Here is a 72,089-nt window from a genome sequence, read left to right as displayed (position 1 = left end):
CCTTTTGGTTTTTGATCAGTTTATCTTTCTACTATTGCATCTTTACCACGTTGCTGATTTATTTTGGGCTGCCAAGAGAAGAAAGCAGAAAAGATATTGACCTGTTGAAACACATTACCAAGTTAATAGTTTTTGTTGTTGTCCGCGATGCCTGTTGGCTATTGAACGAAGACCAAATATGCAATCGCTGGGGAAGTTGATCTCTTCTTCTATAATCTCATGCATCTTCGTCCTATTTTCTCAGTTGGCCCTTGCTTTAATTCCTCACTACTTCCCTTCCTTCTCTCTCCTCACTCTCAGTCAATTATTTTTTATTTCTTTCCCTTCAATTTAACGTCGCCCTTAATTATTTTGCAGCTCTTGTTCTACTAGTCTTCTCTGGGGTGGACAAATTTTTCAGAAGTCTACTTCATCTCCATGCTTCAGCACCTACGTTTGTCTTCTTTAATACTTTGTTTATATGGGGAGTTCATATCGCCTTGATTCGAAAAGGTTACGTTTACTTCTATTATCTGTTGTTTCGTTTTGCTACTAATTACTAATGGTTCATTTCAACCTTTTTTTTTTAAGCTACAGCTAATTCCTTGCTATGGAATGTTGTGTTCAATCTAGAATGCGGTCTTCTCCTTTTTGGTCTATACAGGTTCGCTTCTTACATTTGTTTTTTTTTCGTAAAATTTGGTTGATGTATGTTTCCTATAAACCTGTATTTGTAGCAGATGTTTCATGTTTTTATATAGGCGCATTTGCGGAGAATTTCTTTTAGAGCATTTGCAATAAAGGTGATAGTTTTCCCCCCCTTATTCACCGCCACCTCATCACTTATTCACCCCCTTTTCACCAACCCGATGAAAAACAAGGTGAAGTTGTACAATGCAAAGGTGATAAAAAATATCTCAGACGGGATGTTAGATTCCGTCTGGAGGTGTTTGATACGAGACGGAATGTAACATCCCGTCTGGTATTTTATAACGAGACGGGATGTAAGATGACTCAATATGAACAGACGCGAACAGGCTACATTTTCACTTTCTTTCCAACCAAAATTGCGATTTTCTAGTCTCCATTAACAACATTTTGACACAAACTTCCATTCATAATGACTTTTCCACCCCCCCAATGCATCCCCACCAACCTCACCACATGAAGAGCATTCCCGATGGTTTGGAAATGTTAAAATTTCCAAAAAAAAGGGGCAAAAAGGATCGTCGTCGAAAATGCATAATGTGGGCGAGAAGGACGAAATTGAACTTGGGTTCAATTTTCCACCGCATTGTGAAATTGAGGAACACCCACCATTAGTGTCAACATCGGTCCGACATGTAGCAAATCGAGTGGCAGAGTCTCAAGTAAGTTTTTGATTTTTTTTTTGTTAATTATTATTATTTATGTTAGTTTATATCAAGTTTGTTGTTGTGTAATTAGTTTGAATTTGTCGCATTGTTTTAAAAAAAAATTAGTTGTAATTATATCGTATTGCGTGTTGGTTGAATGTAGGAAGTACACCTATGGAAAGTGCATTGTGTACTTTCAAATGTTGTGTCGTGGTAGCGTTGTATGAAATAAAAAACGGATCCTAATTTTGTCACGGTTACCGACATTATATCCGCCACACCATTTGGAAACTTTTTGAATTCTAATTTGGAACAAAATGATCAGGCGTTGTTGTTTGGGATAATTGAGTGGTGGTGGCAAACTATCCACACATTCCATTTCCCATGGGGTGAGCTTGGGATTACCCCTCTTGATTTCACAATGCTCACGGGTATCCCAATTGGTTATGGAGATGCCGTTCTTTTTTATGAAACTTTAGAGGTTTTTACTACGGCGATGAGTTTCTTTGAAGGTTTTGATTTGGTTGAAGATGATGAGCAAGACGGGTTTTTGAGATTATCGGCTGAGCAGTTTAAGGGAGGAGCTATAAATATGAGTTGGTTTACTTCGAGATATTTGAATAGACTCAAGGAGAAGCTGAAAGACTATCATATTGGTGAGGAGTCGATCCACGAGTATGTACGTGCCTTCCTCTTCTACTTTGTTGGTGCGGTATTATTTAGATATGCTGATAGTTATTTACGTATCGGGTGGATGGCCGCAATCTCAGACGTAGAGAGGATGTGGGATTATGACTGGGGTCAATCCATCTGGTATACCTTTACCGCTGGCTAGACCTCGCAGTTGAGACGAAAGCCGCTAAAGGCAATTTGTGCGGCTTTGTTTGGATTATACCGGTAAGTCTTATTTATTAAGTTATTGTTTCATTTCATTTATTTATCTAATTATTAATGTTGACATGTTTATATATATATTGATATTGTATTTTATCTATTGATGGCAGTATTGGTGGTACAAACATTTTCGTGTGATGCATCCTGTGTTGAAGAGGTTGGAAGAAGATGAGACTCATGACCTGATTCCACGTATTCAAGCATGGGGGCTTCATCATAGGCAGAGGGGGTATGAGGACCTATCGCATAATATTCATAACACTTGTCAGTAGATTGAACTTTTAGGAGCTACCCGAATTGAGTGGCAACCCCGGGCGAAGTCTTCATCTTTCGGACCCTTATGCGGATATTCCGATGTTCGAGAACACCGAAAATACCGTGTAGACTATCATATATGTGTCATAGAGCAAGGTTTCTTTCTCAGCAACGAATGATACTTATAGGGTCAGTCACTGCATAGTACCTTGGGGACAGATGTTGGCAGCAAGTATCTGGAGAGATTGTTATACCTTACCCACCACCCATAGATATGACAGCCTCTGATATTCTTCCTGCTGTTCGTTCACACTATAGAGAAAACCCAAATGAGTGGCCAGACGCATCAGCTTTCATTTTTACGGGAGACTATGACTTATATTGGAAGAGGGTTGGTCGAGGTCTCTTGCTAGGTGCGTTATACCGGGGCACCAATTTTGAAGCGGTTACTTCTGGAGCATTGAGGCCCGACATTCATTTCCCAGGAGGAGTGAAGTTGCCACGATCCAGCCAGGTGTTTCATGATATTCAAATTCATAAAGAACTCCACAGATATTTGATGATGATGACCTTTGGCACGGAGCATGATTACTTCGGGGGCAAGATATGAGAATACCTATTCCACCCGATAGATGCCGCAGTGGTAGCAAATTTGTCGATCTGGTTTGAGCGGAGTTAGCCGAGGTTAGTATGATTTGAATTTATTCATGATTTGTTATTATTAGTATTCACTATAACCCCTAACATGCATTTGTTTTGTTAAACAGGATGAAGTAAGGTCGGAGCTCCTTAACTACAGCTCTCTCAGTTATGTCATGCGTGAGTCCTTCATGGAGTCCTCTCGTCGCAGTTTTAAGTACTTACAAGAAGAGCGAAATCGAACTTTGCAGCTTCAGAGACGTGTGCAAGAGTTGGAGAATGCTGGAAGTGGAGTACCTCAACCTCAACCAGAAAGGCGACAACGACGTAGGGGGGAGAGCTCTTCGACCGAACCTTCTCGTAGGGGGAGGAGGTCTCGAGAGATATTTTTTGTAGTTTGTAATAAACCGCCATTACTTGTCTTATGGCGTTTGGGATTGTTGTTTGTAATGAATTTTTGATTAGCAGGTTTTTCTTTGATGAGTTTTGGATATGAATATGTCATTAAACAAAGGAGGTTATGTCAAATTTTTTTTAGAAATTATAAGTTAGTTTTTTTACCGAGTTTCTGTGTTAGACTTGGGTGTTGTTCATGACTGTTATTTGTCTTATTTATTATTTTCAAAGTATATTAGCAGGTTTTGGATATGAATATGTCAATAAAACAAATGAGGTTATGGCAAAAAAAAAATTAAAAATTTATAAGTTCGTATGTTTCCAAAAATTTCACATTCGTTTCACTCATTTCCTGTCTTTGTTGAAACAGAAAATTTTGATGGAATATCACTCATTTTTGCAGGTGGTTTGGTTCTGATAGGTTCTGACAGGAATAGTGTATGGGGATACCAAGACGGAATATAACATCCCGTCTGGTTTTTTTAGACCGAGTCGAAATGTAACATCCCATCTGGTTTTTAAGTCCTTTTTACTACATCTTTTACTATTCCAAACATTGGAATTATGGATGGGGATGGTGGCCCATTGGAATTATTGAGGGTACATTTGGATAGACATTTGGATACAATGTGTTGTCACTTGGAAAGTGAACAAAAATCTGATAAAATGTGTTATCAATTGGTAAGTGGACCAAAATCGAAGTATCACATGTGACCTTACCTTTCATATTTCGTTTTACTCTTCTTTCTTTTAGATCAAACAAACAAACAACCATCTTCTTCCCCACAACCAAGCTAAAAATAGGAAAAATGTCTAGAGAAGAAAGAATTGCATATAACCAAAGGTTATGGGGAGGATCTAGTAGTAATAGTTCGTCTTACGGTTTCACCGGTCGCCTTCCGGTACTTCACTGAAGATGACTACATGGAAAAGTAAGATGAGCATAATGATATGATGAGGCTAAGGAGGAGGAGGAGGTTGCAGTTATTATCCATCTTTGGGGCATTAATGACTCAAGCAGCCATTGAAATTGAAGATGTGGATCTGCATAAACGCCGTGGATCTGTGAAGGGTAGAGAGTACACGCTTAGAGATGGTGGTGATTTCAGTAAACAAAAGATAATGAGAGATTACTTCACAACACCTTGTAGGTGGCCTCTTCATAAGTTTAGACAAAGGTACAGGATGACAAGAGAGCTTTTTATGTATATGTTGCATACTGTTGCATCATTCGACGATTACTTTAAAGACAAGGTGGATGGATTGGGTCGGCAAGCAATTTACGGGTTCTGAAGGGACTAGCCGCATTGCACAATTAGCAACTGGTTGTTCTTCTGATTCAACGGATGAGTATTTACAAATTGGAGATTCCACAGCAAATGTATCTATGAAGCGTTGGTGCAAGGCAATTATCACGGCGTTTGAGGAAGAGTACTTGAGACGACCAACTGAGGCAGACACTACTAGGATATTAGCTGAAAATGCGGCAAGGGGTTTTCCAGGAATGCTTGGATCAATCGACTGTATGCACTGGGTATGGAAGAATTGTCCAAGTGGATGGGCTGGAACACATGTAGGGTACAAGAAGGAACCAACTTTGATACTTGAAGCCGTTGCAGACAAACATTGTTGGATCTGGCATTGCTTCTTCGGCTTACCAGGTTCGCATAATGACATTAACGTGCTTCATCGTTCTCATGTTTTTGAATCATTAGAGCAAGGTGAGGCTCTTGCTGTTGCATTTAATGTGAATGGTAATGACTATGATATGGGATATTATCTTGCTGATGGTATTTACCCAAAATGGGGCACATTTGTTCAAGCCATTCATTATCCAAGAAATAAGCATGAAAAGATCTTTACTCAACGTCAAGAAACTGCAAGAAAGGATGTTGAAAGGACGTTTGGAGTTTTGCAGGCCACTATGACATATTGTTAAGGCTTCTGCGCATTGTCATAGTGTTGTTGTTCTTGGAGACATAATGAAGGCATGCATTATAATGCATAATATGATTGTTGAGAATAAACGTGAAAGTGGAGTTTGGAATTGGAAAGGTCAGAGGAAAGAAACAATACCTGCACTCTTTCAGGAAGATGATGATTTTCATTTTGTCTATCAGATGATTGAAGCAAGAAATAAGATCAGAAATGAAGTTACACATATTAATCTTCAAAAGGACTTAGTTGAACATGTTTTTAATTGAACTGGTATTGAAGAAACCGCAGATCCGGTACCAATTTATGATCCAAATTGGTCGGATCCAGATGAGGGAGAAGGAGGCAAAAATTAAAATGGAAATGAAAGTGTATTTCCTATGTATTTCCTAACGTGAACTATTAAGTTCCAACGTATTTCCTATGTATTTCCTAATGTATTTCCTATGTAATTCCTATAAGTTCTTATGTGTTTAATGAGTTGTGTTTTAATGAACTAAATGCATTATGTATTTTAATTTTATTGGTAATTGTATTTCTATGAAAATAATTATATTGGACAGAACATACATAGTGCATTAATTAAAAAAAAACAGTTAGATAAAAATACATAGTTCATTAATTAAAAATACAATGAAATTAAAATACATAGTACATTAATTAAAAAGACAGTGAAATTAAAATACATAGTGCATTAATTAAAATACATAGTGCTTTAATTAAAATAAAATACTAGATATTACATAAGCTTAGTTAGAGCTAGAACCACCTCTAGCCCTTGCCCATTCAGCACGTATTTCAGCTTGTTGTTGCTCGATTATAAAAGCGGTATCGGGATGGAGAATACTTGTATCGGTCGCTAAAATCTTAGCTTCATATTGCATCTTTTGAAGCCGATTTTTTTCCAATTGAACCTGATTTTTTTCTTCTCTTGCCATCACAGTTCTTTGACCATATGCAAGTTCCCTTTCCCTAAGTTTTAAGCATTTTTGTGTTTCATTTGCATCCTGTGAAAATGTATCATCTAAACGTGTAAAGTAACCCTCCAACATGCCAATTGATTTTTCTTGGTTCCTTTTGGACTTGGCTTTCTTCGATCCAAGAGGACGCTCCATTTCTTTTGGACGCTCTATTTCTTGAGAACCCTCCAATTCAACTCCACCAACACTTGGTGAATTAGAAGTTGAATCTTCACCATCATTTTTGCGACCTTTTCCCTTTGTGGGGCGGTTTGACCTTGCCTCAAAAACGTTACTCCACTTTGGATTATCCTTGAGTATAACGTAACAATGATCAAGTGAAAAAGCCGATTTTTCTTGTAGTTGGTACGCCATCCTTGCCTCAGACAACTAAAAAATAAAATGGTAGTAATTAGACTAAAATAATCACTAGGACTAAGATAATTAAACTAAAACAATAATTAGACTAAGACTAAAATGGAAATAATAAATACACTAAGATAATTAGACTAAGACGAAAATAATTAGACTAAGACTAAGATACTCAATAAATTCCAAATTGACAACGTTGTAATTACCCGACTTTGTATTGTTGTACCACTTGCATGTCGAGCCTCCACCGCATTCACAATTGCAACAAACTTGTTCATCATTTTTGAAATATATTTCCACCTACCGCTAATTGAATCGGGAGACCTATCCGACCCACGTGCTTGATTAAACTCGTTTGTTACACGATTCCAAAATCCTTTTGCATTTTAGAAAGCACCAACAATGGAGTCTTCACTAATTTTTATCCAAGCAAGACATAGAGCTTGATCATCGGACATGCTAAAGTGAGTTCTCGCTTTTGCTTGAGTGCTACCACTTGCTTGAGATGCTTGAGTTGATGCCATTTGATATTTGGTTTTTTTAAGAACTGATTTTAAAGAAGAAGAAATATGATATATGATTGTTGGAAGTGTGAGTTGAAATGAAACAAATGTTATATATATACCAAAGTTTTTTATTTTGACCGTTCTGACTTTTTGGCCATTGGTAAACTAGCCGTTAGGACTCCGGACGGGATGTTGGATTCTGTCTGGTGAGTTTTGTAATCTAGACGGAATCCAACATCCTATCCGAAGTTAACAAGTCAGTGAAAAACTCAGTGGAAGGTTTCACCTTGTTTTGAACTGGGGAAAATAGTCACCGAGTTTATCACTCTGCATTGCACAGCGCTTTTGGACCTAACTAGGTGAAAGTTTTCACAAACCCCCCTTATTTTCCTGCATTGCAAATGCTCTTAAAATTTAGTTTCCAAGATGGAGATGGCTCATCTCTAATCAACTTGCCTAAGAATCAACAAATGAGTGGGGATATTGATAGGAGTTTACACCAGCTATTCGACATATATATAAATATTAACACAACTTTGTCCACGAATGTCATGTCCAATACTTCCTACCTGCCTCGGTGTTGGTCACTTTACGCATGTACTAATATCAATGTCACTTAGGCTTTTCCTATTGCATTAGTTTAGCTGGGAACTTCAGTCTAATCATTATTAAAACATTTTTTTTATATTACAAGTGCAAGTAAAGATATTATTAGCTTGCCTTTGACAAAACCGCCTTTCACATTCCTTCAATTGAGTTTTTGATCCATATTTCAGCCATATAAATCTTAAGAGATGGAGGGAGAGAAGTTCTCTGTACTCTTCACTATTGACTTTCTTCTGGGAACTACTAGTGATATAATGTTGATGTGTTCTTTTTGGCAGTATTATTTCTCCTGATCCTGGTTCGGTTGCATATGGAGATGCTACTTCAAAGGAACTTATCAGAATTGAGGTATCAGGGGTCAATTCGTATAATGAGGTTCTCACATTTGGAACTGAGCTTACATCTACAATTCTATTTATATGGGTGGTTACACTATGGGAGGGGTTTTAGGGGCATATCTTAACATGTAAACAAATTCAAAATCGTTAGGGCATTTATAAGTTTTGGATTAGACTAATTTTTTGTAGATATGATTTCCTAATTATTCTAAATATTGTCACAAATAATAATAAAAAAATCAAAAATGTCTAAACTTGTCAAATATAGTATCAAAAATGGTGAAAATGAACGGTTTACAATTAGCCAAATTTTGTAAATTGTTAACTACATTTGACAAGTTTAAATTTTTTAGATTTTTCTGATTATTTGTGACAATGTTAGAATAGTTAAGAGATCATATCTACAAAAAGATTAGCCTAATCTAAAACTTATAAATGTCCCAACGATTTTGAGTTTGTTTAGGTGTTAAGATGAAATATGTCCCTAAAACCCCTCCCTTACACTATAATAAAATACACTCTTATGCAGGAAGCAGGGGTTTTACAAACAGGCGTGTGTCAACTACCAGATGTCAAGCTAGAGGAAGTAATTTCCTATCTGTTGCATCCTAATGGGAGAAAGTAATAAATAGATTACTTCTTTAATCTTTTCCAGAAACTTGGTACTTTGAATTTTGAAATGCCTTTCATAAATTTCAAAATAGATCCTGGAATGCCTTTCGCGTCCTTTTCTTCTTTTAAGGTAGTCGATGTTCAATTACATAGCTATAAGCCTATAATTATGTATTATCTATGCGACTATGCTAGAATGAAAAGATTGGTTTTAGAAGGTAGCAATTGTAACTTTGCACGGTCCTTTTGTTGCATTACTGGATGACCTTGGTTAATTTTAAATCTCATAAAATATAAATATGTCAATCTGTCATCGTCCCCTGTTCTGTTCCTTCTTCAAAGAGAGTAATTGACTTATGTTAGGAAGTATATTGAGTTAGGGTAGCGAAAAGGCATTCCCAGTTGTGTCTATCTGATAAGAGCCCAAAACTGTAGTTTTAACCCCTTAATAATCATACTTTTAGACCAATTATGTGAATAATAAGTAAGAGTTAATACTGATTACGTGTTTTTATGCATTTCAGGCTTCAAAGTCCATTATGTGCAGAAATGTGCCACTTTAGCTAGATAAAAGAGCAATGGTTGGTTGCTAAGGAGTTCTGTGATTAAAGGCCAAGATTCAAGAAGACAAAGCCTTTCTAAAGCCCGGTCAAAGCTGAAAAGTCAAAGTCAACGCGCGCGTAAATGAAGACACAAAGTCAGTGAGAACTTCCAAGACCATATCTTTGGACTCAGACCTCGGAATTGGGCCTACCTTATGTCAAAACGACCGGCTCAGAAAGAGCTTTCCAATGGTCCAAGCCTTGACCCAATCAGATGAGCAGAAGTGGACGAAAAGTCTGTTGAAGCCAACTACAGCTGAAGAGGCCTTTTGATTTGAAAGACTGGTTTTGGGCCTGATTCTCTGGCCCAAAACATGGCTCCAAGCCCATGCACGATTTTTGGATCTGAATGTATAAAAACCAAAGCTTCACTCTTTGTTAATGGTAGATAGTTAGACCTAGATTAAGGATTAGATTAGTAGCCTCCATTAATTAATTCTAGATCTAGTTTTCCTTAGATTTAATTAGTTTAATTTAATTAGTTTCATATCTTGTTTTTATTTAATTCCTTGAATGATTGTTTGTCATTTAATTAGATAAATAAAATAGTTATTATTATTCAATTTCGATTTTTGTCATTTGCATTTATAGATCTAGTTTAAATTCTTGTTCTTATTTCATTCTTAGTTAATTAATTAGATTTCAATTATTGTTTAATTTATATTAGTAAAGTTAGAATTTTGATATGATGTGTAGTTATAATTCAATGGTAAATGATGGGTTGATGATTCGAGGCTAAAACCTCCATTAGAGGGGCTGATGAAGCTTTGATGAAAACTTAGTGGTATAGTATAGAAGCATTGTAGAATCTATTCCACTCTAGAAGGTCGTGATTCGCCATGAGAATGGGTGGACGACCTCACATGCTAGTTAGTATTTGGTAGAAATGCCATGAACACTAGGGATTAGAACTCGAAATTCTTGCCGTAAGAACGTAATAATCGAGATACAAGAACCTATGCTAGGTTATCAAGTTGGATTTGAGGTGGATTCAATTACCCTCTAATCCTTTATCTAGATTCAAAAACAATCATATTTCCATAGCATTCGTAGTTTAAATTCAAATAATCAATTTCATATTGCATCGTAGTAAAATTCCCCCTCGTAAAACTCTCATTAGACTTAAGACCAAGTAATTAGATTAGAAAACATTCCATGCTAGAGCACTAGGAGTGGAACGAATTTGTTACTCCACTCTATTTCGATAGAATTGAGAGTAGAAACTTTGATAAGCAATCTAGCATCGTAAATAGTTTTAGTTTTACTTGCGTTTGTAAGTTTAATCGCTTTATTTAAATGGGTAAAACTACTATTTTTTTCACGTTTATCAAATGGCTACTGCCATCTTAGTTGCACTTTAGCATTGTTTTCATAGTAGAATTAGTCATTTTTAAGTCCCATTAAACCCACCCACCCTTGTTTGATTCATACTGTGGTTATCCGTTTTAGCGTTGAAAAATTTCGCGAAAAATTACACCGAAAGCACGATCGCCTATAAGGGAGCGACTCATACCTATAGCTCGGAACGAAGGCAGCGACCAGCCCTCATACCGAAGCGACCCGCTAACTTAACTTATCGAACACGGAGCACGATCATCCCTTCTATGCGAAGCACTTCTGCCTAAGCAAAATTTTCCGGATTTCTACAGGTTTGTTTTGAACCCGATTTTTTAAGTTTTTCGGTGTTCTAACTTGTTATATATAGCGAACACAGCGTAAACAAGACGCTATTCATAAAAGCGAAGCAAGGGCCTTGTCGGTATTCCTTTTCTACACCTCGCGATCTCGGTTAGAGGTTTCTACTAGTATATCGTAATTGTTTGGAGTGTTGCATGTTTAGTTAAGTTCGACTTAGTCTTGCATGAGATTAAGGTCCGGTCGAAGAAAAACAACTAACGTAATTACACGCAAACGTCAACAAACAAGTCTATCTAGTTTCCCACCCACTACACCTCTAGCTACTATTTCACACACACCACCGATATTATGGCTGAAGAAAGAGAGACTCCTCTCTCGACTTTTATAAAGCCTTGGCGATAGCCCTAAATCTTGCATCGTTCTAGCGGACCAAAGAGGGATTTCCGCATCCCCCAAATATATTTAATTTGTTACCCGTTTTTCATGGTTTATACCATGAAAAACCTTATCAGCACATGCGTAGGATTGAACAAGTCCTTACAACATTCCACCATCCTACGGTTGGTGCGGAACAAATTAAATTGAGGGTATTCCCTTTCACCTTAGGCGATAAAGCAACGTCTTGGTTAAGCTGCCCAAAGCGCTAATTACGTGGACTCGTGGGCCAAACTTGTTCAGCTGTTTATGGAACATTTTTACCCACCCCTAAAGACGGATGAAATGCTTTCCAAGATTCACTTCTTTTGACATAATCCTCATGAATCATTTTCAGAGGCTTGGAATCGTTTCACCGATCTCCTTATAGAGTGTCCACACCATCACCTAGCAAAAGACACGTTAGTTCGTGCCTTTTTCAAAGGACTTCTACACCACCATAAAGAAGTCCTAGACATAATGAATGGGGGTATTTTCCTAAGTAAAGGAGCCTCAGAGGCATATAAATTTTTGGAAGATCAGACTAAAGCGTAATAATAATAATCGGGTAGTGACGATTACTCCCGCTCCACTAGTTCTTCTTCAATAGTTAAGGCTACCAGTATGTTTGAGGTTAAATCAGATCCTGAGCTTAAAACTCTAATTGAATCCCTCACAAAAAAGGTAGAGGCCATTTCTGTACAACAAAAGCCTATCCCCGTCATGAATGTAAATTCAAATCCATGTAGTTTCTGTTGGAGTCATGAGCATCCCGACTCCCACTGTCCTATAGCCTATGAACATTCTTGTTCCATTAATAGTGAACCTAACTCCCCTTGGAGACAAAATCCCAACTTCGGTTGGAGAAATAACCAACAAGTCACACCTACAGGGTACAATAATCAATATGTTAGGTCAACGCACAGTTATAACCAAACTCCACCACAACAAGGACAGGATCAGGGTAATTATAATAATTATAACAACCAAGTGCAACCTCGACAAAGTCAAGTACAAGATCAATGTAGTTATAATAATTATAATGCTAATAGAGGTATCGTTCCAGTAAATAATAACTATCATAATCCACCCATAAATAATCAACGCGAGATAGTTCCAGTCACACCACCCGTGACTACTACACCCACACAACCGGATCGTCTTGACACCTTCATACAAGTGAGCCAACAACTTTTCCAAACCATGGCTCAATCTAACCAACACATTCTACAATCCGTTAATAATTTAAATCAACAGTTAGCCCAAGAGAAAGCCCAACCAAAAAAGGCGTGTTTCGTGCCAAGCGATACCCAACCCTAGAACGGCAAACCACGACCTTTGAGGTAAACGGTAATACTAGTATGGAAACTACATCCGTGGGTCGCTAAATGCCATCACCACTCTCCGTTACGGAAGAGTGGTTGATAACAAAAGTAACTATGCCTATAGTTACCCCATCGATACTCACTTACACCGGATATCGAACTAGATACGAAATAGAAACCTAAGAACCTACCACCGTAGAGGTACCGGTTAAACCACAACCTAAGAAACGAAAAGCCAAGGTTACACATCAAGTCGAGCCATACGCTAAATATAGAGCCCGAAACCACCGTTCCCTCATAAATTAGCCATGCTAACCAGGGATACTTAACTTTGAGGAGATTAGGAACGTTTTCAAAAATCTAACGATAAACCTTCCTTTTCTCGAAGCTATAAAAAGCTACCTAACCACGCTAAGTTTCTTAAGGAGTTGTGCACTACTAGGCGTAAGACCAACATACCTAAAGACGCCTTTATAACTGAACGGTTCCCCAACTTTATCCGAAAATAATGGAATTGTTAAGTACAAGGACCCTGGTCGTCCTACTGTATAATGCACCTTAGGAGATTCTCACACGACGACCGCGCTACTAGACCTGGGGGCTAGTGTTAACTTACTCCCATTTTATTTGTATAAACAAATAGGTCTAGAGGAGATGCAACCTACTAAAATGACATTGCAATTAGCTGATCGGTCTATTAAGTATCCTAAGGGTGTGGTTGAAAATGTGCTGGTTAAAGTCCAAAATTTTTACTACCCAAAATTACTTTATCCTCGACCGCACGAAGTCACTAACGACTCTGTACCTATCATTTTAGGGCATCCCTTCTTGGCTCTTTGCAACCAACGTTCATAAACTACCGCGATGGTTCGATGTCCTTGTCCTTTGGCCATCTTTCTGTTGAGGTAAATGTTTTCAAAACGAGGACACAATATCCCGAATCATCTACAAATGGAGAGGTTAGCATGATCGAGAGCTTAGCTCAAGATTACTTCAAAACATGTTTCCGGAGAAACAGATTAACAAATTCCTTTCCTTCGAAATTCCGACTTTAACAATGACTCCACGGTAGTAGAGGCGAAATCGAAGAAGAATTCCTGCGAACTCTTTTGCACCGCTTTTTACCACTTCATGAGTCCCCTTTGCCAATAACCATTCATCCCTTGATGCTATGGACGGAAGATGAATTTTTCAATCTCTATCCCAAAGTGATCCTTTTGACCCACCTATTGAGGAATGTCTTGCATATATCAAGATTTCGATGATATGGACTTGAGAGCTCTAGCTGAGAATCATTCACCTTCCATCACCAATATTCCCCACCTCCACCTTTTCAAAGGAACCTCGAGTTTGCACTTTCGATTCTTTAGTTTCTCCCGTGCTTCATGATTTTTTTTAAATCCACCTAGTAAACAAATACTTGCCAAGGATAAACCACTTGACACTTTCATTTTCAGACTTGAGACAGTCCCTAACTACACCATGAATGAGTTTTGTGCTAAACCCACATCCTCATTTTTTCCATGCTTTCCCTCTAAAACTTATCCCAATCCACCATATTTTCCACAACCATTCACTTTTCCACACTTATTCACTAGGACACCCTCCCGTTCAAAGATGAAACATAAGGTGCATGCTCGGTTATGTTATAGGTCTATTCGACTTCGCTTTCATTCCACTAGGGTCGCACGTCGTAGGAAATCTTGGTGCTTGATTGTGTTTGGATATGTTTTCTGTGATATTTATTTATGGAACGATCCACAACTATTTCGGTTGTTGATATATGATAAACTGCATATTCATACATATGTTTAGATAAGTCTAGGGAATCGACTTTAAAAGACCCAAGTTTTTAGTACACTACCAACTTTACGGAGTATAGGCCAAACAAAATTTTCAAACTTAAAAAATAGTTTTCCAATTTTGTTTGGGGTGGAGTATTTTGGTATCCATTTCAAATCATGTTGCCACCCTAAGCTGTCATGGTTACTCCAAAGAGAGTTTGTGTTAGTTAGTGCGCATACCCGTTTAATTGTGCTTCATATTATCATATCATCTTTTACAATATTTACATTACAGTCGCCAATTTTGCCACGCTTCTATGGTAAATTCTTTCCTTATCTCTTTACACTTTGAGGACAAAGCGTTCGATTGTTTGGGGGTGGGATAGAAACATTTGCAAAAATTAGACACTTTTAGGATGTAAATTACGCACTTTTATTTATAAAATGTTAAAAATTATAAAAATTAGTTAGTTATATAATTTAATTGTGCTATTGAATTGTTTCATGAACCCCCTTCTCCCAAATTGTTTGGGGGTGGTATAGAAACACGATGTAAATGTTAAGCACATATTAGGTTGTATATTACGTATTATTTGTCTTAAAAATAATAAAAATAAAAATAAAAAGTTTATGCTATACACTTAGGAATATTAGTATTGTTTCTTTCTCTATGCTCTTAATAATCTAGAAGTCTCACGTAGCTTTTGCATTAGAATAGTTTTTAGAAACTTAAGTTAATATGTAGGTAATAATCTTTGCATCTATCTATAAATATATTACATGAGTATCTATGATTGTTGGGCAAGTAAGTTTTTAAATCTAGGCTAGAGTACTTATTCTACAAATCCTGTGAGAATATAGCCTAAAGCCTTATATGAGTGAAACATTTGAGAAATGACACAAGGGAGAAGTATATTCCGAATAGAGAAATCACACGTCCACTTGCTTGACCACTATACCATGTCTTAAGAGAGAATTTAGGCCCTTTTTGGATCGATATAGCTAGAAATTCCGACCTAAGTATATTTTCCGCTAGTCACCCCACTGAGCCTTTCATTAGCCCTTTCATAAACCACAAATCTTTTACCCTGTTACAAAATAAAACAAAATAAAAAAATTCAACCTACCCAATTTAGATAAGTCTGAGAATAGAATAAGGAAGAAAAAAGAAGAGAAAAACCTGTGTAAACAAAAGTTAGTTAATTGCTTGAGAAAATAAAGAAAAGAAGTTTCCATCCAAAGAAAAGAAAAATAAAAATAGAAATAAAATAAAAAAACTCCAAAAAAATAGAATAAAAGGAGTCAAAAGCCAAAGAAAAAAAAAAAATATGGCTAAGGATGGAAACAAAGTGTAGAAGCAAAAGTAAATAACAAGGTTTTCTCTAGTTACATAATATGAAAACTCTATTATCTCGGACTTGTCCCTTTTGAATATCCATTTCCTTCCTTCTTAAACCATCTCCTAATCCCCATGATACATAATAAAGACCTCTAGCTCAATTAGGAATAGGTTAGTGGGATAGTAAGTGGCGATGTGTTTGATCAACTTCGGGCTTCCTTGTGTGTCATTGAGATTGTAAGGTAAAGTATGCCCACTTGCATTAATCGGAGTAGCAAAACTTGAGTGGAAAAATCGAGTGATTTTTGTCTTGACTTTTATGTGAGAACCTACTTAAGGACGCTATTCCAAAGTTTCATAAATGGACCTGTTACTGCATTTCATAGTAGTACTCATTGTAGATATGTTTATTCGTAGATGATTGATTATTATGCATATATTAGCTTAGGTTTCAACATGATTATTCTGTATTCATTGCTAGTAAGATGTATAGATAATTGAGGCATGAATGAGAAAACAATAATTTTATTTCTTAGTCGTTGTAGTATAGATGAAGTTTGTGAGTACCTTCACTGGAAAACTCTCACGAGGCTATAACTCGTCCACTAGGGAATTCCTAGTGGTTTAAGGCCTTGTTGCATATAGTCAATGCAATCGCACTCGTAGAAACGAGAGTAGATAGAACTCCATTTTTGGTCACTTATTCTAATTTCTCATCTTTGTTTGAGGACAAGCAAAATGCTGTTTGGGGGTGGTTTGATAAGAGCCTAAAACTGTAGTTTTAACCCTTTAATAATCATACTTTTAGACCAATTATGTGAATAATAAGTAAGAGAGTTAACGACACGTGTTTTATGCATTTCAGGCTTCAAAGTCCATTATGTGTAGAAATGTGCCACTTTAGCTAGATAAAGGAGCAATGGTTGGTTGCTAAGGAGTTCTGTGATTAAAGGCCAAGATTCAAGTAGACAAAACCTTTCTAAAGCCCGGTCAAAGCTGAAAAGTCAAAGTCAACGCGGGCGTAAAACAACACACAAAGTCGTGAGAACTTCCTCAAGACCATATCTTTGGACTCGGACCTCGAATTGGGCCTACCTTATGTCAAAACGACCGGCTCAGAAAGAGCTTTCCAATGGTCCAAGCCTTGACCCAATCAGAGGAGAAGAAGTGGACGAAAAGTCTGTTGAAGCCAACTGCAGCTGAAGAGGCCTTTTTGAATTTGAAAAGACTGGGTTTTGGGCCCGATTCTCCGCCCAAAACATGGCTCCAAGCCCATGCACGATTTTGGATCTGAATGTATAAAACCAAAGCTTCACTCTTTGTTAATGGTAGATAGTTAGACCTAGATTAAGGATTAGATTAGTAGCCTCCATTAATTAATTCTAGATCTAGTTTTCCTTAGATTTAATTAGTTTAATTTAATTAGTTTCATATCTTGTTTTTATTTAATTCCTTGAATGATTGTTCGTCATTTAATTAGATAAATAAAATAGTTATTATTATTCAATTTCGATTTTTGTCATTTGCATTTATAGATCTAGTTTAAATTCTTGTTCTTATTTCATTCTTAGTTAATTAATTAGATTTCAATTATTGTTTAATTTATATTAGTAAAGTTAGAATTTTGATATGATGTGTAGTTATAATTCAATGGGAAATGATGGGTTGATGATTCGAGGCTAAAACCTCCATTAGAGGGGTTGATGAAGCTTTGATGAAAACTTAGTGGTATAGTGTAGAAGCATTGTAGAATCTATTCCACTCTAGAAGGTCGTGATTCGCCATGAGAATGGGTGGACGACCTCACATGCTAGTTAGTATTTTGTTGAAATGCCATGAACACTAGGGATTAGAACTCGAAATTCTTGCCGTAAGAACGTAACAATCGAGATACAAGAACCTATGCTAGGTTATCAAGTTGGATTCGAGGTGGATTCAATTCCCCTCTAATCCTTTATCTAGATTCAAAAACAATCATATTTCCATAGCATTCGTAGTTTAAATTCAAATAATCAATTTCATATTGCATCGTAGTATAATTCCCCCTCGTAAAACTCTCATTAGACTTAAGATCGAGTAATTAGATTAGAAAACATTCCATGCTAGAGCACTAGGAGTGGAACGAATTTGTTACTCCACTCTATTTCGATAGAATTGAGAGTAGAAACTTTGATAAGCAATCTAGCATCGTAAATAGTTTTAGTTTTACTTGCGTTTGTAAGTTTAATCGCTTTATTTCGTAGGTAAAACTACTATTTTTACGTTTATCACTATCCCGCCCCTTGTCCTTTCACCGTCTCCTTCTCCACGTAACCTTCTTTCACCTCTTCTTCTTCTTCTCCCTTCACTGTCTCTTCCTTGACACAGCTTTCTTATTCGCCCTTCCCGTTCATTGCTTCTATTCCTCCTTGACGTTGATGCAGCCTTTTCTTCGCCCTTCACCGTTCATTGCCTCTAATCCTGGATATCTCTCTCTATTTCTAATTTTCTATCGATGATTTTAGAAGACCTGAAGCCCAAGCCCGTTCGCACGTGACCATAAAACGCACTTCACTCCGACTAGTTCATTATTTTTGTTTTGGAAAACCCCAACGGATATATTTTGAATTTCCCCACCACCTTCTGCACCTTCACCACTTGCTTCGCAAACACTTATTTCACCACCTTCTGCACCTTCACCACTTGCTTCACAAACACTTATTTCACCACCACTATGCCATTAATTCAACACAAATCTCCTCACTACTCGTAATGACAGCTTCATGATCAATTAATGTTGGAAGGAGGGGTTAGAATTTTTCATTGGAAGAAGATGAGGCATTGTGCAAAGCATGGGTGGCTATTGGTGAGGATTCAGTTGTTGGAACAAGCCAAACTGAAAAAAGATTTTGGGAGTGGGCACTGGACGTGTTTCATGAGATCTTGAATTACCAAACCGGTTGAATTACAAAATGACGTGGGCCTTGGGTTTTAGGGGCTGCATTGGTGATGCCCTTAGAGCATCACTTTTTTGTAGGGCCACATAAGATGAATGAGGTCTGATAAAGAGGAGTAGAAACTTTAAATGGTCGGGTGTTCCAATCGAGAAAGTAAATGCCTCTTTAAACACGTGGAATTTAAGACCAAAAAGAGTAAATGGAAGTCACGTGCCTACTTAAGCGAAATCATGTGTGAAATTTCTCTCAAAGGCTTTGGGTTTTGCTCCTCTAAAATCATCTATAGAAATGAAAACATATATCCAGGATGACAAGTTTGGAGGCCCATTTAGGGGCTGCCTTGAAGACTGTTTTTTTTATAAGGTCTATTAAATTTGAAGATAGAGGCCCCATTGGTGATGCCCTAACAAAGAGGTTTCAGCTTTCGGTTTTCACATGAAAATTATTCCAGGTATATTCCAATCCAACTAATATCGATAAACTCAATCTGCAGACATTTCCCACTTAATTAGATATCTTTGCTAAGTGGGGGGTGGCCAGTGGGAGAGGAAGATGGAGGAGGAGAGATGGAGAAGGAAGAGTGGAGATTTAGAGTGTGTCCTGGAGAGGGAGAGGAAAAGGAAAGAGTGAGAGAGGCGAAGAGAAAAAACGAAGGGAAGAGATGAGGGCAGTGTGACGAAAACCAACCAAGTTGGTTTTGTCCGATAACCCCTTCTTCCCCAAAATGTTCGCTCCGCTCACGGATTATCGCTTCAACATTTCAATAAACCGTTCATTCAGTACCAGTTCAATTGACGAAACCAATTACTATAAATTATTACAAACAAATAATAATTTAGAGAAAACACTAACAAAAAATATAGGAAAGCTGAATTCATCCATTGTGGAACAAGTTTTAAGAAAATGTTCATCATATAAACCTATTTTAGGACTTAGGTTTTTTATATGGGATGGTTTACAGTCTGATTATAGACACAATAAATTTATTTATAATAAAGCTGGTAAGTTTTTCGAGATTGAGCAAATTAGTGATGTATTGGAGATTTATAGGAAAGGGGGTTGTTTGGTTTGTGTTAGATGTTTAAGGTTATATTGAATTTGTGTAGAGAAGCTAAACTTGCTAATGAAGCTTTGGGTGTGTTTAGAAAGATGAGGGAGTTTGGTTGTCGCCCAGACACTACTAGTTTTAATATTGTTATACGAATGTTTTGCGAGAAAGGTGATATGGACGTGGTTTTGGTACTGACGAAGGAAATGGCTTTGATTGGTGTATTTCCTGATATGATTACTTATGTTGTGTCGATTAAGAGGTTTTGTGAAGTGGGGCATTTGGAGGATGCATGTGGATTGGTTAAAGTTATGCGTGATCAAGGTTGTGTTCCGAATGTTGTGGCTTATTTTGCGTTGCTTGATGGGTTTTGTAAGATTGGGGATTTCGATAAGGCAATGGAATTGTTGGGTGAGATGGAGAAGGAGGAGAATGGTGGAATGCCGAATGTTGTTACTTACACTTCCTTGATTCAGAACTTTTGTGATAATGATAGACCTGTGGAGGCGTTGGCGGTTTTAGATCGAATGGGGTCACGAGGGTGTTTCCCCAATCAAGTCACAATTAGTACTTTGATTAGGCGTCTTTGCAGTGATGACAATATTGAGGAGGCTCATATCGTGTCTTTACTGCGCAATAAGAACATGAGTGAAGCAAATGGGCTTTTTAGGTGGATGTTGAAAAATCAGATTAAGCCTGCTGGATTGGCATCTAGCATTTTGATTAAACAACTCTGCTTAGATGGGCAGATTCTCGAGGGATTTGAGTATTACGATGAAATGGAGAAGATAGACTGCTTACCGTCTATATAGATTCTAATATCTATTCCATTCTTTTGGTTGAACTTTGTCAACACTTATTATCGAAAAAAAAAAAAAAAAAACTTTGTCAACACGGTTATTTGGTTGAAGCAGTGAGGCTGATTAATGCAATGGTCAAGAGAAAGATCAAAGTGAAAGCTTCTTATACCGACAGCCTAATTAAATCTCTGCAAAATTCTGGTGAGAAAGAACTTGCTTTGCAACTCAAAAGTGTGCAGGAATCATGTTGTAATTAAGAGACGGCTTCTGAGTTTTTTTGTGAGGTTCGTTCGCGTTTAAGTTAGTGCGACTGGTTCTTGATGAGCAGACTAAAGTTTTGTACTGTATTTATTTGCTTTGCCAAAGACAACCAAGAAGAGGGTATTTATTTGATTATCAATTTGTACGACCCTGCTAATATAACATATGTTATCTGTAGAAAATCAGGGTTGAAATTATTGAACTGATGCAGTTTTAACTACAAATGACGAGGTTGTTTTCATTCTCAGGTTACCAGAGCAAAGGATGTCAGGCACGCCTATTTGTTGTTACTTCTTGTTTTGTGTAGCATTACAGGAGCTATCTAATTGATTTCTATCAGCAAGGCTGCTCAATCATTGTGAGAGAGGGGTTGCTCCAAGAAGGGCTGGACATTATAGACCGCAAATGAGGATGTCATCTATACGAATGCCATTAGAAGCTTGATGAAGGTGGTCTCCTGCAGGTTTAACTGGTATACTCTGTTCCTTGGAAGAAGAATGTAATTATGGTGTACTTCACTGGTACTACTTTAAAGAAGATGAATACATTCGTGTAGATGGAATTAATTTATTGAGGATCACATGTGCGATCTAGAAATCTTTTGCAAGTATCTGTAGGTTGTAGCTTGTATTAGATCAAAGACAAATAAAGAAACTGGATAATGTTTATCAAAGAAAATTTGTTCTTCTTTAGATCAGTTCTTCTCGTCTTCTTGCTTGGTAGTTGATGTTCATATATCTTGTAGTCCCCTTGTACAGACCATAGAATGTGGCTTGGCTGATCGAAGTTTCTTTCTTCTTGTGAGTCTTTTACATTGATCTTTTTAAATTTTTGGGTTTTTTAGACCTGCCCCCCATTTCAAAGATGAATTAGACTTGCCCCCCAAACTCAGACTCCGTCTAAGTCAATGCAGTTTGACCGTTATCTCCTTGTAAAATGTCCAAACTACCATTTCGAATGTAAAATTACCTAAATAGCCCTTGACTTCACAGGACCGAGTTTTATTTTGAAAAATAAAAGGACACGTGTAAACATCTTGTTCACTTTTTCACCCTAAAATTACGAACCCTAAAATTCACTTTTTCACCCTTTATTTTATAGGAGGACCCTAAAATTCACGCTTTCATCTTCAATTACTAAAATGTCTTCTGCTTCTTGTTCATCCCAAAGAACTTGTTATCATGGAGATCTCGTATCTGTTAAAAGGTCCAATACGCATACCTAACCCAGTCGATTGTTCTATGGATCTGCACATTACAACAAGAACAACCCGCATTGTCTTGCCACTTTTTCGATTTGGGTTGATAAAAATCCAAATCGTCCAATGTAACAAGGAAGAAACATTGGAGGCAAGAGTTGAAGCTTTAAAAGCAAAAAATCGTAAACTGAAGATGGTGAATCGTCAATTGGAGTTGGAGGTGAAGAAAATCAAAGTCAAATGGTTGTTGGTTGTTTGCATTATGGTTATCTTATGGTTATTCTACTTTTGAAATTAGGGTTTATGGTTATCTTAGAATGGGGGTGTTTATCTAGTTATAGGTTTATATTGGGGAGGCAAGTCTAAATTAAAAATAGTATTCTTGGGGTTGTTTCTCTAACTATATGTTTAGATTGGGAATGCATGTACTTCAACATATCAGTGATGTCATAGTTGTACTTTAACATACTTGTTAGTTATTAGGGTTAGTTATTATAGCTGTCTAGTTAGTTGTACTTCTGGTGTAATTCCTCTAGTTGTAGTTAGAACTATTTCTTAGACTAGAACTTTGAGTTACTAGAACTATTTCTTTACTAAAAATAGCAACTAAAACTTTGAGTTAGAACTATTTCTTAGACTTTCATTGACTTTTGACTTGAGAATTAATATGTTATAAAGTTATGAAGTTACTTTTTGATTAATGGGATGGAGTTATGAAGTTACTTTTAGGTAAGAATGAATGCTGTTAGTAGATTAAGGTAAAGATTGGAGACCGTGTTGTATTGTTTTCTATTATTCTATAAAAATCTTTCTAACAGGTTCCAAGAAGAGTAAAGACTTCTATAAAAGCTACTCATGGTGGTTTCAGTTCATTTTCAGTTGAGTGGTCTGACAAAAAGTGTAGAAATGGTGAAGGCCAAGTTATGCTTTCGATGGAGGTGGATCATGACAATATAGAGGAATCTTGTCTTTGTCATAACTATGTTGAAAGCAAGGGTGAATAGTAGGGTTTTCATGGAGGTGGTGTTGAAAAATGATAAGTTGAGGATGACTTCATGCCGTAATTGTAGGGAACTTTGTTTCAGTAGAGATGGAACGTGGAGATGGAAGTGGTGGAGATGGAAGTGGAAATCATGAGCATCCGGAAACAGTTGGCCACCACCGTTTATGAGCATGTGGAGAGATCACTTCGAGGGAAAAATGCACTTGTAGCTCCAAACTTGAGGTCCACTCACGGAGGCGGATGCTCCACCACTAGGTTTTGAACATCCGGGTCGATCATTTCGAGGAAAAATGCACTTGTAGCTCCAAACGAGGTCCAAACTCTAAAGGCAGATGCTCCACCACCGTGTTTGAACATCCGGTAAAAAATCAGCTCGAGGGAGAAATGTATCTGCAGTTCGGCTCTAGCTCCAAATCTAGTTCCAGCTCGGCTCCCAAACCGTGGATTTGGTAGGAGATCTACAAGGGGTCTTGCCACTTACAAATTCAACTACCACAAGCAAAGACCTCAACAAAGGCAAAGAACTTAAGGAAGTGGTTCAAGCACTTCTGTCTGCTTCTGTGCCCTTGCCGAAGCTTAAGAAGTGATGAAGTAATGTTGTAATGTTGTTAAGAAATTAGGGAGTAATGTTTTGTTTTGATGTTGTTAAGAACAGATGAAGTGATGTTGTAATGTTTTATTTTGATGTTGTAATGTTTTGTTTTGATGTTGTAATGTTGTGTTTTGTGTTTTGAGCACTCTGTAAAATGGAAATGGAAATGGAATGGGAAATGGAAATGTTGTTAAAGTTCTGTGTGAACTTGATTTTGTGTTTTGAAATGTTGTCTGTTTCTTCTTTGCCATTTTGTCTGTTTGGGTACCTTGAGTTGTCTGTTTGACTTTCTTAGGGTACCCACTTTCTTATAACACATTTTAATTAGGTTACATGCTTGCATGCCAAGTCTGAAAGTGGATGTTTATAGGGTACCCATGTTTATATTGTTATCAGTTATCACTACTATTGTGGTGATAAGGCTTATTGGTTAAACCAGAGAAACACAGGTACAAGCAAATATAAAAACCAGAGAAACACAGTACAATAAAAACCAAATCCTCAAACTAGAGAAACACAGTACAAGCAAACATAAATTTTCAAACACAGATATCCTTGATTTACAATCTTGAATAGCCATAGCCATAATAGTTGTGTTTTCATGTGCTCATTATGAACAAAAAATCAACAATATAACCTTAACCATTTCTGACATGAGTTACTAACAAAAAAAAAACCTTGAGCATAACCTTAACCAAATGCCTGACATGAGTTACTAACAAAAACAATTCACTCCACTCCTATACAGACCCACATCACTTGGGTCTGACAACTTGAAGCTTCTTCCTTGATGTTGGCAAGGGGCCGGGAGCAAGAGGAGGCATTATTTTCTTAGTTGCTTTGAATGGTGCATCCCCCACTCGTCCTGGTAGCACCCAAGGCTGAGATGCTGGTCCTGCTGGCATAAATGGAGTTGATCCTGGTCCATGTGGCCTTGGCCTTTTGATTGCTATTGGTGCCCTGACAGTTCCCCCAGCAGTAAATGTTAGCTCGGCTGCTTCAAGCACACTAGTGGATGACTTGCCTGATTGCTTAGACAAGAAATCACCAAATGTGTGCCTTTGTTCTGGTGCCTGATAACAGAACATAACATAATTTTAAGCTAATCAACTAGGGTCTGACATAGGGAGCATATTGTAACTTAAAACAATTACAAAATATACCTTAAAAATTTGAGCTTGAGCAGTTTTTGATCTTCTTACTCTTGGTAGTCTAAAAGTCAGAGTTGCAGACTGAGCTGTTGATTGAGGAGTTTCTGATGAAGCCTGAAATGCTTGCAAACTTGATTTTGGAGCTACTTCAGTAGTTGACTTTGTTGCAGACTTTGCTTTGGATGCTTCAATTGGAGGTGGTCCTTCAGAAGTTGATTCTATATACTTCTTCTTACATACCCTCTGTGTTGCTTTTGATGATGTTGATTGAGTGGATTCTAGAGCTTCCTCAGGAATAGGAGCTGATACTTGTGATGCTTGAGTGGATTTTTTAGCTTCATCTGGAACATGAGCTGAAGCTTGTGATGCTTGAGTTTCCTCTTGAGATTTTTTGCCATGCTTATCTTTCTTTGCAGTAGGAAGACCTTTACAAGTCTTGGTATTGTGTCCTGGGTGATTGCACTTAGAACAAACCCTCTTTACTGCTTTTGATGATGATGCTTGAGTAGGAGATGATGCTTGTGATGCTTCAGTGGATTCTAGAGCTTCATCTGGAACAGGAGCTGAAGCTTGTTATGATGCTTGAGTTTCCTCTTGAGATTTTTTGCCATGCTTGTCTTTCTTTGTAGCAGGTAGACCTTTACAAGTCTTGGCATTGTGTCCTGGTTGTTTGCATTTAGAACAAAGTCTGATTTGCTTGTTGGGATTAACTTCTTCATCTGCTCCTCTAGTCCTTGCCTTTTTGGGCCTCCCAATGCCTCTGACATATGGAGGTGGCATGATTTGTCTTTCAAGATCCTACATACATAATATATGTTAGTCCTTTGAGATTAGGAAACTACACAATCATTAATTATGGATAGACTACAACTTACACAATTCATAGGCCACTTAGACATATCAGGCATTGGCATGATGTGTCCCATGTAAGCAAGCTTGTAGGTTGACACCCAATAATAGCTACTACAATATTCTTTCCAATACACTCTCCTTGGATACAACACGCCAATTTGCATGTACACAAACTATACCAGATAACTGCCACCTCATACAACTACACTCATGGTCAACTAAGTTCACACAAAATCTAGTTCCATTTTCAGTTTTAACACTTATCACCACCTCATTGCTTGATTCCACATAATACCAATGGACTTTTTTTTATCAGTTCTTTGATTCTCTTTTCCACTTGTGGAACTAGACCATCCTCATCCCATTCCTTGGCCTTTTCTCTCCTCTTGTACAGAAAAGACATTAACAATGTATGATACTTATCAACAAAAGGAACTATTGGCTTATCCCTCAGTTCCAATATCCAATTGTTAAAAGACTCAGAGAAGTTGTTGCTAATATGATCACACTTTGTAGTAAGATCAAAGTGTGACCTAGCCCAAGATTCCACATCTTCTTGTAGCAACCATGCCTTGGCTTTCGTACATTCTCTTCCTAGTTTCTCCATTAACTTTTCAAACTCTAGCTTCTTATAACACTTAGCTGCACCCCAAACTATAGTCTCTAAGTATTTGGATTTAAATTACTTTTTGAAATTCTTGAACATATGCCTAAAGCAAAACCTATGGGGATTCCTAGGCAATTCATGTGCCAAAGCCTCAACCAATCCTTTCTGTCTATCTGAAATGAATGTCACAGGTTCCATATGTTCATCTATTCCATACTTCTTCATTATATTCAAAAACCCAATCCAACTATCTTTATTCTCAGACCTAGTTATATAAATGGCCACAGGAAACAAGCCATTGTTTCTATCCAAGGCCACCATGCTTAAGCATTGCCCTCCATACTTCCCCTTCATAAAACATCCATCTAGTCCTATGATAGGCCTACAACCATTCAAGAAACCATGCAAAGAAGCAGGAAAACAAACACACATATCCTCAAATATCAAAGTACCATCAGTTCTAGAATAACATGCTCTGGATCCTGGGTTACTTTTCAAAATCTGTATCAAGTAAACATTTGAGATAGTTCAAACACCATTATGATAAACAACCAAATTATTTACAAATATAAATAAGGGTATAAATAACATACCTTATCACATAGCACAGGCAACATGTTATAACTTGCTCCATAGTCACCATGAATATCTTGCAAACATTTCAACCTTGCATGCTAAGCAATCCAATAGCTAATACTAACATGGAAATCTCCTCTCATGACTTCAGCCATGATAAATCTTGGAGACATGGTCTTGTAATGTACCTTCATCTGTGCTGCAATCTTTCTTGCAACCCAATTTGTATCAGCCATCCCATTCTTGATTCTGGATCGATCGAGAACATATATGTTCATTTACAAATGTATTTAATCTCATTGTGAAGGCATCAGGCCTCAGTCTCCAATAAGCAGCCTAAGGGCAGTCTTTACCCTTGTAGCTACCCTTACATTTAGCTCTAATCATGTACCTTTCATTGACCGTCCTCATATCAACTTCAAATCTATTCTTTATGCAATAATCTAAAATTTCATGCCTTAGAGTTTCAATGTCAGGCCACTCCATGCCAACTTTCCATTCATCAGAACATGTTGGCATAACTATCTCTCCTTCATCCACATACACATTAGAGGTTTCATATACAAAATTGTAAAACTCATCACTCCTTGGTTGCTGCCACTCTATTTCTTCAGCTGATGAGTTTATACTGTGGTATCCCTCATCAGGATCAAGTTGATCAATCTGAGGTTGTCTAGGTGGGTTTCTAAACCCAACCTCAATATCAATCTCTACTGGATCATTTGTTGCAGGTCCTGGTACATCCACATACTCTGGCAGCTTAGTATCCATTTCTTCATCAGAAAACTTACTAAGTTCAACCCAAAAGCTATCTTCCTCATCAACTAGTACACCTTTACCCTTCATATGTGTTGTACTTTTCTTCTTTCCCTTTGCTTCTCCCTTGTCCTTACCACTCTTCTTATTTTGCTTACTACCAAATCCCTTGTCATTAAAACTCTTCTTCTTCTTTTGCATGGAATTCCCCTTGTCATTTGCATTCAAAGCCCTTTTCTTAATCAATTTTTTTAAATCCATTAGTGTACACATTGTTTCATCATATTCTTGAGATGGTGGAATAGCACTTTCATCCATATCATTCTCTACAAATACATGACAATACCCTTCATCATCAACAACTAACAAATCAAACATTCCTAAAAGACCACTATCACTGTTTACATACACTTGCTTACCACTAACAAGATAGAACAACTTAATGTTTATATAATCCAACTTTGACATATGACTAGGTAGACTAACATCTGCAACAAAGTCTATCATATTCAACTCATCACTATCAACATCAAGCATTTCCTTAACTGGATATTTTGATCTGTAATCCAAATGTGACAATTCCTCTCCATTTCTTCTTTTTGAAAACGACCCAGCATAGTGTATCTTCAAATTTTTCCTATCACCCATTTCTGTAATACAAACATAAATGTTAACCCCACTTCCATTCATAAAAAACCAAAATTATATCTTGGGTTGAATCGAAATTGTCAAAATTATATACAAATTTAAACTGCATGCATAAAATTGTTATCTTTCTCGATTTCCCAAGTACCAAATCAACATATTCCACCAAAAATACTTAAAACAACTTTAAAATGTAACATAATTACCTACAAATTGCAGTAAAAATTTGTCCTTGCTTCTCCTCTTCAAGTTGCAACAGATTGACAGTTGAAAATGATAACAAATAACACTTGTTATGAAGACTAACACTAAAACAACATGAATTTATCAAACACGACCTAACACCATGACTCAACACAGACAATGAAAGCTAGAGTACATTTTCCCGCCTTAAAAATGAGAGAGCGCAAATTTTAGGGATGGAATATGGACTGTTGATCGGAGTGAACAAGATGTTTACACGTGTCCTTTTATTTTTCAAAATAAAACTCTGACTTGTGAAGTCAAGGGCTATTTAGGTAATTTTACATTTGAAAGGGTAGTTTGGACATTTCACAAGGAGATAACAGTCAAACTGCATTGACTTAGACGGAGTCTGAGTTTGGGGGGGCAAGTCTAATTCACCCTAAATTTTTTTGGTTTTACTTTTACATCAAGTCTTTTACTTTTCCTGTCACAAACGCATTTAATCCTACAATGGTAGACAAAAAGAATAGGTTGTATTTGTGATGCATATGCCTCAATGTTCATGAGAAATCCTACAAATGATCTGATCACACTACTAGTGATCTGATCAAGCATCCAAGTGTGATTCCTCTACTGTACGTCCTCGATTTGGGTTTTGGGATTTGGGGGTGTATTGGACCGTATGTGGCGCCCAACATTTGGGGACCGTATATGCTGATGGCTTTAGCGTCTCATGCATTAGCCCTTACAAATAATGTGGAATGGGTAGCTCGAACATCAACTGCTATATCGACTTGGCCGGAAGGAATTATTTTAACATTTGTTATTTATTGTTTCCTCTCTTCTCTAATTCTCTTCTCTCTCAACAACAACTTTTCACTTGTCTATAAAACCCTCATACGTATTCCCCACTAGCTCACACCTAACAGTTCCACTGGATAAAAACCCCCACCACCAAAACCTTGAAAACACTTTCCTATCCTCCAAAAACCACTTCCCTTTTAAACACTTTGAATAATAATGAAGAACCTCAAAATGTATTCCCAACTCACTTCAAACCTCCAATTCCAATCCAAACAAAAAGAAGAAACCCTCTCCTTGTCCGCTTTCAACATCGAACAAAACCGCTTCTTCTTCTTCTCTTCTTCTTCTTCCAATGTCATATACACCCTTCACCTCCCTCTCACTCACCAGGTAACTAAAAGGGTATATGGGGAAGTTGAGTTGGAACCTGGGGATATTGTTACATCAAAGGATTATCTCATGGAAAAAGAAGCGTTGGTAGTTGGAACATTGAGTGGTTAGGTTACGTATTACTTTACATTGTGGAGGATAGTTTTACTGAAGTTGTTGGTAAAGTAGAAGGTGGTGTAAGGAGTATATCTTCTAGTCCTGATGGAGCTCTTCTTGCTGTTATAACTGGTTTTGGGATGATTTTAGTTATGACTCATGATTGGGAAGTTATTTATGTTATTAGTGAGTATTATCTATGTTTGTTATATAGTTTGAGTATTATCTATGGTTGAGTTCATATTGTTTCAAAACAATTCAAATTAAAATTATATTAAAACTTAAAATTATAATTATAATATTGGAAATGAACCAACAACAATGGAAATGAAATAACTAACAACATTGAAATTAATCTAATATAAATAGTACGTAGAAGCACCACCCCCGGCCACTAGAAGCACCACCACCACTAGAAACATCACTTTGAGTTCCAAATGTCCCACTTTATCTCCTTTAGTGAATTATCTCCAATTTCATCATCTTGAAGTATTTGACAACTTCCGGCTCAAGAGTTGAAGTATCTTGTGCTAATATTTTGTTGTATTCTTTCCACTTCTTGTGCTCCATCAACTTCACCCTATCGGTGACGGCATTCATCATTTGTGCCAAATCCTTCTCCATTATCTTGTAATTCTCTCCTCCTTTCTTCAATCTCTCTTTCTCACCCCGCGCCTTGTTCCCGGTGGTTGTTTTTTTTTGTTCCACTTCCACTTCCACCACCACTTCCATCCCCAACTTATATAGGAAATTGATCAATTGGAATGCCACCAAGAGTTATTAAATGCATTGTGGGTGTAGAAGGCACGACTTCGTCATCTACCATATATCGAGAATGATGTTGGCTCGTCTCTCATCGTTGTAGTGGTGGATCAATTCTCCAATTCTTTATTCTATTTTGGGCTTCCCTTGAGGAGGACCCAACAATGGTCAAATTGAAAGTATGAGTTATGAGTCAACGAATATGTTGATTTTGTATCGGCCAACCGCTTTTGGATTTTTGTGCCACTTCTTGCGGTCATCTCCGAAGAGGATATAATCCTCGCCCACTGGGTGCAAGCTCGTTCGATGTGTCCAAATTGAGTGGACAGCGAATTCTTAGTTCTCTTGTTGTTTTCGCCAATTCTCTCTCGAAAATTCTCATATATTCAATCCCAATAGTGTGTTGCCCGGCACCAACAATTCAATCTTCATTAACATATATCCATGCCTTGCAAAGAGCATCGTCTTTTTGAATTGAGAAATTTGCGGATCTTGTTGTAGTAGTTTTCTTTCCTTTTGATAATGTGGTTGCTTCTTCATTTGGATCCATTGTTCTAGTTGGAGTATATAGAATTTTTGTGAGAATTGTGAGCTAATGGTGAGAGAGTTGTGTGAAGTAGTTGTGTATAGATATGCAATTTCATAAAAAGTAGATGTTTCTTGTTGTTGAAATGGTTTGTTACAACTTAACATACAAACGGCAGAGTCTCCCAAACTTAACAACTGCTAAAAAGTGCTAATTAGAATTGTTTTTCAATTTTTGCAACCAAATTTGGCTGGGCTGCTAAAAACTCTAAAAATCTTATCGACAAGACTAGAACACCCCACACATATTAGACTTGCTCTTGCTAAGTCTTCATTTTTTGATGATGAAACCATAAGAAAATAAAATTCATTAAAGTTGTAAACCAAAGTGACTGCTGATAAAATTTAAGGTTTGTGCTTATTGGTTTATTAATAATACTAGCAAGATGCACGTGCTATACACGCGATGTTAAACAAAACTTGCCGAAATAACATGTACTTTGAGCCTCTCATCCTAGCAAGTGCACGTTGCAAACGACAAAGATAAAAGGTTAGTGCATCAAAAGAATCTATGTAACGCTATTCATTGAAATCAGTATCCAACCCTTAGGTAAATTGGGCACACTTGATGAGCCTGAACTGGAGAGGTAGTCTTGAGTAATTGCTTCTATTTAATCGAGGACATTGGCTTTGGCATTTCGCAATGTCGGTTGGCACGATGTCATATGCTGTAGAACGTAGACAACGAAAATTTTGAATATTTAAACAAAAAAAATTTATCTGTGTATCTCAAATACATGGCAGCAAATTAAAGAAAATGGTGATATACATGGTAAGAGAAAAAAGGGCTAACCGTATTAGTTTCTGGGTACTGCTGCATCTCAGCTGTCATGCCACTTGAAGGGACGACAGAAGCATTGGATTGAGTATTAGAGGCGAGATTGGCAGTTGCTTTTGGTCGAACTTGATCATCGGTATGTTCATATCCTTCACGTATCATCTACAAAAACAAAGTAGTCATAGCAAATAAAATGCAAATAGAACACATGATTGAAGAAAAAGAATGGAAATGTTTGCATCCCTAATAAAATATACACTTACTAGTGAAATGAATTGCCGAGAGCAAATCCAAGATAGTAATCTTGATGTGACAGGGAGAATAAAATAGTGAGTCTATGCCATGAGGGACGTCAGGAAACACTATATCTAATTTGTAAAGGAAACTCACTATATTTGGCAATGTAGGCATATGATCCTATAGAAATTGAAAATCATTATCATCTATATCTCCATACTGCATTGCTACTGTGCCATCATTCTGCTTTTCGGACATCATGAGTCTGTTCCTTGCCTTGGGAACACTTCCTGTAGAGTTCGAAGTTGGAGTCAAAGGAAAATGGTCTAAATGGGAATAAAATGGAAGCATTAGCTAGCCAAAAGCACAACAAACCTTGTACTCTCCGTTCTGTCTATCTACAAGAATGTTAATGCTTGTGTCTTACAAACATTCATGCTCCCACCTATAAGTGACGTAGACATTGGATTTGGGTTGTCTGGGTCTTTAAGTTCCTCATTAATTAGTGCATTGGAAAGATGAGATGAGAGCAATTGGGTTAGTTAAATATGACATTGGTTTCCTTACAGGGTAGTCATCAACCTTATTCTTTTTGTCGTTAAGTTTGTGCCTGCAAAAGTAACCCCATTGATATAAGAATCAGGAGATGATTGTAATCATGTTGTTAACTCAGTATAGTTTTAAGATTTTAACTTATCAGGTGCAGAGTACAGACACGAGTCAGAAAGAATTAATATGGACATCCTGCCAATGCTAAAATATAGAGGATGAAGAAGCAATGAGACTAAATGTGTAGGAAATGTAATAAAATCGACGGTATTTATAGGAGTGAAACCAACGCAAAAGAGAAATAAGATGAACAAACATATGCATTTATTGGCTATTAATGTTGTTTTGGGAATTATGATGAGTGAGGAGTTATGTAGAGGGAGTAATCACATTTGCTTTAGAGGGTTTCCGTTTTTAAAATTGTTTGGCTAAATTGAAGTAAAAATTGTGAGAGACGAAGCATTTGAAAGGAAGGCGTTGGATACGTTGGTCGCTAGTGTTAAGGGATTATTAAAGGCCTAAAATTGGAACCATGTTTTCAGGTGTCGGGATTTAATAATATTTGCTTTGAAGCCAAACTGTTTATTTAGAAACATATGTTTTCGACCTATCTACTTGGTGATTTGTAATCCGTTTATTTTAAGTCTTGGTCCATTCTCGATACAATTATCTTATGATGATGCCAATATGAATATATAAAATTGATCGTCTAATTAATAACTTAAGCGAATATATATATTTAGTATCGGTGACGACATGCAAATTTGGGCACAAAATATTAGCTTCGATAAAAAATAAACGATTTTATGATTGTATGAAACTATGAAGAATGTTCGTTGGATAGTCAATAACCAAGAGTGAACACCTGACCCGCAAGATATATCCAAAACCGGACACTTAAATGTTGTGTGGAAAAGAATTACGCAACGAATGTGATGGTTAATTTGCTAGTTTTAGTGGGAATTGTATCTCATTTTAGATCAAAATGTAACGTTTGTCAATGGGTTTTAATTTACCATGAAATAGTAATCTATTTAAATAAGAGCACAAAGCAATTGGCATTGTTTGAATAGAGATATTCAATCAACTTCTAATTTGTTGAAGGCGTTACAGGTATGATAGAGAAGTGTTGATTACATTGTAACAATAGTCATGATTTAATTGATTTACAACCATTCGAAGTCAATATGCTAAAGTGCATTATATTCTATGTGTAGTGTTGTTGTATTTTAGGACCTTTAGTAATGTATCATCTAATATTGAGTATCCACATGGAATAATCTCCAAGTAACACACTATGCTTTGTGCAATACTGACACATCTTAGAACCTATACTAATAGGATACTTGGTGGAATAGAATTCTTAGCGCAGTGCACCGCAGTTGTATTTTACATCAACATATTGTGATGCTATGTTAGTATCCAATGAGGTTAAGCTCTACGTATCTCATTGTGTGTGGACATCATATATGTTGTTTAACCTTTAAGAATTGGAAGGAAATTCGGACCAGATAAAAACATAACTAGCATTGCCCATAACTTTGGAATTAGTAAATTATATTCAAGAAGTAAATTTGATTGATTGGGTAAAGTATTAAGCACAGTTGCAAAGGCAATTACAGTTCGGACAGGACAAAATTAGATGATACAATTAACAGTAGTACGCATGGTGATAAATCTATCGGGGTCAAGTCCTAAGTATTGATTAGACTCGTGGTAGACATTTAAAGGAAACGGTCTTGAAACTTTGGACACATTGGTCTGGTGTAAATGGTGTCTGGTTCCTTTTCAATAGCAGTTGATAACTTCAGAAGGGGTAGTGCATGGTTGGACTCGAAGGCTGCGCTGCATCATTTGTCCGCTGCGCGTCTGTTAACTAAAGCCATTTAAGATTGCTTGAGAAACTCAGGTATATACATATTACGTCTCAAGTAACCATCAAATTAAGTAATTTAACGACACTTACTCTTGTATATCAATGCAAAACATGTATCATTAGTGTAAACTGAAGACCTTCTCACCCACGTCTCATACAATCCTGTTGGCCAATTGTTACACCATAAGTAACATTTCCTAAGCATTGGTAGCCTAATTACATTCAAATTCCTCCTGAGAGTACCTGCTAAACAAACGGCTGTTGAAGCCATCAGTGAAACTCTTATGTTAAGTTATTATTTGGTGTAAATACTGTTTGGCACTTTGCATAATGTTCCACAAGTAATAAGAAAATAATGGTCTTCTGAAAGACCTATCATGAATTTGAAGTTTCAACATAATTTTCTAGCGAATCAGTGTTTTGATTTTTTTTTAATTTTTTTATGGGACTAAAATAATTGTTCTAATACTACGTACCTGCTATTATCTTTATCAAAGTATTGGAATTGGAATGCAGTATAGTGACGCTCTTGTTCATCCGTTCTGTTCATAAGTATTGCCGTTGTGATGAACTCATCATAGCCTATGGTGCCATTGCCATCTGCGTCAGCCTATTTTGAAGATTGATTTACTTGATTACAAATTAAAGAGAAATGATAAAAGAATAATCTAAAAGCTTTCTTTCAAAATGCTCAACTGTCGATATTTCTCACTATGTTATTGGACTTATAGCATCCATTAACTGTTTAACTTCATATTCGGAAAGCTTTGTTCCTTGCTTGTACAATACATGTTCTAGTTCTTAGAGTGTTATGGTCCCACTATTGTCAGAATCCATGTTCCTTAACATTTCCTTGAGTCCCATGATTTCTGTTTCTGATAGACAACCTGCAATCACCTAGTATCAATAAAAGAAAAAGGGAATTTTTCAGGTGCATGTAGACATACAACCTAAACTAAAAGGGATCCTGTGCCAAGTCATTTGGAGTGTTAAATTACCCTTGCCACCAGGTGTTCTAAGGTAAATAATGAATAGTGTTACCCCTCAAATATATATAGAAATCAAATAGTGCAGCTGACTTGATTCTCTTGCTTGCAGCTTAGACTTTTACTTTTTGATGTATTCTGGTCCTCCTTTGGACACATTTTTATTTGGGATTAGGCTGATCCCTTAAAATGGTCGAAACTATGTTAGGTTCATTAATGAATGCATAGATAAGGGCCTGCAAATCCCTAGCTTAATTATAAAAAACCGATCGCGAGAAGATGAAACTTTTAAATATTATGAACTTATTATTACACAATATCTAGTTTCGGCCAAAGATATTCGTCTGTTAAGAACCTTCACGAGTACCAATAGTATTTCGACCCTTAACACAATGGTTTTTTTAGGAGTATTGGCTGGTACCTTAACATATTATATTAGAGCCAACCAAATGTCTAACAACAATCTATGGTTGAAACTAAACCTTGGCCAGGGAGGGCGACTCATATATAGCCATCATGCATGTCTAAAATGTCTTTGTACTATTTAATGTCATGGTGCCAAGTCACTTCATAGTTCATACTAAATTACTGATAAATGAGAAGAGCTTACAATGAAGAAAGGCCTAATCAGAATAAGATTACTATTCATTATTTACCTTAGATACAATGGGGATAAAAGAATACTTATGATCTTAGATATGTTTCTCTTGTTGTGATAGTGTTTGCTTGATAAATCTCTGAACTGTAATTACTTGAGGCAACTATTTAAGTTATGTATTTTAATTGGTGCATCATGTCTACTTCATCATGAGTAAGACTTTTCATACTTATAAATATTATCATGCAATTAAGATTAAGCAAACTATTGACAATTGATGATATCCATTAACAATTTCACATGATAACACTTGAGAAGGAAGAAGTCAGGGCGAGTGATTACCCGAAGAGCAATTTTCCAGAACTTGTTCATAGCTCTAAACTGTTCGAGCCTACTCAAGACAACATTATTAAGAGGTGTATCAGGTGCCTCTCCATCGTCTTTGATACAGGGATGATCTGAAGATCAAACAATATACATTATTGTAATATTATATTAGAACAGTGAAAACGAAAAGAAACTTACAGCTGAGAGATAAAAACAAATAAAAATTGTTGGTCCCACCATTGCAATAAATTTTGTATTGATTAGTCATGGGCCAGCATCATGAACCCTCTAATCGTTGGTGGTGTCATATTCTGGCTTTGAGTTCGAGTGTCAAAGAGTAACGCATAACCGATCTATTTGGCACTCCACGCATGTCCAGCGCTAATAAAGACTGGACTATTGTCACCAAGACCTCCTAAACAATCTCATTTCTTATTATAGCTTTGGTGAACAACATACTTGCCTCGACATCCAGTCCAATTCACGTTCACCAAGTTGGCATCTAATTAGAAATCCCTGCAATTTAAAACTAAATATCAAATGACAAACACATTAATATACTGAAAACATTTGATTGTGAATCACTATGCATAAAGAATTATTATTTTTCAAAATGCAATGTTTGTAACCTGATAAAGTTCTCAGACCATTGTAAACCCTCCAGCAAGAGTGTTCACTTCGAATAACACAAATGAATCAAGGATCTGATTTGTTGGCAACGCCTAAGTATTTTTGTTCCAGGCCTACAACAAATCATACCCTTAGAAGGGGAGCTCACCAACTTGGAGTAAGAAACAATGAAAGCAACTGATGTAACAGAACACTGCCGAAATTTCACCTCATAATCTCACATATATATAAGAGTTTTCTAACTTATAGGAGTATCATTAAATGGAACATTGCCCAAAACTCGTATTGATAAGACACAAACATTTCCCCTGCAAATCATGGCGATGCAATAAGCTATGCTTCCACATAAGTGTGATGTCTAGACCATAATTGACTCCACGGAGGCAACCCTGCCACACCCACATCGATCTTTGTCTAAGGATGGTAGTGTAATTTTAAAAATTATTTGGTTGCACAATAGATAAATCTAAAACTCAAACCTGGAATGTCCTCTGCCAAGAATGGCCGCAAGGTACAAAAAGAGATTATATTATCTCAAAGCAATATCACTCTGTCCACCCTTGTCTAATCACTCTGCCCTCAGTAGGAGTTCAAAAGTAAAAGAAGGAATCAACCCTTTCTACCTATTCCTCAAACCTGAAAAAAATCATTCATAATAGTGTGATCGACTTTAGTATAAAGGGAGACCATAAATTTAATTTTTGACTTCTTTAATTTAGTAAAGCACCAAATATGCAGAAGCAGCTGTAGGAACTGTTATGATTTCATGTAATTAATAATTTACTACAAACTGCGAAAACCCATGCGCAGCGGAATAAAGGGTGTTCACGATTTTGTTTAGAATCATACCTTTGATCAGCTGTGATATCTCTAAGAATCCAAGCTCTACTAATCAGCAACCTCTTGATCTTCTGTTGTATTCCTATCTTAGAATGGACGTTGTATGGGCAATGATCTACCAGCCCCTTATTTCTCTCTTGGCCTCTCTCACTCACAAGATCAAAACTGAATTTGGAACTTGTCTTTCTTGAGGAAACACTTAGTAAAAACGGCCAAAGAATAAGGGTTTCTTTTTATAGGCTACAGCAGGGACCATGCATGAGGAGAAATTAGGGTTAGGTTTCCTAACGGGCTTGGGCTTCCCATGTTCGCCCAGAACACACGGTCCAAGTCCGTCAACAAATGACTTATTCTACTAAAGGTCATTGTTGCATTACCGCCCTAATCCCAAATTACGTGTATTACATTTATGGCCTCCATATTATATGCTCGTTGATCTCCCCGTGTTTAGGATATCGAATGCCCATTGATTAAGTCAAGTTACTGACAACTACATTAATCAACTTCTTATGTCCTTGAGTAGTACCACTCAACCTCATTGTCATGTCGGGTTAAATCCACCTGCAGGGCTTACATGACAATCCTTATGAGCTCCTCAAGCGGACATCATCAACCCGACTTCCTACGGGTCACGGATTCCTTCTATAATCAACAGCACATCTTACATACAATGTCATTACCCAATCCATCGAGTTTGTTGATTCACAAATGAATCTCACTTATTGATGATTTAAAGCAATGTACAATGCACGTAAGTGCCCGTTATTATGTCTGGATTAAGAGGACAAGCATCCATAATAACATAGGTGTTTGTTCTCTTATATAGTCAGTATAAAGAGAAACAACCTCACTTGGTCCTGTTCAATACACACAAAGTGTATTAGTGTAATCCTGTAGTCAAGATAGACTAATACCTGATTATACTACAACTGTACCAATGGTTTGTCCAATTCTATCTAGGTTGTGAACGTTTACTTATACTTTATAAGGTACTGATGATATGATCTTCTGTGTGTCACCACACACCATATTATCTACAACATAAAGTATTAGACGCATGCATATAACTAATAACATATATAATATGCATAACATTTGCCTATATGATTCTCATTCAAAATATAAAGAATTAGAGTTAATACAAAAGTAATGATTTTAATATATAACTCTATCAGCAGCATCTCATCACCAGTTTCTCATCTTTAAATGTTATTGCTAAATATGCTAAACAATCTAGATCGGTTATGATAGAGCACTTATTTAAATATTATTTTGTTTTATTAAGCTATTTTTTACTTTCAAAAATATTAGACAAATAGGGTGAACTTATTTAGTTCAAGTTCTAGGCCGCAACTTTATCAAGTTATGATTATATAGCCCCATTGTCGTGGACAGCTACATGCATGTAGAGATGGGACACCAATTCTAGACATGTTAAGAAACTTTAGAATTTATTTTTTATTTTAATCTTCTGAAAATGCCTTTGGATAAAATCAATATGCAAGCATGGCATTCTATGCAACTAAAATGAAATAACTTATTATTTAAATTCTGTTGACTTACCTCTTATAACATTGGCAACATACTTTGCTTTGATGGCATTAACCAGTGTCTCTGAAACTGCTCTATCAAGCGTAAATCCGTTCTCCATCATCTGGTCCCAGGATCTACAAGGCATTCAGAACAAACGTGTAGTTACATTCAACGTCTGGGTAAAGTAGTAGCTTAATTAAATTAGCCGATAGAGTGGACAAAACAGAACGAAAGACAAACACTATTGAGTTTAACTCACCAATGGCAGCAAGAGACAGCCTCAAGTTTGATTTCCAGTGGCTTATCCTGACCTTGAAGAATGATCTGGATTTAAATGTACACATGCAAATTTCATAGGGGAGAACTAACATCAGAACCAAACAAAAAAAATGATGATCACATGCCGAGCAGAAAACCTAAATTAAATGTACCTCTATTAGAAATATGCATGAAAGATTCCATTTGTGCCATACATAACTTCATCTTCACTAGAATGGTATGATTTTCCCAATCATCAAAATTTGTGTATATATGTTTTACAAAAGGAAAAACTAAGGGCGAAATTGCCGCACATGCAACATGATTTAAAAAAAAGGGAGGAAGGGAAAAGAAGGGAACTATACAATTAACCTTTTACTGATATGAAAATTAAATATAAGTAAGAGTAGGAAGGGATAAACCATGAAATGAAATAGACAATGTCGAACGAAAAAGTAAAACACATGGGTAGCAGTGAAAAAACACAAAGAATAACACTTGTCAAACAATAGTCTAGGGTCTCTTGTTAAGAACAAACATTAAAAGAAGTAGATTTTATAAGATAGTGTATTCATGTTGCATTCATGGATGTCTCCTACAAGGAAGAAAGGATAAAAACGTTGTCACATAGCGCCCTTGATTTAATCTTTACGTACACTTTAGTAGGTCATGTACATGCATGTTAGTATGGGAATGGAGAAAAAAGGACCTTGCATGACTATTGTGGATCCAATCATGTGCAGAAAAGAATTAAGCAACCGGTGTAAAGCAACACCATTTGGTTATGCTAGTATGTATACCACAAGTTGTTTTACAGGTGATGCTACAGACAATATTGTGTTAATTTGAAATGACATATGAGGAAGCCATGATGACTGATAATGCTATTTACTCCTTCCATGTAGTGTGACACATGAAACCTTATTAAAGTTTTGATAACGGTGCATAAAAATAGATAGAAAGACATATGAATGCCAAATTCATAGGACAGTACATTATAATACAAAATCCATGGTACTATCCTCAAAATGTAAACCTAATACAACGATTATAGAATAAAAAATATTAAAGTAGAACAAACATAAACATCAAATAAGCATTTAATCAAACAGTTCGTGATTACTGACATAAATTCCAAAAAAACCATATATAGAAGGCTACGCAACAATTTGGTGTGTGGGAATTTATTTTTGCCTAAAGTGAACAGTAAAAGTTAAACTGGTGATTACAAAAAAAAATGCTAACGCATTTAACTAACTGAAATGGTCAATAGTATCTCAACAACATATGTTGAAAGGCCAAAAATTCAATAAAAAAATAGAAAAAATTTACGCAGAAGACCATACCTTTGCATTTGAAATGAGAAGTTGCAAATTGCACTTGATGAGACAGCAGTACCCTGAAATTGGAACAATCCTTGAAATGAATATTTTAAGTGTAAACCGTAAAAAAGGAAAAATCAAAACATAAATTATATGATTATTTAGAACACAATTAAAGTTAATAAAAAAATAGAATAACTTGCGTACCTTATGGATTTATCATACGGTAAGTAAGGTGATCTCGGTCTTTCATTGTGTAGTGATCCTTACTCTTCCTTATCTTTATCTTCATTGAGTTTGAGTGTTTGACTTACTATAAACTGTAATAATACCTCATCAAGCGCATGATTTATTTCAAGATTGAACTTATTTTGTGTCTAGCGTTTGTCTCTCCCGAAAATCTGAAATCAACTTGCCAAGGTGAATAATCAGTTGCATTCACAAAATAAAAACTAAATAATCATATGGAATATTGAAAAGAGGAGAGCAACCCTTTGTTGGTGAGAGAGAAGTTTAAGGTCTTTTTGTTTTTTTTTAACCGCTAATAAATTAAATTGCGGTTAATTAAATGCATTTATGGTGGCGCACAATTGAAATGATGGCGTGGTTTTGATTTTTTTTATTCACCAGCACATGAAATGACCAATTACTCCTAATTAAAGTACTAACCAGTAGTTTCATTTAAGGACAATATGGGTACCATATATTAACAAAAGCAGAAAAAGACCAAGTTATCCTTGTAAATGGTATTTGGGTGTTTTGATTTAATTATTTATTCAGGGGCATTATGCGTAAGAAAAAGACCCGGATGAATTTAAGAGGCCACGATCATTATAGGATATGCTACTAGTAGAGATAGTGGTAAAACTCTTCATGAACTTGTATGGAAGTTTCAAAAGAGAATCTACATTTTGATAAATATTCTTTTATTTTTTTGTTTTTTTTTCTCAGCAAAAGGTGATTGGATAGACTGCCCATTGCATTAATTGCATAAGATAGAAGTGGATATCACGAATACTTTTGTGCATAGTCAATTAAAGAAATTTTTATTAAAAATAAAATAAAATTGTGATAACCAAGGTGACCGCTAATAAGTGCTCAAAAAGTGTATTTTAACCCTCAGTTATACCTTTTGTTTAGCCATCTTATTAGACTAATAGTATTTGTAAGTTGTGTTTTATAATACTCTCTTCTACCACTTGTTTAGCCATTCTAGAAGTGTAATTCTTGTTTTTAATATAAGAAGGATTCCTATTTTAATTATAATTACGTTTATCTTTTTTCAATAGGAGATGATTTTTTTTTTGGTCCAATAAAGAATATGTTTTAAAATTACTGTAAACAAAAATAGATAAAAGTAAAAAAAAAACTTTTGAAATAGAAAGAAACACATAGTATATCAATACATTATGAAAGTGACTTTATGAAAGATACAACTTAAAAGGTTGAGCTCATCACATTCGAATTAGAAAAACAAACACATAATATCCATACAGAATTGAAGCAGTAAATTCTGCTACATTGTCTCCATGTCTTTGTAATAATTCATAACCTGCAAATTTTCAAAATGCTATAGCATAACAGAGCCCATCGAAAAAATGTCAAAAGCCAAGCCCTCCTAGTGTTGTCTACACATATAAGAGCACTGCTCTAGGGAAATTGTTCTTGTATCTGTACCATTCGCAAAGCAAATTCGGATACATCTTTTCAAATTTCAGGAAAGTCCACATCATATCAACTTTACTGTCTTCGCCCCTATTATCATTAACAATTAACAAATTTATGAACTGTCCTAGCAAAACACCTGCACCCTTGTCTTGAGTATTGAACACAAAATCTTTAAATATCTCTTCAGTATCTGGTTGCAAAATTCTCGTATGCCAGTTTGTTAGGTTATCACATTCCTTGGAAATCGCATTCAAACATTGATCATTAAAATATAATCTATCATTATTGGTAAAATACATTTGATCTCCCGTCGTCATACACAAAACATAAAGTAGTTATGCATCAAGAAACATGGGATGACGCAACATAGTCTCATAGTCCATTTTGTCATAATAGTTCTGAAGCATCGAAATAAAAGATCTCAGTTTTAGTGGAATCTTGTCATATGAAGTCAACATCTTCAAGTTTTTGGATACTATTGTGAGAATAAGATCCTCAACAATAGCAAGATCCTAGCCAGTTCTAGTTTCTCCACCATATTTTGCAAACTCAAAGTTTTTTAACTTTGCATTTATATTTGTTCCATCATCAACTTTAAATACAATACTCTGAACTGAGATGTGTGCATGGCATATCCACTGATCCTTGAGGTAACACAGCCTCTACCAAATCTCTCAAAAGCTTTACGAAAAAAGGTGTAATTCCAACAACTACACCATCCTCATATCCCAAAAAAAAGTGGGGTTGTCAAGAATTTCTTCCAGCGTACAATCATAATCATCATAACTGATAGTCACTTTGTTTTCATCCAGATCAAGAATATCTAGTCTGAAGATGTTTTTGTGCCTGAGTGATAAACAATCCCAAAAACATCTTGAAAGTGACGTTAAAACAATATTACCACCAACTACTAACATCACATTTGGAAAAAGTGATCTCAAATTTTATGTACAACATCATATTTTTAGAAGTGATGTTAAACAAGTGATGTCATATCATAAAATTGTTGTAGTGAACTTTTTCAAAATTTGCTGATAAAAGGAATTTCCATTATAATAAGAGAATGATTCTCGTTTAAATTAAAAGTGATAGAATTTTTTTTTTTTTTTCAATAGAAGAGAAATTCCCGTTTTAATAGGAGTTGATGCCGTGAAATTTTAAGAGAACTAGAAAATACCCCTTGTGGGAGCTTTAATATTAATACATAGATAGATAGATAGATGTGTGTATGTAAAGAACATGTTATTGTTAATAAATAAATAAAATCTTCGTTGATTACAAAAAAAAACAAACAAAAACTATGTATTTTCTTGGGTATATATACTAGATCGAAAAGAATAACAATATAAAATCCTTTATTTATGTATTCACTTTTACTATTGTGAAAAAGAAAAGAAAATTAAAAATAGTTGAGTGAGTGGAGCTAACAATCTTGACAGAAGGGGAGGATATGCGGACAAAAACCAAATTGGTTGGTTTATGTCAGTATGTCCTCATCTCTTGTGTTTTTTCTCTTCGTCCCTCTTCTTCTCTCTCTCCACTCCTCCCCTCTCCACTTACGGCCCCACTGCTTAGCAGTATACTAGTAAAATTAAATTGTGAATAAATAATGGTTACTTCCAGTTGATAAAACCCTACAAAAAACCCTCGTTAAGTGTAGTCGACTAGTCGCACACTTTCCTCCCTCAACTTTTCATTTCTTTATTATAAAAAAAAAAACAAAAAAAAAAAACTTTTCGCTTGTCTATAAAACCCTTGTGTACCACTAGCTCACACCTAACAGTTCCACTGGATAAAAACCCTACCAAAAACCCTGAAAACACTTTCCTCTCCTCCAAAAACCAGTGTTCAAACACTTGGAATAATGAAGAACCTCAAAATCTATTCACAACTCACTTCAAACCTCCAATTCCAATCCAAACAAGAAGAGACCCTCTCCTTGTCCGCATTCGACATCGAACAAAACCGCCTCTTCTTTTCTTCTTCTTCTTCCAATGTCATATACACCCTTCACCTCCCTCTCACTCACCAGGTAACTAAAAGGGTATATGGGGAAGTTGAGTTGGAACCTGGGGATAGTATTACATCAATGGATTATCTTATGGAAAAAGAAGCGTTGGTAGTTGGAACATGGAGTGGTTACTTATTACTTTACATTGTGGAGGATAGTTTTACTCAAGTTGTTGGTAGAGTTGAGGGTGGTGTGAGGAGTATATCTCCTAGTCCTGATGGAGCTCTTCTTGCTGTTATAACTGGTTTTGGAAAGATATTAGTTATGACTCATGATTGGGAAGTTTTATATGAGACTACTGCACTTGAGGATGTTGAGGTATGTACCATCTAAACATCAACAATTTAGTAGTCATATTCAAGGAGGAGAGCTTCCTCTTTTGCTTCTCCTGTCATTCAGTAAAATATGGAATAAAGAATAGAAATAAATCCAAAATGAAGTAGTTTTCCGATTTTGAATTTTGATTTGTTCTAGTTTAAATTACTATATCATACATATTGTTATAATTTAAATGTATTCCTGTTTCTCTTTTTTTCTGATTTTTTATTCAATTTTTGTGACCAGACTACTGTTGCAGGTAAATCGACTGCTTATCTATTTGAAAGTCCCATCTCCTGGCGAGGTGACGGGAAATACTTTGCGACTCTCAGTGAATGTGGCAAGTCTTCTTCGCGAAAAAAGATCAGGGTCTGGGAACGAGAATCTGGGGCATTGCATGCTTCATCTGAATCAAAGGTTTTCATGGGAGCAGCCTTGGACTGGATGCCCAGTGGAGCAAAAGTAGCAGCTGCCTACGACAGTATGGGTGATAAGAAGTACCCTTTGATTGTTTTCTTTGAAAGGAATGGATTAGAAAGAAGTTCTTTTACTGTTGATGGCCCAGTGGATGGGATAGTGGACATGCTGAAGTGGAATTCCAACTCAGATATCCTTGCTGCTGTTGTTAGATATAAAGAGTATGATGCTGTGAAGATCTGGACCTTTAGCAATAACCACTGGTACTTAAAACAAGAAATGAGATATTTGAGGAAGGATGGAGTCAAAGTCATGTGGGATCCGACGAAATCATTACATTTGATTTGCTGGACAACTGGTGGCAAGATCACAACCTACAATTTCGTTTGGATAACAGCTGTCATGGAAAACTCGACAGCTTTCGTAATTGATAATAACAACATATTAATATCCCCGCTTGCTCTATTCCTCATGCCACCACCCATGTGTCTATTCAGCCTGAAGTTTCCAAGTGCTGTACTGGACATGGCTTTCCTTTCCAAGAACTCGACAAATCTTTTGGCTGCATGCTTAGCAGATGGTGGTTTATGTGTTGCAGAGCTTCCTTCCATTGATACATGGGAGGAGTTAGAAGGCAAAGAAATCACTATTGAAGCTGCCTGTTCTGAGATGAATTTTTTGTCCTTCAGACATCTCAGTTGGTTGGACTCGCATATTCTTCTTGGTGTTTCTTACCATGAGCTTGGTAATGATCTTTCTCCTGAACGGGGGATGAATATGTTTCAGGGCTTTTACCTGCAGGAGTTTGAGATTGTATGTTCCGAGGGTCGGGTAGCAGGTTTGGTGACCTCCTCTGGGTGGAGTGCGAGGATTACCAATCATCTTCACCTTGAAAGCCCAGTCATTGCTATGGCTCCTAACCCTGCAAAAGGATGTTCAGCCTTTGTTCAGACTGATGGAGGAAGACTTGTTGAGTATACTTCAAAGCTGCACATCACAACAGGGCTTGCAGAGCAGTGCATTCAGAAACTTGATTATGATATTGGGTTCTCATCTTCTTGTCCATGGATGAATGTGGTCTGCATAAGTGACAATGGGGTCTTAAAACCTTTTATTCTTGGGTTAGATAGCAACAACAGACTACATGTAAGGGGGAGAATATTGTGTAACAACTGCAGCAGTTTATCGTTTTACTCGAATTCTGCTGACAATCTAATGACGCATTTGATTCTCACAACTAAGCAAGATTTTCTGTTCATTGTTGACATTGAAGATGTGTTGCATGAGGACCTAGATGTGAAATATGGAAATTTTGTTCGTGGTACTGATAAGAACAAAGAAGATAAAGAATCTATAAATATATGGGAAAGAGGAGCAAAACTAGTTGGTGTCCTTCATGGTGATGAAGCAGCTGTTGTATTGCAAACTAATCGAGGAAACCTAGAGTGCATCTATCCAAGAAAGTTGGTCCTGCAATCAATTGCTAATGCGTTGGTTCAAGTTCGTTTTAAAGATGCACTTCTCATGGTAAGAAGACATCGGATAGATTTTAATGTCATTGTTGACCACTCTGGTTGGAAGGTTTTTATTGAATCAGCTAGAGAGTTTGTCAGGCAGGTGAATAACTTAAGCTATATCACCGAATTTGTTTGCTCAGTTAAAGCTGAAAATGTCATGGAGACGCTGTACAAGAATGTTGTAAGCCTACCTTGCCAGATCAACAGCAATTGTATACTTGATGGAAAAGGCAAGGTATCTTCTGTCCTGCTGGCGATACGGAAGGCTCTAGAGGAAGAAATGGAGGAGAGCCCGTTAAGGGAGCGTTGCATATTAACAACTTTAGCTCGTAGTGAACCTCCTGCTCTTGAGGAAGCATTGAAAAGAATAAAGGTCATTCGTGATATGGAACTTTTGGCGGTTCGTGATCCCTGCAGAAAATCTTTCCCATCTGCAGAAGAAGCTCTGAAGCATCTCTTGTGGCTATTAGATTCTGATGCAGTTTTTGACTCTGCTTTAGGACTTTATGATCTGAACCTTGCTGCGATCGTGGCATTGAATTCCCAAAAGGATCCAAAAGAGTTTCTTCCTTTTCTCCAAGGACTGGAGCGTATGCCTCCTGTCATTATGCAGTACACCATAGATCTTAGATTGCAAAGGTATGAGAGTGCTCTTAAAAATTTAGCTTTGGGCGGGGATGCTTATTATGAAGATTGTATTAATCTGGTGAAAAATAATCCTCAACTTTTTCCGCTGGGACTCCAATTGTTCACGGACGCTTCCAAGAGGAGTCAGCTTCTTGAAGCTTGGGGAGATCATCTTCATGGTGAGAAATGCTTTGAGGATGCTGCTGCAACTTATTTGTGTTGTTCTTCATTAGAAAAAGCTTTGAAGACATATCGTGATTCTGGTAATTGGAAAGGTGTGCTTACAACTGCTGGCCTCCTCAAAGTGGGAGAGGAAGAGGTTTTGCGTCTTGCAAATGAGCTGTGTGAAGAGCTCCAAGTGCTTGGGAAGCCAGGAGAAGCTGCCAAGATTGCTTTGGAGTACATTGGAGATGCTGCAAGTGGGATTAGGTGTTTCGTAAATGCGCGAGAATGGGAGGAGGCTTTGCGGGTTGGGTTATTGCATGGGAGAGAGGATTTGATTTCAGAGGTGAAGGATGCAGCTCTAGATTGTGCAAGTACACTGATAGGTGAGTACCAGGAAGGATTGGAGAAAGTGGGGAAATACTTGACCCGCTACTTGGCTGTTCGACAGCGAAGAGTAGTTCTTGCTGCGAAGCTACAATCAGAGTATAGATCATTTAGTGATGTTGATGATGATGTTGCTTCAGAAAGTAGCAGTTGCTTCAGTGGTATGAGTGCTTACACCACAGGGTATGTCTCTTTATCCGCATAATGTCCTCTCTGTGATACCAACGCCTTTTTAGCTACTACTGCGTCTAGCATCCGTTTCTCATGATTTTCAGAAGTGTAGCTTTGTAGTGCTTATTCGTGTTGATTATTCCTTTAAATGTGTCTATATGTATTTTTCCCCCCAACCTCAACCAGAAAATCGGCAGTCTAACAGAAGAAGCTTTTGCATATTTTTCTTTGTTGTGATGCTATAATTTGAGTTTCCTGAAACTCTGGTTTGGGGGCTGCGGCCTTCATCTTTCTTTTGATGCTGTAGAGTGGACTAGTCGTCGAATGAAATGAAGTAATGAACCGCATGTGCTGGTTTGATTGTAACTATAATTGTCCCTGGATCCTTCTTGGACCATATAATTCACATCTCTGTAAGGTCAGTAGCATCTTGTCTGAACCTTTTGAACCTGCTTTGAAAAGGGGCAGTGGATATATGAAGCCTATTCTAGTGAGGCACTTGAACATTGTATTTTGACAATATTTTGGGCGTGAGCCATTACTCCCATTAGCATCCAACTGTCAAAGTTTTTCATGCATGCAAGATTGTGAGATGTTATAGACTTCCAGATGGATACACATCCAACTACTAACTTATTCTATTGTGAGTGCGAAATTTGAGGTTTCTTTTCACATAGTTGCCTCTACCACAAAATTTTCTGCTTAAAGGATAATCTTTCATCTTTGATTAGATCTCATTGTTTTGTTTGCATACTGTTTTCCCTAAGAAGTTGTTAGATGGCCTAGTAGGTGATTCACCTCGCTCTACTCTCATGACTGCCTTTTCCAATGTTGTTATTGGACTGAAGGTGGATATATGTAGAGTATACGTATATATGTTATTTTCAAGATCTCTTTGGAGCAAATCAGCTATTAGTACTGGATTACTATGATGAAAGATAACTTAATTAATCGACAAGATGTACATTACCACTGTGTGTGACAGTGCTTTTGGCTATCCTCCAGCTTGCCTATGAAGCACCAATGCTACATAAGAATGTTTTTGTTTGTGTAATTCATTGGAAAGGCCTTTGTCGAAAACAGATTTACAAAAATGAAAACAGCACAACATCCTTTTTTTTTAGTACCCACTTCTACATATGTTGGTGCCACCACCGGGTATGTCTCTTTATTGACATAAATCCTAGCTGTTGGATCTCCTCTTGAGGTGGGCCCTTTAATCTTTTCTTGATAATTATTAAGGCGGGCCCTACAACTGCTCCACAGTTGGTGAATCATAACAGAATCTTTAATTTCTAATTTCTATCTTTGTTACATTCCGTGATTGTTGAGCTTCTGGAGTGAATAATAGTTATGTAATCTGTACTCTTATGTCCAACTTGTGATGTATAAAGTATGCATTGGACTCCATCACTGCTGGGGGTTTACACTAGCCAAGATGTATTTTTAACTCATGATTGTGTTTTCACTCTGTTAATTGTACTGATTCCTGAACACTTTCGTCAGTCATAACCTATATATTTGAGTTTAATTTTGCTTTTTGTGCCATATAGTGTGCTTATTTTTAATTATTGTCCTTGATTAAATGGAAACGCCGTTTTCACTTATTACACTTGATTATTTTGCAAGAATGTTTCTATTCTGGAGGGGTACAATAAATTATAGCATTTTCCTGTGTTGTCTTAATTTCTGAGGAACACCCCTTCAGCAATCAAAGACATCCTTACTTGAAAACAATTTATGTGGTCATTGGTAATGCTTGTAAGTTGCATTTTTATCCTTGGGGAGTTTCACGTCTGACGTTATTGTTGACTACTATCTGAACAGGACAAGGAAGGGCTCTGCTGCTTCCATCAACTCACGTGCCACAAGCAAGGGAAGGGAGATGAGACGCCAGAAACACAGGGGTGGGACAATTCGAGCTGGAAGGTATACCGTGGATTTAAATGTCTTCAAGATATTATGTCCTGAAGATATTTCTTATTTTGCACGTGGTTTATATAAGAGAATCTCTCTTATATCATGACTTGACATTCTTCCCTCTAATATCATGACTTTACTCTTGCCTGTGACAGCCCTGGGGAAGAGATAGCTCTTGTTGAGCACCTGAAGGGAATGTCTATGACCTCTGGTGCACAGCGTGAGCTCAGATCACTTCTATTAACACTGCTGATGCTTGCCAGTGAGGAAATAGCTAGAAAGTTGCAACAAGCAGGAGACACTTATCAGCTAGCTCAGATGGCGGCAGTCAGACTAGCTGAAGATACAATGTCCAATGCGGACATAGATGAAAAAACCCAGACATTGGAGCATTACATACAGATAATTCATTCTGAATGGCCTCTGTCGGACGTGTTCTCTTGGGAATCTAAAGTTCTGCTTCCTTCCCTTCTTAAATGGTAAGGCTCTTGCCAACTCTGTAACAACTAACAAGTAGTTGTAGACATCTGCATGCGCATGCAAACAACAGAGAATACATGCAAACAACATATAATCATGCATCCATGATACGCCATTCACATCTTAACACAATATGCAATGGCAACATTAAATTCTTTTTTTTCTGGGGTAGTTATCTAAACTTTTGATTCGTTCTTCACTGGTACCAATTATTTGTCCAAACTTGTTAGAACTCATTTAGTTTGTTCAAAGACACATGTTTAAGTGTATAACCATGAGGAACTAAAAGTTCATATTGACTTCACGATCCCAACATTCTATACAGTTGTGCTAGATATATGATCCACTAGCCACACCTTGCTAGAAAATGGACTCACAAACAACTCATTCGCTAGAGCCTCTCAACAATTAGATGGTGGACCACAAGGTATATGGAATGAGATGAAGAATAAATTCCATATCTTGATAGCTAGTGGGCAATTCACAAAAAGCTGATCAATATGTTCCTCCAGCCTATTGCGAAGTGAGCAAAGATTTGCTAAGTTTATAGCTCTAGGATTAAGAATCTAAGAATATTCAGATCCCCCAAGTAAGCAAGCCAACGCGACTACGTGAGGAGCAACTTTGAGGATTAACAATTAGCTTTTTAAAGACTATCTGCCACCCATCTTGCTTTATCAGTTAGTGTGCCAATGTCACCTCAATATTCTTCAGAATGCCAACGGCTTGGAGGAGTCAGAGAACATTTTCCATATGCTTGAAGCAACATTACATGAATGAAACAGATGATCCACACTTTCCTCAGAGCCACCACAGAGGGAACAAAGGTTTTCGATTGTCATACCCCTCGTATTCAAGTGAGCGAGTGATAAATAGTTTGTAGCCTCATCAATCAATGGGTCACCCAACAAAAGAAGGCAACTTTATAAGGAATAGGCTTGTTCCTTTTTATTTTTGTGTGGGAAATTAGAGAGGATTTCCGTCTCATCAAACCTTTTCCATCCCTATAATTTTTTGCTGGGATCTCATAATATGGTTTAACTGTAAAGTTCTTCTCTGTTTGAAATCTGAAGCCCAAGAGTCTTCAAGTACATCAAGCTGGCTACCGTTTGCCATCTTGTGGGGTATTTGTATTAGGCGGAGTCGTCGTCACTTTGAGAGAGTTTCCGCATCAATCAAGGCTTCATTATTTCAGTAAGATTTTGAAAGAATTTAGGAGAATATTTTGAGGTGAGGTGGGATAGGCTTTTGTATTCGGATGTAGGGTGAGTTGTGGTTCTCGGGTTAGCCTCCTATGGTTTACTTTTTTTTTCTTGTAATAGTAGAGGCATTCTTGGGCTATTTTATTTTTCTTTCTAGTGGCTCGAAGGATAAATGCTCCCTGGAAGAAGAGGTAATAAGACTAGAGTGTCTGGAAATGTTTCCAGAGGGAGAAGTCAATCCCATTTCATTTAGGCGAGAGGGTCTGTAATAGGAAGAGTAAAATTAAGAATCCAACTTTACCGAGCAAAAACAAAATAATAATAACAAAAAATAAAAATACATCAAGCTCCCTATCCTTTAACCTTGTTCTCACGGGGTATATTGAAAACCACCTTCTGATTCTGCCTTTCCAAGATTCAGATGTCTTTTCCCTTTTAATCCTGGCCAAGCTGTATTTATGGAAAACAATTAGGAGTGATGCCAAATTAGAGAAACCATTGACAGAGAATCCGTTGAACAAACTGCATTCAGATTTCACAAAGTATCAGTATACCTCTCGGAAAATCAGGAACACTGGAACACTAGCGATTTAACACATGCATCATGAGCTCTTATTACCGTATGAATGTCGAAAAATGTGGCATGTTCTTGTGATTATGTTGAGATTTTTGTAGTAGGTTTATCGTGAAAGAGAAACACTACTTATCACTGACTTTTCGAATGGAAACCTTGAAATTGTTAGGGATGTTAGAGATATCAGAATATCATGGAAGAAGGATAAAGAAGATGGGAAAACAATTTGATGATTATTACTCAAACGAAAATGATGTCTACAAAGGTGATAAGTTGTGTGCTGAAAGTAACTACGGTTTACTATACTCATTCAACATTGAAATCTACTACTGGAAAGGAGAAGCAATTGGTAGAGCTACTTTGACTCTGAAATGCACTACAAACATGTAACACCAATGATAGGCGCACCAAAAACCTAAACTGTTTAACAAACTAAGGCCTCTTATAGGCTCATAAATCTTAGAGCCCAAGGTCTTGGGGCTGTTTCCCACCTTCACCGGCTTTGAGGGTTTAGGTTTTAAATTAAACACAAGTAGTAACAATTATCAATAAAAACATAAAAATCCTTATGTTTACACAATAAATATGCCTAGGTGCCTAGCCATGTGGTGTCAATAAAAGAGAGTCACACCTAATGCAAGGAAAATATATTTGTTTTTCACTTATTCTTGTGTTTGTGTCAGTTAAATAGATATCTCATTTTCTTATTCGGTATTATCATTCTAGAATCTCAGGATCTAGTTTGTGTGACAGTGTCTCATGCTGTATTTTGACTAACATCATAACTACTTTTTTCTCTTCTAGGGAAGTGAAATCCTGAGAGGGGTTTCCCTTTATATGGTCCACCTGGAACTGGAAAGCTGTACTTAGCCAAGGCTGTTGCAAGCAGATTCAACCTTTTTTCAGGTAACTAATCAATCATATCATGCCATTTCTGGGAGTTGTAATCAAGCTGATATACATACCTGTTCTATACTATTGTGTAATATGATTTGCTTGGCTACTCTTCTAATTAGTATTCCTTAATGCTCACACTATGGAATGTTCGATGGTTTGTTTCATAGTGTTTGACGGAACAAGGTTTCGTTAAGTTATCATAGTGTGAGAGGTTCACAGTATCACACTAGACAACATTAGTTATATCAAACCTACACTACATCTTCCCGATCAGTTACAATAGAATAAACTCATATTCCTAACAGTAGGAGCTTGATAATCCAAACCCAAAGTACATATACATGCAATTACAAGTAATATGATCTGAAATCCTGAATTGTGAAAGCTATCTTCAAAAGTCCTTTGATATCTTTCCCTCCAGATGTTTACATGTTATGTAATTAGCTTTCCGCTCCTTGACAGCTCGAGCTTTTGAGATGGAGTTTAGACAGTTTATTTGGGAGAATAGTGGTGACTGGTGAGATAATATATATATATATATATATATATATATATATTTACATACTTATTTTAAAGTTAACTTAAATAGCTACTTTTTTTTGAGAAGGACTATATATATATATATATATATATATATAGTCCTTCTCAAAAAATATTTAAAGATAACTTTAAAATAAGTATGTAAGTAAAACTTCACGTACAAAATGAATTCAAACCTGTTTTTTTGTGGATATGATATACTTAATATTAAGATCATCTCTACAAAAATTTAACTCATTTGGAAACCTCTAACATTGGCAAAAAACAATTACAAAAACTTAATATTTCTGAACCGTTAGATTTCTTTTTAAAGATTCCAACAATTTTTGTCTATGTTAGAGGTTTCCAAATGAGCTGAAATTTTGTAGAGATGATCTTAATATTGAGTATATCATATCCACAAAAAAATAGGTTTGAATTCATTTTGTCGGTGAAGTTTTACTTGTGTACTTATTTTAAAGTTAACTTAAGTAGCTACTTTTTAGAGAAGGATTGTATATATATATATATATATATATATTGGTTTAGGTGGGACATGATTTGGATTGATAAAGAGGAAGGATGGCTAGGTTGCAATTATGTCAAATCCATGATGAAGTTCTTTTGTCTAATTGGTTATAGAGATAGGTGATTGTTGGAAAGTATGGTGAGGATGATAGTGTGTGGGAACCTAAAATTTCAAGTGGGTCATATCACTTTGTAAAAAGGGATAACTATTAACAGATGGAATTTATTCAACAAAGGCATAACTACTTCCTTTTGGAATGATATTTGGGTGGGAGAAGTGAAGCTTTGTGACCATTACCCAACTATTTATGATTTAGCGGTCAATACAGATACTAAAGTAGTGGATTACATGTCTAGACTGGATGTCGTGGTTTGGGATGTGGTTTTGAGAACAAACTTTATGATTGGGAATTGAAAATCTTTGCCAATTTGTTGTTGGTGATTTATAAAGAAGGAGAGGAGTTTGGAAAGGTAGATGAGAGAAATTGGTAGTGGGACATAAGTAAGATGTTTTTGGTGAAGTCGCTTTGTGGTGTGCTTGCTAAGCAAAAGGCGCAAGAGGAGTTATAAGAAGAATGAAATCATTGCCAACTTTCTGCATACGAAGATATATATGGGGGGTGAATTCTATTCCATTTTGAGTGGCCTTCTTTACTTGGATGACAAATCTTAGGCCCATTCAATCCATTAACGAACTAAATAAAAGAGGTATGATTATATATGATGTATGCTCACTTTATAAGTTGGTTGAGGATGATGTGAACCACCTACTAGTTCTTTGTCCGGTGGTTAAGTGATTTTGGGAGTTGTTCTTCTTAATTTTTAGTAAACCTTGGAGGTGTTCTGGTGGGATTAGAGAGGCGCTTGGTGGCGAGATCTTCATGGAGGCCCTTTCTCCAAGAGCCAAGTGGCTAGTGGAATCTTCCTAAGGCAATAGTGTGGGGGATTTGGTTGGGATGCAATCGGAGAGTGTTTCAGAACAAAGAAAAGAATATGCACAAGATTTTGGTGGATATAAGGAGCTATTGTATGATTGGTCGAGGAACGTCTCCATCTTTAGGTAGTTGAGATTTTTTGATCTTGTTCGCAATTGGGATACAATAGTTTTGTAGTTTTGTCGAATTTGGGAATCACATGGAATGTAGTTAGCTACTCTTAGTTTCTTGGTAAGTGTTACCTATTATCTTGATTGTAACACTTTTATTAGGAATGATATATAACTTTTATGTATGAAAAAAAAACAAGGAAGATAGCTCGAGCTTTTGAGTTGTATGGGCTGATAACTTAACATTTGGTATCAATGCCAACACCTCATCCGAGGTTTGATCCTAGAGGTTGGCTTAAAATGACTTGGTATTATGTATGGGCTGATAACTTAACATTATGTACTAGAGGTTGGCTTAAAATGACTTGGTATTATGTATGTATGTGCATGTTGTCACGTCATGGATAGGTGGGTGGAGCCACCAAAAAGGAAAGGGCTACTATCGAGTGTCGATAGAGTATGGCGACGAGTATGTCGAATTTAGTAGCGTAGTGGAACGTTAGGATCCTGGTTAAGTAATTAACTTTCTGATCCTTGACAGCTAAAGCTTTTGAGGTGTATTGGCTGGTGATGTATCTTGTTGGCGTAAGCTTCACCTATTGATAAACATCAATTAAGTTTAATGAAAGAAACACCTAAAACTAGGTTTAAACCTTCAATATGAAGAGAGAAATAATATTCAATAACAACCAACCTAACAATAATGAAGGCCTAGATGCCTTTATAAAAGAAAACAACTACTAAATCTAATTCTAATTGGATTCTAAAGAGGAAACCATCCTAAATCCTATTCCAAATTGAATTAGGAAACCAATGAAAATAGAAACTACTAATTAATTAATTCGTGCTCATGCATCATACTCCCCGGCTTGATAGAACTCGTCCTCGAGTTTGATTCTATGAATATGCTTACGTGCCAAAACTTAGTGAAACTTGTACACATCACCCACCTCACCCGTGGTTCAAAGGAATTCAACCTCAAATTTTGCCCAAAGTAATGACTCAAATGAATGATACTACACCATCACGTCCCTAATACTCCAGTCGAGAAATAATTTGGTGGCTGCAATTTGCATAATATGCACTTCAATGCTTTGCTGCAGTGAACATAATCTTCTGTGAAGTTGGAAAGAAAGGGATGAACATATGCACCATGTACCAGCTCCATATATCCAAAGCCAACATTATGTGGTATTGTGAACCAGTTTCTAACAATTTAGTATCATCGAAACAGTGGCTAGGCAACACATTTGTTATCAAATGCCAAAAGTCGGAAGAAGTTCTTGATGCAGCTCCCATAAAAACTTGGCATTCACCAGTCGCTAAACAAGCAGACAAATTGGTCACCATAAAACCAACCAGTATCGTGATAATTTGAGAAGCAGGTGATGGTCTTCTTTCTTGGTCACGGTGACCAGTGTTACTAATATTTTACAGACAGTCTTCTTCTCCCTTGGTCACGGTGATATTTTGGCATGCACAGCTGGTGGCCTGGTTGCTGTTTTTGGAAATTCGGATCAGTTCCTTCATGAAGTTGGGGATGCTGAACATGTAAACTCCCAAGGCCAGGAACAGTCATGGGACACCTTAACTTAAATAATAACTTCACTGGTCGGCAAGTTGTTGAAATTGATTCTCTTTCGATTTGTGTTGAACATGTCGGTGAGGACGGACCAACTCAGAAATTTGTGATTTGTGGTTATGGTATGCAGCTTGGCATGGGTTTTGGTTATGGTAATGTGTAAAACTACCATGGCAAGGAGTATCACGCTCTTGTTTGGGGGGATTTCAGTCCTTACCTGTTGGGGGGGGGGGTGGGAATCAAAACAGGATAACTCATCAATGAAATGTTGTTGGGATGGGTGGTATGTCTCGGGATCAACATACTTAATTTGGTGAGAATACCCCCATCGGAATCAATAAAAGATTCCTCTTCATCATAATCATAGGATTCATTACGAAAATACGATCTTCGCGACAAAATTTTGGCGGGGGGAATTGGGAGTTGGAGAAGGAAATCTAAGGGATGTTCATACCTTCTTGAAGGAGAATATCTCTTGTGGCGGCTGCGATCTAAATCACAAGTTCTCCAAGTATGAGGATCGGTATGAGACTTCGTGGCGGTGTTGACTCTCTTCTTTGATAATCCATCCCAATATCTCCTAAGAAATTAATGGCTCTTGATACCAAATTTGATGTATCTTGTTGGCGGAAGCTTCAACAATCGATAAACATCAATTAAGTTTAATGAAAGAAACACCCAAAACTAGGGTTTAAACCTTCAATATGCAGAAATAAATAATATTCAATAACAACCAACCTAACAATGAAGGCCTAGATGCCTTTATATAAGAAAACAACTAAATCTAATTGGATTCTAAAGAGGAAGCCATCCTAAATCCTATTCCAAACTGAATTAGGAAACCAATGAAAATAGAAACTACTAATTAATTATAACTAATTAATTGATCCATGCTCATGCATCAGCTGGTTACTTAACATTTACTGTTATGACCCAGGGCATGGGATCCATGTTGGTGTTATGGGTGTAGTCCATGTTTAATTATTCATTTTGAGTAGTTCTTGAGCTGAATTGTTAGTTCCTTATTCTTGTAAGTGGTCTCGTGGTAGGTGTTATGGACTTGGGTTATAAAAGGTCTTGTAACTAAAAATTGTGGAGTGAATGAATATTGTCTTTTTAGTGACAGATTCTAAGGTCGACTATGTAGGTTTAACCCCCTCGAAGCGGTTAGTATTGGAGACCAAAAACTTCTCGATATAATCCCTACAGTTGTTCTCATAATTCGTCTTCTTTTTGCATCTTCAGGTGGCTTTTTGATATAGCCAATATCACGACCCATGCCATAGGATGGGTCATAACAGAGGCAAAGAGTTTTCCCAACTTCTTAGTCATGTTACAGTCCAAAAATAGATGCTAGATACTTTCTTCTTCTTGCACACAAATTACGCAACAAGTTAACCATTATTTTTGCACCGTTTCTCATGTTATCGGTTGTTAAGGTTCGTCCCAGAAAAAGTCCAAACAAAGAAACAAACTCTTGTAGGCACCAATTTATTCCATACAACCTTATGTGGAAAGTTTGTGAAACCCAGCTGATGCTCACTTAGTTTCTTGGTTTCTAACATATCGTATGCTCCCTTATGAGTGAACTTAATTGATGGTTTATATATACTATTGTAAACAAGAGATCGATAAACTTGATAGTTTTCATCATTAAATTTAATATGTTTTTTTTTCAAACCCTAGAATTGGGCATTGTATCATTAATTATAGTTAGTGTGCATTATCAAAATTGCTTCCGCCTTCGAAGTTACGTCAGCCTCTCATCACCCACATCCATACTTGCAAGTAACCTTCTTTCAGAACCAGTCATGCTCATCAAAACCATAATTATCTTTAATGAACTCCTTCCATAATCCACCACGTTGATATCCAAATCTCCATATTTATTTACACTTCAAAGAGATATTAACCTCTTTTAAGTGTTGTATACCAAGACCCTACATTCTATCGGCATACAAGTACTATCCCAGGAGAACGTTGCACATCAGTAGTTGTTTGTCTCAAAAGCTCTCTCATATTTCTTTCGACCGTGTTCCCCACACTCATAGGTTTAGTGAAAAGAGAGAGATAGTAAATTGGAAGGCCTGAAACAGTAGATTTGGTAAGAACCAACCTACCCGTTTAGAGAGGTACTTCCGCTTCTATATGGGCAATCTACGAGTGAACCTTTCACTTACTGGAACCCAAACAACTTTGGACATGCTAGGGAAAGCCAAAGATAAGAAGTCGGCAGAGTGCCAACTTTGCACCCCAATAGCCTGATATCGGTTTTCTTTTTCACACGGTTTTTTCTGCGGTATGTATTGTAACTTGTAAGCAAAAGGTTGGAATGATGAGGATAGTCGTCTCTGGAAGCTCCTTCGTGATTCATGGGATTAATTTCTTTATATGAATGTTTTCACTAGTTCAACATACGCTGAAGACGTGTTATTCAAGGGATCAAATTAACTCTAGACTTATTATGCACTGAAAATAGATAAGCTCAGTAATTTGCAATAATTGTTGAAAAGGAATTAGCTCTTATGAAAATGATCTTTTGTTTTATAATTGTAGTGTTTTTTGTGTCCTTGGAGATACAGACTTTGTTTTAAATAGGGAAATGCTATGGCATCAAGATTTTCCTTGACAAGAATAAAACCTAGACTCCTAGAGTTTAAGAAAATACACATATACCAGAATGTGAAGACAGAAGAGTCTGTACTGAATGTTATATAGCAGAGAAGGGTAAACTTTTTGTGCTCTTCAATGATTGTAGTATTGTGCGGTTTCTTATGCGACATCCTCGGTGTGGTTGTTTAGAGTTTGGGGAAGTTGACCAGCTCAGGGTGAAAGCTTTTCTAAAATTACAACTCCCTGTATAAAAGAAGTTACTCAATCATTTCAATGTAAGGTGCTCCAATGAAAATTTTCTTTGATAAGTAGTTATTTTTTCATCTTTGGTGCCAACCCTTAAGAGACGACGATCACAGTTTGCTAATATTGTGACACTTCCAGCCAAGTATCGAGGAGGTTCACTACTGTTTTAGGTAATATGTGTACTCTGAAAAACATTGACACAAAATCACAGACCTGTTTGAAGCATAATGCTATATTATGTGTGAGAGTGGGGTATAAATATATTTTACGAGTATTCAGTGTTAAAGTTTTTGCTTCAATAAACCTATTATTCCTTGTAAAATATAACTTAAATCGATGGTAAATTTGCTCTAAAGATAAATAATTTTGAGATGAATTCCCTCCCAGAGATTTTCTATGTAACTACTAGTCCCTTTATAAAATGAGTCATTCGATGACAACTGTTTTATATACAAATTTTCTTTTGAGAGAGTTTTTCTATTGTTTGAACTGTTAGAAATCTTGTTGCTATGTTTTTATTTTCTTGAAAGCATGTCATACTGAAAAGATGCCGTAATCGTATAGATATCGTCGAAATATAATGATATTTTTTTGTGGTTATCAGTTGCAGAAATCAATGGTTCTGGGTAGGTGGAGAACCTGAAGCATTGTGGAGCGGGATTGCAGTGTCTTAGGTTTTCGGCGCTACTTGAACATTTTTATGTACTATAGTGTTTTCCTCAGTAGACACACTGAAAGCCTTTTCACCTTGTCAAAATGTCAACCATAATTTCTTAAATCACCACATGCATTGGGGAATCACCTCTATTCTTATGACTCATTATTCCATGGAAACAGAATTGGCAATGCAAATTACGTGTTTCTATGAATACTATTCACTTCCACTTCCAGTTCCGTCAAGTGTCAAGTGTTTCTGTTTAACAAGGCCCAAAATATTGCCGATACATCTGATATATTGCTGATAGATATCTTTTTTTGGTACACCGATATGGATATATTCGATATATCTCAATCGATATTAATTTTTTTTTTATATATATTGTAATTTTCGATATAACGATATATATCAACTGATATATACAATCTAAACTGTTGATTTTGACCGATATTGTTGATTTTGACCAAATATTGTTGATTTTGACTGATATATTGACAATATTTTTAATATAATTGACGATATTTTTGATATAATTGATGATATTTTTAATATATCGATATACAAAACAAAATTTTGACTAGTCAACAAAAAAAATAGATATTTCCGATATTTTCAATATATTCAATATATATCGGTTTTTGAGTATATTGAAATATTCACCAAATTTGATATTTTGGGCCTTGCTGTTTAATACATAATAATTACAAAGAAACTGTTTTTCAGTTAAGTGATATTTTGCTTGTGATCCTGTTCCTGTTAATGCCCAAGATATAAAAAACTGTCTCTCTTTAAATGGAACTTTCGTTTCTAAATATATATACCTATGAAGAATGCTTAGGTATAAACAAGTGAATAGTTACGCAGTCATTTAGGATAACAGCTCAATATTGAGAATGCTCAAGTAAAATAAGTCATTTGGGACAATGGCTCAATATCGTTTCCAACCATCAATTGATTCTCATAACTTTGGCGTGGTTGCGTAAATCACCAGGAGATGTGACACATCCAAGGTCTCACCAAATTTGAAAAAAATAAATCGATGGACTTTATCTTCCATATTCGCGAACATTCAGTAGAAGAATCTGAAAAGCAATGTTTGACGACAAGAAATCTGCCTAATCAAACTATGGCCCAAAATATCGCTGAGATATTGTTGATATATCTCGTTTTTTGGGTACACTGAGAAAAAAATATTCGATATATTTCAACTGAATATTGAATATGTTTTTTCCTAATATATTTTACAATTTTTGATATAACGATATATATCGACTGATATTATTGACTTTGACCAATATATCGACAATATTTATGATATAATCGACGATATATTCAATATATTGACATACAAAACAAAATTTTAACTGGTCAACAAAAAAAATAGATATTTCCGATATATCTCAATTTTTAGATACATCGAGATATTCACTGAATTCGATATTTTGATCCTTGATCAAAGCAACAAACTAACAAGATCCTCACACCTTGACAGGTATACTAATATTTTCCACGTGGAGTAATGAGAACTGAGGAGACTTGTTCATGCCTAGAAAAAAGGTTTTGTAGTGGGAGTTCTCTAGGCATAGAATTTGAATTTGTAGAGAACACAAAATGCCAAAGTTGATGAATGTTTTCTCTGTTCAGCACTTCTACAAGTATGAAGTATGAAAATAAGCAACGTTGGTAAGAGAAAATAAGCAAGCAAACAAAATAAAAAATAAAACAATGAGGGCCCAACCGGGTTCGAACCGGTGACCTCTTGATCTGCAGTCAAATGCTCTACCACTGAGCTATGGACCCATGTTTTACTCAACTGTAGACTCATTAATATATAAACCAATTAATAAAGTCTAGTCATTGTTCTTCCCTTCGTCCAACTGCTTGGGGAGAATTACTTCACCAAATCCACCATCACAACCGCAATCCAATTAGTCTATTGTTCCATCTCATCAAATTTATGCTCCTCAGTCTAAGACTCCAAGTTGTGTTCTCAGACGTTTGTACTAGTATAGAGTTGTACACATTGATATCTACCACTGATGCTTTTTTTGAGATTCGTATTTTTCTAGTTGATACAAATTAAATTTTCTTTCAATAGTTTTTAAAATCCTCATGTCAACCTTATTGAAATGATTGCCGCCTAGAAACTAGCTAGCCTGAGGTTGATTCATACTAACTAGCTAACGAGTCTATATTTTGTTTGAACTTGAACATGCCAGATTGGAAGCTTCAACCATGACTTATCCCCCATGAATCATAAATGATAAATGGAAAAGAACAAGAAAAAGGACATGTTCCTTTGTTATGGTCTTCATGGAAATTGTGAATATATTACATACGACGTTCTGCCCATCGCTATCTAATGAACTTAATATAAGAGAGCCATTTTTAATTTTTCTACTCTAATTAATGTAAAGGGGTGACGTATCCTTTCAGCCCAACTCAAAATGGGTAGAAGGAAGAGATTCAAAACTGCAATTGCCATGTCCAGATTTTTTATTTTTTTATTTTTTTCAAATTGGTTACGGGGTTCGGTAGACCCCAACCTGTATTAGCTTGAAAACCTTGGTACATGGTGCCTCTTGCATCTTCATCTATCATTTCTGACAGCTGAGCATCAAGAGGATGAGGATAAAATCTACGTTAGTGACATTACATAGTTTTGATAAGTGGTCAGCTGGCCTATTGCATTCTCTGAAGGTATGTTGAATGTTGAATTTCTCCAATCGACTGATGAGGAGTGTAATAGATGCGGCATGAAGGTTGAGGCAGTACCATGGAATGGTTTCCTTACCTTGTATAATCTGCATTGCTCTATAAGAATCAGTGGCTATTCTCACTGATGCCATGTCCAGATTTAATGGTTGTTCCATGGTTTGTATACCAAAAGATCGACCACGTACGTACTCCTCCAAATGTTAAAAGAAGAAGTGAAAGATCGATGAACTGGTAATTCTAATAGAAGTACACAGAAATTACCATTTGGAATTTAGTAGTCCAAATTTCTAAGTTGATCGGAATGTTGTGCAACTTGATAACGATAGTGTGCAACTTGTTAGTTGTACACTACTACATATACTAGTCCCTTTTTTATTTGTCTGGGCCCTAGGGAACCTCCTTATTTAACATCAAAATGATCATGCAGAACCGTGACCATTGAAACTGTTATTTTCTTTTATTTGTCTCTCAAATAGGATATGTTTTACACATGCGTGATGCGTCATGTTTTGAATTAGGAAGACTTCTCAAGTTCTGATTCTTTGTTTAAGAGGTCTGGATTGGGTTCTTGTACTTGATAGAGATAGAAGAAATGGGGGTCTTGCCGTCTTGTATTGAGAGTGAGAGACACACCAATGATTTGTATTGCCTGTGACCGAGGGTACAGCGAACTTCTCGTGTAGGGGCCCCTAGCTCGTGTAGTTTCATTCCGTGACAAACTGACAGAAGCTTTCTTAATAAATGAACATCTCCCTCAGAAAGCTGATTGGTTAAAAGGACCCAATAACAACCAGTTTTAGGACCAGTTTATATTCACGGCTGCTTAATATTAAATGTTTTCTCCAGCTCCATCTCTACCAGACTACCACTAAAGCAATTTGGGCATAACTGCATAAGCTTAAGGCCTCATGTGTTAGCAAGGCCTCTCGTCAAATGTTTCATTCTTTAAGCGAAACCAACATAATGCTTTAAATTAAGAACCAAAGATGTATTCTTACCCTGAAATAAAATGGAATAAGATAAATTAAAAATATTATATTATTAATTTCAGTTAGCACAAATATTACTAGATACGTGTGGCGGCTGCCGTGGCGTCATTTTCAGTTTCCGCTTTGCGCCTCAATTTCTATTGGAACGCTTACTTCTCAGATTGACGTACAGATTGTCAATGACTAGCTGAATGACTACAACATTTAAAACTTCCTTCATCTTGTTTAACGAAAAAAAAATCCTTCTAGAGACTTTATTTTGTTTACAATCGGATTATTTCTTAGAGAAGGCTGCTGAGGTATTGTAGAGACAAATAGGAAAGCTGTATGAACCTAAAAACTACAACTAAGAATCGAAGAGCTAACAACTCAACCTAGACCTAGTCTCTCTCTCTCTCTCTTTTCATCTTTTTCTCCTCTTTCTCCTTTCTCACTGTGCGGCCCCTTCCTTTCTTCTCTCCATCCTCTTCGTTTTATACCCTTTATCCTCTTCATCTAGATCGTCCACCTGTCTTTTCGACCCTCGGTCTCTCTTTTCGCCGTACCTATGCCACGTCTGCGTTCTAGGGTTCCACTGTCATAATTCTATACTCCTCGAATTCCCCTATTAGATTACATCCTGTTTCTTATCCTGTTGACCTAGTCCACTTCTCATTATTGGGACACTACAAATGCCCCTTCTCGACTCCGCGGTTCTGTTGATGGACCCCTCCAGAACTTCCACCACTTTTTTACCTTTTCCCAATCCGACAGAGTAGCCTCTCCACCTGCTCTTGCCCCTGATGCGGTCCCCTCCACCTCCGGTTGTCAGGCCCCTTTACTGCCACCCCTATCTAGATGTCGTAGACCTAATTTGACCACAATTAGGGCGGCCTATGGAATTCCCGCCGATATAGTACTGGAACACGTGCCATCTGTCACCCATTACCCCCATCTGGTTTCCCGACGTCCGGGGTACCTTGTAATCACTGTAGGTCAAATTATCACTGGTCTACGACTTCCTCTCACCCTTCTAGACGTTGAGGTGTGTAATCATTTCAATATTCCCCCCTGCCAAGGTATAGGGGGTTTTTGGAGAATTATGTATGTTGCGAACTCGTACAACAAGACCGGAGAACCCAAGATTACAAGCCGCAATATCTTCTCTCAATATTATATCAAAACCAGTACCAAAGATGTCAGTGTAGGGTACCAGTCCTTTTGTGTACACCCTCAGAAGCAATCTTTTGTACTCCATGTCACAACCTCTGACAAGGTATGGCACCACTACCTGTTATACGTATCAGGTCAATTTTTGTTCGTGGACATTCCTTCTGATTTAACTCTTACCCACCTCGCCTTCATAGCCCGTGGTGCGTGTCTTATCTCTTCCCTTCTCTCTTGATGTGCTGCCCTTGTTATCACTAAACCGCGGTTCCTCTTTGTTTTGCAGGTTGGCGGCCAGATTCCAAGTCCAACATTTACTCCGACATCTCGTATCCCATTTTCCAAAGGCTCTGCGAACTCGGTCCTGCTCAAACCGACCGCCTGGGTATCCATCCCACTACCGCTACTCCTCTGTTGCTGATCCCCGATCTACACAATATTGGTGGTTTCTCCGCTCCATTTTATCGTCCTCCCCCTCCCAAGGAGCGGAAACCCAGAGCATCTCCTCCTCCAAGGAAAAGGCCTCGCACCCATACCTCCCGCCGCCATCATCCCCGAACCTCTTCACACTCCCCCGCCTCCCTTGAATCTCACGATCCTCCCAACTCCTCTGCTCCTGAAGACATCCCTTCTTACCGCTCTATCTCCAATTAGGACGATCAGTACACTTCTCCCCGCTCCCCTCCCGACGATATGAATGTCCACAAACAAAAACTGTTCGACAGTGATTCCGATGATGATGAGGTGAGGGAGGTTCCCTCCAAAGAGGTGCGGGCTCCTGTTGACAAGATTCCATCTAAGAGGTAGAGGACCTCAGCATCTGAAGAACCTGCCCCTACCACTCAGCGGCCCTCCGCATTCGAAGAACAAGCCCCTATCACTTCACCCCTTCATCCTGCTGTCTCTTCCCCCTCACACACGCCGGTCTGGTAAAGAACCAGTTCCGCATACTGCCCCGGCATCTAAGCTTGCAACTGTAGAGGACTTCTGTCCTATTTTCAAGGTGCGCAATTGTAGGGTGAACACTGCGGACTCCGCTCTGGACAATGCGGCCGTAGCTTCCTCTCTATTTTATAATGCTCACTTGCCCAAAGACATGGTATATGCGGACGGGGGTTCGTTTGATCAGCACCGTACTTCTCTGTATACTAACTGGGAGAAGGTACAACCTTTTATTATTATTATTATTATTTATTATTTATTTTTTATCCATCTTCCTCTTTGATCCGAGGTGAGCCTGGATATCTCCTTCATGATCCGTGGCCTTTTCAGTGCTAAAACCAAGGTGGCATCCCTGGATAAAGAACTTAACAGCCTTGCTGGACTAAGAGTTGCCTATGCCGCCCTCCAATTGGATCTAGAAGCTGCTAATTTGGCTAAACTCAAGGCCCAGGACGAGCTCAAGTCCGCGGAGTCATCTCACGAACAATACATGGATAAGGTCAACGAACGCCTAAGTCATCAAAGGGAAGTGCTCCTCCTCCAACACCAGGTCAATCTAGATGCCCTCACTCAACAACACAAGGAAGCCATGGACGCCCTCAATTAGAAGCATTAGGATGCTACTGCCGAACTACTGTAGCAGCACCAAACAGACATGACTGTACTTCGCTGCCGCTTCAAGCTCCTGGCCGACAAGAGGGTGGCCAAGAAAATTCAAGAGGAACATGCGCGACTCACACGGGAAGGTCGGCTTCTCCCTGAAAGGCCTGCCACCCCGGTGGTCAAATCCCCTGAGGTCACAAGGGAAGAAGTGTCGGCCATTGATGTCATTCCAGAACACCCTGTGAAAGAAGAAAACCCCATCCAGGTAGCGGCCACTGATGAGACCACCGTTGTAGCCATTGAGGAAGCTACTGATGAGATGACCATTGATGAGCCCACCTTGGGGATGCCCTAGAAATCTTTCTGTATTAAGACATTGTTACAAACTCGTGATTTGTCTTGCTCTTTGTTTAGCGACTATTTTGTCACCATTTCGTTTGCGACTATGATGTTTGATTTTGCTCCGTGTGAATGTTGTCTTTTTATCTTTGGACTCTATCTACTTGTTTAAATTTCAAAATATCTCCACATATAGCTTTTCACGTCTCTAGTTAGTCCCTTGCCCTCTCCTTAGTGCTGAAGCTTTCTACACCTCATTAAGGCACTCTGCTGCCTCGGCTAGGTCATACAGCATGCCTGGGTTGGCGGTGCAGCCTAATGAAGGCAAATTTCTTTGCCCCATGTGTCTCTTGCATCGCTCGTTCGCTAGGACACCTAATCTTGTTCTAGGCTCTCTCCAGCACTAGTGTCAGCGAAGGGCTCATCCCCTCCGCTGCCTCTCCCTCTGATGGGCGTAGAAGCCTGATGGGGTCACTCTCCTTGCCCTAAGTGTCTCTTACCTCTCTCGTCCGTAGAGGGCTCACCCCACTCCGCGGGCTCGCCTAGACCCCAAAGCCTGCTGGAACAACTCATCGTGCTCCAGGCTCCCTCCAGCACTAGTGTTAGCGAAGGGCTCATCCCTTCCGCTACCTCTCCCTCTGATGGGCATTTAAGCCTGATGGGGTCACTCTCCTTGCCCCATATGTCTCTTGCATCTCTGATCTGTGGAGGGCACATCCCACTCCACGGGCTCGATCAGGCCATGAAGCCTGCTGAAACAATTCCTCTTGTTCCAGGCTCCTCCAGCTCTAGTGTCAGCGACGGGCTCATCCCCTCCGCTGCCTCTCCCTCCGATGGGCGTGGAAGCCTGATGGGGGTCACTCTCTTTGCCCCACGTGTCTCTCGAATCTCAGATCCGTGGAGGGGCTCATCCTACTCTGCGGGCTCGATCAGGCCATGAAGCCAGTTGGAATAACTCATCTTGTCCCAGGCTCCCTCCAGCTCTAGTGTCAACGAAGGGCTCATCCTCTCCGCTGCCTCTCCCTCTGATGGGCGTGGAAGCCTGATAGGGGTCACTCCCCTTGCCCCATGTGTCTCTCGTATCTCTTGTCCGCTATCCACATTCTTATTTAAACATCATACATAGCAAACAAATTTCTTTTCACAAAAGTGTCGTGGTCTTATATATTTACAAATAGCTCTAGTCCTTTGCTCTGGACTTTTATTACATTGCTTTGTAACTTTATTACATTCAATTACAAAACTTTCTCAACATTTTTACATTCCAAGGCTTTTCTATCAGTTTGCCCTTCATTGTTCGTAGTTTATAGGTACCAGCCCCTCCTACTTCCACCACGGTGTATGACCCTTCCCAATTTGGACCCAACTTCCCATCCTTTTCCCTCTTTGTACTTGGAGTCACTCGGCGGAGCACTAAGTCTTCTATCTTGAATTGCTGAGGCTTGATCCGCTTGTTGTATTGCCTCTGTAATCGCCTGTGGTACTCTTCTAATTGAATGCAGGGTGAGTCTCTTTTCTCTTCTGCCAAATTCAAATCCCCTGCCAAGATGTGCCAGTTCGATCCCTCCTCCACGGCCTTGGTTCACATGGTAGCTGCCACCATCTCCGAAGGAATCACGGCCTCGACGCCGTAGGCTAAGGCAAATGGGGTCTCCTTGGTGGTTGTCTGAGGTGTAGTCCGATAAGCCTAAAGAACATGGTTCAATTTGTTTGCCCACGCGCCCTTCTTGTCTTCCAACTTCCTCTTAAGGTTGTTTATTATTGTTTTGTTGGAAGATTCGGCTTGTCCATTGCCTTCGGGGTTGTAGGGGGTAGAGAAACCCTGTTTCACCTTGTATGCCTACAGAAACTCAATCACCTTTGCTCCCGTGAACTGTGTCCCATTGTCCGTAATGATGGCATACGACAGCCTAAACCGACATATGATGTTCTCCCATAGAAACTTAATCACCTGTGTCTCCTTCACCTGTTGCAAGGGTACAACTTCTATCCACTTGGTGAAGTAGTCTGTGGCTGCCAGCATATATCTCCTATTACCGCTAACCATGGGCAGTGGTCCTACGATATCCATCGCCCATATAGCAAAAGGCCACGGACTTAAGACATTATGCAGAGGTTCCGCGGGGGTGAATATCAGCTGGGAAAACCTCTAGCACTGATAAGTGCTCAAAAAGTATAATTTAACCCTCAATTATGCCTCTTGTTTAGCAATATTAGTGGACTAATAGTGTTTGTAAGTTATGTTTTATCATTCTACAGGTGAAAAAGAGAGTTTTGTGGAATATTAGAGGAAAAGGGATAAAACGGACCAATTCAATTCAGAGCATTAAAGATCACATGGGAAGTCGGTGGACAATCATGGAGAAGGCCAAGGAATTGAAGCTATTAAAGATGCGACTTGGACCTATTTTAAAGCTTATTTGGAAGCCCAAGGCCAAAGGATTTGTTGCTTGGACCAAAACCTGCAAAAGAGGATAGAAGGATAGAGCAAAAGAGGGAAAACAGACTTCCGCGTCTGGGACGCAAGGATCGTGTGTCCAGACGCAAGGCTCGCGTCTGAGTCGCAAGGATCGTGCGTCTAGACGTATGAAACGACACTGTAGCCACTTCCTTCTCAGTTTTGAAGACGAAGTTGGACTCTGAAAGAAGTTGATTTGTATTAGGAAACAAATGACGGTTTGAAATACTTCTAGAACTCATTGTAACCCCTATAAATAGAGGACCTAAGTGCCTCATATAATTTGCCAATTCACTTATACTCTTGTCTCCAGAACTTGAGGCAGAGAGAGATTAATAATAAAATATTCAGTTTTAACTAGTCGAGTCTTAATAAATTAGTTTTTCTAGTCTTATGTTCTTCGACTCTTCTTCTTCTCATTTTATGTGTTCTTCCTTCTTTATGGAAGGCTAATCTTCTCTTTCAAGGGAGGAGATGAAGTCGATGCTTAAGGTTTAATGATTCTTCTGGTTCATGGTGTTCTTCAATTAGGTTAGTTCTTTATGTTTTTAGTTATTAGTTCCATTGCCCACACCAGGGGATGGAAGTATAGAATAGGGTTTATGTTTTGCAATATTAATATCATGCTAGTGTTCTTTACTTTTCTTCTAGTACTATAGTTCTTTAGAGTTAGGGAAGTATTCTTTGTGTTGCCTTAGAAAGGGTAGCTTAGGGAGTGGCTGCCTAGGAGAAGTATTCTTTGTGTTTACCTTAAGTGGTGATTTATTGAATGGCCGCCCTATTAGGAAGTACTCCTTGATATTGCTCTCGGTAATACATTGAATGGCTGCCCGAGCTTACAGAAAAGAAAAGAAGATATTAATAGCATAAATATAGGAACAACCTTAAGTAGAGTTAATTGTTAACGATGTTTCGTCCAAGAGGGCATCAACACTCGCTCGATTGCCTAATTGTAGTCTACTTGTAAGAACAACCATGAAGCAGAAGGTCATAGATCAAAAGTATTGGTGGATTCTAATCTCTTGAATTCCCTCTCTTATAAATTCTCAATAGTTTAGTTTAGCATTAGAATATAAAATCTCTACAATCATAGTTTTTAATCCCTCAAACCCCCTTTCCAGTCCTGTCCTTCACATAACATACACTTAAAAGTGGAACGATACCCTACTCATCCTTTACTTATTGAGGGATAATTAGGTTTTGATACGCTTCTATTTTGTTCAATGACCATCATCCATCTACATCATCTATATACCATCTGATAAACACAAAAAGGAGTGCGTGTCAAATGGCACCGCTGCCGTTTTAAGTTGTTTATGTTTAACGTTTTATTTTAAGATTAGAACTTTGGATCTTGAGGTAATTTTAGCTGCATCATCCATCCTTTTAAGAAAGAAAGAAGCTTGAAGGACATCTCGAAGACAAGATCTACTATCCAGGTTAGTCAAATTTTCATTTTTTTTTATTTCATTCTTAGTATAGTTGCATCATAGTTTAGTTTTATTGCTTTATAGTATAATTGCATTTAGGACCTTTTCAACAATTGAAGTTGTAAGCCAACATAGCGAAACATCAAACTCTAGTGTTTCTTGTTTGAATCTTGACAAACGGACTATCGTCTGTGGGCCGTGGTACTTAAGCAATCCAAGTGATTCACTATAACCCTAGAAGAGACAGCTTTAGACAACAGGCGAGATACTAGCTGCAAAGCCCAACCCAGTTGAAGGAAAGTAGTTTTACATTTTAGTATAATTTAGAATAGTTGCATATTATTCAAGCATTGTAGGATAATTTTTTGTCATTTTTACATAGCATTTTCTAGTGTATGCCTCGTCATCCATATCATCGTCCGGTAATAACACAACAGTGGGCAAGGTTTAACAACCGACTCATAGGAATAATAGACGAGATTGATACAATGGCCACACGCAATGATGGAGGTGTTTTGGACACCAATAATCCTGAAGTTATCCCACCCATGCAAGCACAACAGAGGAAGAAGATGAGTGATTTCTATTCACCAATCATTGGAGACCCACCAAGCAGTATTGTTTTTCCAGAGATAGAAGTTAACCAGTTTGAACTTAGAGCATCTGTAATCTCTATGCTTCCAAAGTTCAATGGTTCAGACAATGTTCAGCCTTATGTCCACATGAACAAATTTCTATCAATTAGTCCTCATAACTTTAAAGAACCAGAATATCAGTGATGAGAGTATCAAG

General features: G+C 37.4%; 2 protein-coding genes and 1 non-coding gene across 7 annotated transcripts; 2 read left to right on the top strand and 1 right to left on the bottom strand.

The window, feature by feature from the left end:
- The first annotated feature begins 19,667 nt into the window (after positions 1 to 19,667).
- On the top strand, positions 19,668 to 21,671 carry LOC147488736 (pentatricopeptide repeat-containing protein At5g47360-like). 4 transcript variants are annotated; one of them, XM_086571875.1, is made up of 2 exons: positions 19,668 to 20,933; positions 21,242 to 21,671. In XM_086571875.1, the coding sequence occupies exon 1, from the start codon at positions 19,962 to 19,964 to the stop codon at positions 20,742 to 20,744; it is 783 nt and encodes a 260-aa protein (XP_086428001.1). In that variant the 5' UTR covers positions 19,668 to 19,961; the 3' UTR covers positions 20,745 to 20,933; positions 21,242 to 21,671. The 4 variants fall into 4 exon arrangements, with proteins under 4 accessions (XP_086428001.1, XP_086428000.1, XP_086427998.1 ...); XM_086571874.1 differs by having other exon boundaries at positions 19,668 to 21,016; XM_086571872.1 differs by having other exon boundaries at positions 19,668 to 21,113.
- A 22,901-nt stretch (positions 21,672 to 44,572) lies between these two features.
- Positions 44,573 to 60,883, top strand: ABO1 (IKI3 family protein). 2 transcript variants are annotated; one of them, XM_086571280.1, is made up of 6 exons: positions 44,573 to 45,127; positions 45,374 to 48,420; positions 50,236 to 50,337; positions 50,484 to 50,807; positions 53,389 to 53,490; positions 60,619 to 60,883. In XM_086571280.1, the coding sequence occupies exons 1-5, from the start codon at positions 44,663 to 44,665 to the stop codon at positions 53,402 to 53,404; spliced, it is 3,954 nt and encodes a 1,317-aa protein (XP_086427406.1). In that variant the 5' UTR covers positions 44,573 to 44,662; the 3' UTR covers positions 53,405 to 53,490; positions 60,619 to 60,883. The 2 variants fall into 2 exon arrangements, with proteins under 2 accessions (XP_086427406.1, XP_086427408.1); XM_086571282.1 differs by lacking the exon at positions 60,619 to 60,883 and adding an exon at positions 56,677 to 57,337.
- Positions 60,884 to 62,400: 1,517 nt separating this feature from the next.
- TRNAC-GCA (transfer RNA cysteine (anticodon GCA)) lies at positions 62,401 to 62,472 on the bottom strand. Its single transcript has one exon. It is a non-coding gene; the product is annotated as a tRNA-Cys (tRNA).
- Between the last annotated feature and the right edge of the window lie 9,617 nt (positions 62,473 to 72,089).

This window comes from Coptis chinensis, chromosome 7, assembly GCF_015680905.1.
Source record: "Coptis chinensis isolate HL-2020 chromosome 7, ASM1568090v1, whole genome shotgun sequence".
Taxonomy (NCBI): domain Eukaryota; kingdom Viridiplantae; phylum Streptophyta; class Magnoliopsida; order Ranunculales; family Ranunculaceae; genus Coptis; species Coptis chinensis.
This window is presented reverse-complemented; position numbering and strand designations above follow the sequence as displayed.

What these genes read in the sequence shown, in the direction of transcription:
- LOC147488736 (XM_086571875.1), top strand. Translation starts at nt 19,962, where the DNA reads ATGTTTAAGGTTATATTGAATTTGTGTAGAGAAGCTAAACTTGCTAAT.
- ABO1 (XM_086571280.1), top strand. Translation starts at nt 44,663, where the DNA reads ATGAAGAACCTCAAAATCTATTCACAACTCACTTCAAACCTCCAATTC. An exon ending in CTGCACTTGAGGATGTTGAG is followed by an intron (nt 45,128 to 45,373) that starts GTATGTACCATC and finishes TTTTGTGACCAG; the next exon opens with ACTACTGTTGCAGGTAAATC. An exon ending in ATGAGTGCTTACACCACAGG is followed by an intron (nt 48,421 to 50,235) that starts GTATGTCTCTTT and finishes CTATCTGAACAG; the next exon opens with GACAAGGAAGGGCTCTGCTG.